The sequence below is a fragment of the Balaenoptera ricei genome, chromosome 13, assembly GCF_028023285.1.
Source record: "Balaenoptera ricei isolate mBalRic1 chromosome 13, mBalRic1.hap2, whole genome shotgun sequence".
Taxonomy (NCBI): domain Eukaryota; kingdom Metazoa; phylum Chordata; class Mammalia; order Artiodactyla; family Balaenopteridae; genus Balaenoptera; species Balaenoptera ricei.
Window position 1 is genome coordinate 49,697,695 of NC_082651.1, and position 60,948 is coordinate 49,758,642.

Consider the following 60,948-nt stretch of genomic DNA (forward strand, 5'->3'; position numbering starts at 1 on the left):
GATCTTTTCCATTGTTCTTGAAAGATAATATACAAATTTAGGTTGACAGTAATCTTCTTTTAGTACACTGGCTTCCGTGGTTGTTAGGTTTAATTGTTGTCCTGTTGAAAGTAATCTGTCTTTACTTTCTTTGGCTGCTTTTACATTTTTTCTCTTTGTTTATGGTATTCTGCATTTCTACTGGAATGTGCCTAAGTGTAAATTTCCTTTTATTTATCCTTATTGGGATTGTTGGGCTTTTTGAATCTGTGGTTTGTCATTTCTTGGAAATTCTCAGTCCTTATTCTTTCAATTATTGCTTTCACTCCTTCCTTCCTCTACTGTCTGCCTGGAACTCTGATTAGATAATTGTTATATTTCTTACAATATCTCCATGATTTATAACCACTCTTTTATGTTTCCATTTCTTTGGGCTACATTATGTAAAATTTTTCAGTTCTAAATTTCTTAATCCGTTCTCTAGCTGTGGTTATTCTGGTATTAAATCCATCCATTGTGTTTTTAATTTCAAATATTACATTTTAAAGTTCTAGTAGTTCTTTTGAGTCTTTTTCAAATCTGCTGGGTCATGTTTTATGTATATTTTCAATCCCTGCTCTTATTTCTTTAAATACATGTAAAATACTCATATTATAGGCTGTGCCTGGTAATTCCAATGGCTAATGCTTTGTAGTCCGATTCTGTTGTTTGTTGTTTCTGCTGGCCCTTGTTCGTGGTCTATTATTTCCCTTTGTATTTTGTGATTTTTGACCATAAGCTCATATTTCTTTAGAACTTATTGATGGGAATTCTTTAAGGCCTGTGTTGAAGATGGGTACCCCCAGAACAGATTTGTATTTGTTACTGCTAGGTGCCTTGTAACTACACATTGAGGTTTACTTTAAACTTAATTCTTGACTTGAGTTTTTTGGACTCCCAGGTATAGTGTGGATTTGGGCTGCAAGCCTGTGTGTTGGCTGTGTTACAAATCCTCAGGGAATTTTTTGTTTTTTCTCTCCCTCTATTTAGAGTCATCCTCAAGGCAGGCAATTTTCCTTGCAATTTTCTGGGGGTGGAGGAAATGCGGTAGATTTATATGTAGTTCATCCTTACACAAAAGGGGTAGTCTTTTGGGCACCCAGGTTTAAGAAGTGGTGGATGGGTCTATGCTTAGACTTCTAACTTTGTGCACACCTTAACCAATGCGTTCACTCATCTGGCAAAAGCCTTCAAGGCAAAAGACTCTCTCGGTTTTTGCTTATTTCCTGGGTTCCCACTTGCATTTCATTCTTGGCCTCTAAGTGTTTCTTACTTTGCTGCGAGCATAAAATGCATTTCAAGAGATTTAAAAAATACTTTGTTAACTCTTTTTAGTTGCTTTCAATGAGAGGATTATTCCAGATATCTAGTCCAGCATATTGCCAGAAATGGAAGTCCATCTGCCTCTGCCTGAGGGTTGAGAGTTGACCTCAAGTGTTCTTTCCTGGGTCCTCCTCTTTTCTTATTCTACATATTTAGATAATTTTATTCATTCCCGCTCTTTTGGTACTCCTTACCAATTAGTCCCTGAACTGTACCTCTGTATTAGTTTCCTATGGCTGCTGAAACAACTTTACCACAAATTTGGTGTAAATCAACACATTTATTTTCTTACAGTTCTGGAACCCAGAAGTCTGAAATAAGTTTCACTGGGATAAAATCAAGATGTCATCAGGGCTAATTTCCCCTGGAGGCTGTAGGGGAGAAGTCTTTCCTTGCTTCTTCCAGCTTCTGGGAGGCTTCCTGCATTCCTTGGATTATTACTCGTTCCTTGCACCCTCCAGCATCTTGCTTCCATCATACATCTCCCATTCCCTCTTCTGTAGTCAAATCTCCCTCTGCTTCCTTCATATAAGGACAATTGTGATTACATTTAGGGTCCACCTGGATACTCCAGGATAATCTCCCTATCTCAAGATTCCTAACTTAATCACATCTACAAAGTCACTTTTGCCATATAGGGTGACATTCACAGATTCCAGGAAGTAGAATCTAGATATCTTTGGGGACCATTATTCAGCCTACCACAACTTCTAATCCTGATCTCCAGACTCAAATTTTCAGTTTCCTTTTGAATATCTATTAGACATCTCCTAGGCACTTCAAACTCATTTTATCTAAAACTGAATTATATTCACCAGCTCAGCCAGTGACATCATCATCCTCCCAAGCATACAATTTCAAAGTCAGTATACACTGCTTCTTCTTCACTCTTTACATCCAGTTGGTCACTTAACTCCTGTCTAATCTACCTCTAAAAGGTCTCTCAAACCCAGTCCTTTTCTTTATCCCAAGTGCCACTACTTTTCAGACCTTGGTATTTACGGTAATTATGACCTAACTGAACTCCTTACTTCTGTTTTTCTCCCGCCTAAAATTACCCTGTTGCCTTGAGTTATTTTTCTAAAACTCAAATGACTATGTTGCTGTCCTATTAAAATCTCCTTAATGGTTCTACCTTTGCCTACTCATTAAAATCCAAATCATTCAAGGCCCGTTGCAATCTGGCCACAATGTGTGAGACCAGCCTCATTGTTGCCATGCCTTACCAAGTACCACTGTGTTCTAGCCACCCAAACTGTACCGTGTTTCCTGAACAAGCCATTCTGCTCCTGCCTCAGGGCCTTTATACATTCTGTTCCTTCTGTCTTGGGAAATTATTTCAATCTTAAATGGAACTGGAAAATCTCACACATGTGCCCTCAGGAAAATGAAACTTAAGGATTGAGAGACTGATTTCCGGTAAATGCCTGATTTACAGAAACCTGAAAGTTATCCCTCAACCAATGAACATCTGCCAAGAACCTGTTCCCATCCTCAAGCTAAAGAACTTGCTACTTGGACTTTAGCTAAACTCCTTGCTCTTTTGAATTCCTTGACCATAAATAGGGCCCTAAACCCTCAATAGACTCGCCTATAGCTTGCTACAGTTTGCATGTCCCAAATTTCAATTCCTCTACTATTCCCAAATAAACTCAATTTTTGGTGATTCAAGCTTGCCACATTTTACCTCTTTTATTTAGGTTGACAGCCTGGAAAATCTTTCCTTATCACCAACCTAAAAAAGTCTTTTCAATCCTTCAAGAACCAGCTGAATTCTTAATTTTTCTAAGTATTGCAGGAGTCTACCACAAAGTTAGGATTAAGGCTCTGTTAACGCATTAGATATTGATTCAATTATTTAACAATACTTATTGAGAGTCAAATATGTCAAGGACACTATGGAAAACAGTGGGTGTATAAAATGGTGAACAAGGTGTAAATAGATCTTTCCTTTACAGGGCTCATAGTCTACAGAGGGATATAGACCAGTAAACAGGCAGTTATGATATTATACAAGCCCTCTGGTAGCAAAAGCAAAAGATGATGTAGGAATAGACAGGAGGGGAAACAAGTCCAGATATGGAGGATCATCAAGAGATGACAACTAATCTGAAACTAAGTCATGGGTAAGAATTGATGAGGGAAAGGGGGATCAGACAGAGAAAGTGGTCCATGATGAAGATAGCATTCTATGGTCTGAATGCTTGCATCCCCCTCTTCCTCTAAATTCATGTGTTGAAATCTTAACCCCCAAAGGTGACAGTATTAGTTGGTGGGACTTTTGGAAGGTGATTAGGTCATGAGGGTTGAGACCTCATGAACAGGATTGGTGCTCTTATGAAAGAGACCCCATAGAGCTCCCTAGCCTCTTCTACCATGTGAGGATACAAGGAGAAGTCTGAGACCCTCACATAACCATGCTGGAACACTGACCTTGGACTTCCAACATCCAAAACTGTGAGCAATAAATTTCTGTTGTTTATAAGCCACCAGTCTGTGGGATTTTGTTATAGCAGCCTGCATGAAGTAAGACACAACATGTTTGAAAACCTAGACATAAAGAAAACATAATGTGCCCACAGAGCTGAAAAAGGGTCAGCAAGGATGGAACGTAGACAATGGGGTGGGGAATGTCAACAGATGAAGATGGTGTATGAGCAGGAGTCCAATCATACAGGGCCCTGAAGGCCATATTCAAAACTTGGGTCTTTTTTTAAAATATATAAAAATTTATTTATTTATTTAATTTTGGCTGCATTGGGTCTTCGTTGCTGCACACGGGCTTTCTCTAGTTGCGCTAAGCGGGGGCTACTCTTCATTGTGGTGCGCGGGCTTCTCACTGAGGTGGCTTCTCTTGTTGCAGAGCATGGGCTCTAGGTGTGCGAGCTTCAGCAGTTGTGGCGCGAGGGCTCAGTAGTTGTGGCTCACGGGCTGTAGAGTGCAGGCTCAGTAGTCGTGGCACACGGGCTTAGTTGCTCTGCAGCATGTGGGATCTTCCCGGACCAGGGCTCCGAACCCATGTCCCCTGCATTGGCAGGTGGATTCTTAACCACTGCACCACCAGGGAAGTCCAGAACTTGGGTCTTTATTCTAAGAGTAAAGGAGGGCCACTGAAGAGTTTTAAGCATGTGAGTGCCATAATCTAATGAATGTTTTAAAAGATTATTCTGGTTGCAGCAAGGGTAACATATGTAAATACGGCAAAAATATCAATTAGGAGGTTGCTGCAAAAAGTCAAGTGAGAGCTCACAAATAGCTAAGCTACAGCAGGGGCAGTGTGCGTAAGCACAGTCAGATGGATTTGGAAAATATACAGGACATTATGAAGAAGAGAGTCAAAGATGCTGCTCGGGTGACTGGTTTGAGCTGCTGAGAGAACGATGGAGCCAGTCCCTAAGAAAGGGAGACCGAAAGAGGGTCAGCCAACGGGGGGTGAGTTCAGTTTTAGAATGTTGTGGAGCAAGGCTTTTTGTGCCCTGCTTTCTACCCTATTGGCTCATCTCTGATTTCCATGCAGCTGTGGGGAACAAGTCCCTGTACTCTGAGTTTCCTACTTACGCTTTTCTGCCACACAGCTTTCTCCAGAGCTGGGGAAATTCATTCAACCTGGCAAAGATGCAGCCTGGAAATGCCTCAAGTTACCATTTCCTGGGGGCAGTCTCCATCTGATGGGTGCTGGGAGCTGATGGACAATGTCCCAGCCTCCCTCATTCGGAGAGAAAATTCTGAGTCTCATAGACAGTGATGGTCAGTCTATGGCCATAATGATTACAGCTCAGCAATGTATCCTTTATGGACTTTTCCTCCTTCTCTGTTTTACTATTCTTGCTCCCTCACTCTTGCTTCCTGGAATTGTCTTTCCAAATAAACTTCATGCATCTAAGCCCTTGTCCTAGGCTCTATTTGAGGGAGGGAGGTCCAAACTGAGATAAATTTCTGGAGGACTTCAAAGTGAAGACCCACTTTAGACCTTCAGAAGAAGAAATCTGGGGTAGAAGCATAAAGTTGTGCTTTCTTTCCAGTAGAGGCTGAAAACAAAGAAGTAGATTAAATCATCCAGTGAGAAGAGAAAGGAGCTTATGAGGGAAACCTGAGGGACAGTAACATTTTAGGCACTGGCAGAAGAAGAGACAGGAGACTGACAAAGAGATGACCAGAGAGGTAGGAAAAGAACCAAGAGAGTTAGCAGACATGGAAGCCCAGGGAAAAGGAAGCTTCAGGAAAGAGGGAGTGATTGGTAGTGTTAAATGCTATTGAGAAGTCAACAAAAGTATAGATAAGTAGCCATTAGATTTAGCAAATAGAGTTCATTTGTGACTTGGTGAGAAAACAACTCTAAAAGCATGATGAGGCTGAAGCTAGGAAACAAAGAATTGAGTGTTTTGGGGAGAAGTGAGAATATGAACAGAGTAAATACAGGAAACTCTTTTAGGAAGTTTGGTTTTAAGGGGAGGAGAAAGATGAGAAGATATCTGGTTGAATGAAGTAGGGGTGTGTGTGTGTGTGTTAAGATGGGAGAGACTTGGGTCTGTTCAGACTGTTTAGTTCATAAGAAGATTGGCACAGAAAAAACGTTGAAGGTAGGGGAGAGTGAGGAACAGTGAAGATAATGAGTTTCTAAAAAGAAAGAAAAGGATGAATTCCAGGTAGGTAGTTCAATTCAGTCTGAGGGAGGGACTTGTCTTCCACTGAAATAACAACCTGGTTCCCTGCCTGTTTCAAAGATGATACAGGTGGATAATTCCAAAACATGGCTGCATATTTCTTTTGCACTAAATTGTCTTTATCTGATAAATTTTAGTTGAATTTAACCATTGATAGTACTTGATAATAAATATATATGTCCATCAACTAGTTTACTTGATGTTACCATAATATTAAGATTGTAATCCCTCAGATGTTACATGGGTATTTGCTTGACAGTCAGTGAAAAATATGTGTTCCTCAAGTAACAGAGAAAAAGGGAAGCATCATTAAACTTTAGTCTAGTGATGTGGCATTATGTGACCTCATCTGCCTTTTTTAGGGGAAGTCAGCAAGTCACTTGCTGCTTTGTGGTCTGTTCCTCGTTTATAAACTGAGACTCATATAATTGGTATTTATGATTTGATTTATTCCTGGATATTGGTCACAAATTGAGTTTCCATAAGTTAAACATTTAATATCTGTGAAGATAGTGTTCCTGAAGACACATTTTATACTCTAAAATACCAAAATCGATCATGGAAAGACAAATACATGACTTTACAATGATTTTCTAAGTTTGTAAAGAAAAAGTCAAAGTTTTAGATGCTCTTAGAGAATTCTTTTTTATCACCTGGTTGAGTCTTCTTAAAAATGCCTGTCCAAAGAAGTTCTAACTAAAGAAATTTTATTTTTCTGATAAATCTCCCTGAAGCAAGAAAATGCTTCAGTGCTCTAAAGACCTTCAAACTGTGATGAAAATTAGGGCCATCTGTCTAAAAACTACCATTGCAGATTCAGTGCGTAGAAATTTCTTTGAATGTTAAAGTTTTCCTTACTACTGTGTTCTCTTCCTTTTCTCCTCCTCCTGCACCCCCTCATCCTCTTCCCATCTCCACGCCTGATTTCATCATCATTAAACACCCAGAGCACATAGTAGTAGCTGTTATCTTTAGCAGACTCTGTGGATAAATTATCTGATGCTATTCTACTGGTTCTTATGACTTCTTCCCTGAATAGTTAATGTTTTGCCAACTATCTTCTAAAAGTGATCCACCCAACTTTTGCTTGCAATAAAAACTTCTCCCTTTGATGTCTTGGGGTAGCTCTTTTTCGACATAAATGGACAACGCCTTTGCAAGAGCATTGTCTAATTCAGATGCTTATGGATTTGCTTCATGTACACCTGCATCCATCAAATCAAAAGTTGTTCTTTACTTCTGGCACCAATTCACATAAAAGCAGCTTCAGTTCTCCTGTCACTTATGATGACAGTCATAGGCAGTCGCATCGTGAGATTTGACCAATACTGGGAGAGTCATATTTACAATAATAAAGGTCATAACAGCAGGGGTCTAAAGTGAAGCAGTTGTGAGTCAGGAACCATCTGTACCCTTCTATCAGTGTTTATTGTGAGGATTAAGAGCATAAAGTGCTTCAAAAACTGCAAAACCTTATACAAGTGGGAGGAATTATTGTAATCCAAACCTGTATAATATATACAAAACCACACAAACCAAACAGCACTAATGCGTTGCTCATACAGGTCTGTGTAGCTAGAATTTGAAGCATTTCTTTTCCCTAAAAATCACAGGCTTCTTCTTGCTGAGTTTCAGAAGGATTTTGGTCACCGTAGAAAAGTAACAGCCAGTGAACAATCCACCCATGACTAGGAAAGGAGCCATTCTTTCTCCAGCCTCCTCCCTGGTCCCCTCCATCCCTGTGCATCACCCCTGGTCTTTCTCCCTGGCCTTGGGCAGGGCCCACTGTCTGCCACTCAGGAATGACATCTCTCACCTTGGAGTTTTCAGGCTTGAAAAATTCTTACGTAGATGAAAGCACAAAACACCACTGTACCATTCAGATCTGAAACAGTCTTCCACCTCAGTGACAGACTGCTAAATAAAAAAGTTTGCCCCTCCCCAAAGCTTTTAAAGGATCAGCGTTTCTTTTATTTAAGGACAAAAAGAAGAAAGAAAGACCCAACTAACTTGTTATAAACAAAGCAATTTGAAATTCTACTCACATTCTAGAAAAATGTCAGAAGATTGTTTTTCCATAGAACCCCCCATTAATGCCTCGTGTGACTTTCAGGAAGGCTTCAGGTAGTAGAATGCATGAGAAATTCACTCTGGCTTTTGCTGTCCCACATACTCCTGTAGTGCTGAAGTACCCTACTGGCTCTGAGAAACGAAGCCTCAAAGCAATTGCCCAGCCATTTCCCCCTTAAATTTCTAAAATTAACGAAACATGGAGGTGTTGGTTACATTCATATGTATTAATTCAATAATGTTGATTAAGTCCCAACCACACCCACACATGTTGTCCCTTTCTCTTAGCTGCCCACAACTTGCTTCTAGTGTTTCTTACATCCCTAGAACAACAGCTACAATAACAACCACAGGAATTTTCGCTAGAATAAACATGATCAATAGCCCTTGTAATTCTCCATGAAAGCTAAAAAAATGAAAAATAGAAAAGAGTTACATGAAATATGTTTCCCTTGAGTCTACCATGATTCATTTCCATGCTTACTTCCAATGTTAGTTACTTGAAAGATAGTTTATAGATCTTTTAAGTCTCCTTCAAAGATTAAGCTGGGAGAAATGGACCTTTGGACCTGACCTTGGTATGATGCTTCATAGTTTACAGAACACCTCTGTGTTCATGATTTCCTTTCATCTGCACAACAATGGTTGGGTAGGTATTACTGTAGATGGAGAAACTTAATCTCAGAGAATTCAACTGTTACAGCTAGGATGCTCAAAACCAGACCATCTGACACTCTCCACCGCCCCATGTTTCCTTAGATAGATGAATACAAAGATAACAAGACATAGGAAATGATAGTATGAGAAATCTTCAACTATAAAGAATACAGAAAAAGTTTTAAACTGAGAGGATCAGGAAAAAACACATTAAAAAGACAATCCTGATTTTTTTTTGTATACACACATGCAAACACACATATATCACTGTTTACAATTTTTTAAAATGATAATCTATTTTTCTTCTAACAAGCCTGGTGGTGTTAATAAATTGGAAAAATAAACAAAAACCATTTTAACTAACGTGTTTCTATTGATTTATTTGTGGTGGTAACACTGGGGCTGCTCGTAGGCTATCTTCTCTCACATAATAATTATTATTTACTGATGGCAAAGCTCTGTGGATGTGACTAAAGTGTCAGTGACATAAAGAAAAGCCTGTTTAAATGATCTGCAAAGCAGGGCCACAGCTGTAACTTTGCCCTGGCAGAGCCTGTCAAGTAAATAGCATGATCTTTTCAAACACAGCCATATTATTTTCTTCCCGGCATTTGTAATTTGTTAAAACTCTCAGTGTGCATGCCTTTCTTCCTATTAACAATGGCAAATGGCCAATCTCTGTATTTATCTCTTGCACACACATTATTTCTATGTATATTTGATCTGGTTTCTATATTTTAAGAAGTTATATATAGATATTGAAGAATGTACCTAGCTGCAAATTTTAAACAGCATTCTGTGACCGGTATGATATAACTTATAACTCCATGATATAACACTCAAAAATGCTGAATAAAACAATTTTGTTTTAGGTGCTATCAAAGTAGCCCAAGATCAATTGCTGGATCTACTTAGAAGAAAAAAAAACACAAAACACACAAAACACCATGACACTTCAAAACTGCTGATATTTGGTTTTGTAAGACATACTATATTTGATATTTATAGGCTTAGTCTTATTGCCAGAGCCCAAGAGCATCTGTCTGGGATCCCAGCCATTGTCTACCAACTTACTTGTACCTTGGTAGATATATGAATATCCAACAGCTTTCTAATTTAGAAATGATGGGTGGATTTTCAGCGACTTTGATTTTATTCATAACTTAAAGATTAGATACTAAAGCAGGAGCCACCTAACATCACTGCCAACAAAATTAATCTTTAATATAAATCCCTTAAGGCATGACTTTCCTCTCTGCACAATTATACAATCTCAGGATTTGATGAAATCTTGAAGGTTATGGAAGCCAACCACTCTTTGCAAACAATGTGGTACATTGATTCAGAGTTGAGGCTCTGGATACAAACTGCCTGGGCAGTTCATACTTACCTTCTATGTGATACCAGGCAGGGCTTTAGATTCTCTCTGCTTCTGTTGCATTTGTTAAATGGGAATACGATAGAACGTCCCTCACTGGGTTGCCATGATTAAATGAGATAGTGCATGGCTAGGCACATGCACACATTGGGTGCTCAAGAAATGTGAGCTTTTTCGTTCTTACAGCATTCCTGCCACATGGTCACTCAGCCTTTGGTTGAAAACCTCTAGTGACAAAGCACTTTTCACCTCCTAAGGCATCCTTCTAAGAATTTTGAATCACTAACTCTTAAAAGTTCTGCCAGAGCTTAAGTCTCTCTTCCTCTTGCCTCTTGATGATCCTGACTACACTTCCTTGGGCCTTACAGGAAAAAAAAAAAAATCACTGTTACACATAACAATTTTTTCTTTAAGTAGCTTAAAACAAGCTAATTTGGCTCTTTTTTTTTTTCCCTCCTGTGAGTCTTTTCCCCATGTAAAATATTTTCAAGTCTTTTCCTCATATGCCATGTTTTCAAAGTCCCCTCCTTGTCACCACTATGATTATTTCCCTACAAATCTGTTTTGGTTTATGTCCACACAGTAGTTTTAAAATGTGATACACACAGCTAATGAAATAGTCCAGGTGAGGACTAAGAAGTTAAAAGCATATGAAATTCTGATTCTGAATAATGACAATTTTGTTTCTCCTTTTCCAATCCTTACACCTTTTGTTTCTTTCTTTCTTCGTCTTCTTTTTTCTTTTTCTTGCCTGGTTTAGTTTAAATAAAATGTGGGGAGTGGAAGGGGCAGTAGTAGGTATCGCTGTCTCCTTGATTTTAAAAGGAAGCCTCACTATGTCAAGCAAATTTTGTCAGAACTTGTACTAAGGTTTTGGAAATTGAGGTGCGGTTAAAAGAAGCAAGGAGGTTTCTAAGTTTTAATAGAGGTTAATGCCTGTGATGTCTGTATCAGACAGTCTGAAAGAAAAACAAACTATTGAAGCTGTACTTTTTATACCTTGTTTTCTGTGAAAATTATTTGCCTTACCTTGAGAATGAGGAAGTGTTTTTGATTACACAGATTCCCCAACAACTGTTAAAATATTAGCCAAAAAAACAATCTCAACCACATTTAAATCAAACATACTCTGAAGTTTTGGCAGTGTTATAGGACTATAGCTTTCCTGATTCTGGACCTTAAGCTTTTACTAATGAAGTCCAAGATCCCAAGAGATTTTTGGCAGCCAAAGCACCCTGATGCTGGCAACCTCAAAGCGCCCCCAACCAGAGGTTATGTAATTGGTATTCTGAACCCAAGAGCTGGTCTTCACTCTATTCATATTAAATATTATATGATAGAAGGCATAGGTAAACAGTTATATAATATGAGGATCTCTTTCTGAGTAGGATATGAAAGGCAAGAACAATTAAAAACAATTAAACGGGAACTTCCCTGGTGGTGCAGTGGTTAAGAATCCACCTGCCAGTGCAGGGGATATGGGTTCAATCCCTGGCCAAGGAAGATCCCACATGTCGCAGAGCAACTAAGCCCATGTGCCACAACTACTGAAGCCCGCGCGCCCTAGAGCCCACGCACTGCAACTACTGAGCCCACGTGCCACAACTACTGAGCCCGCGTGTTGCAACTACTGAAGCCTATGCACCTCAAGCCCGTGCTCCAGAACAAGAGAAGCCCACGCACCGCAACGAAGAGTGGCCCCCACTCGCCTCAAGTAGAGAAAAGCCTGCACACAGCAACAAAGACTCAATGCAGCCAAAAATTAAAAAATTAAAAATTAAAAAAAAATTAAATGATTATAGATTTAACTTCTTAAAGGTGAAAATCTTTTTGTCAAAAAGTAAACTTCAATAAGCAAAAGAAAAATGACAAACTTGGAAGAAATATTTGCAATATGTATTTCAAGAAAGGATTAATGTGCATGATATATAAATGCCCTTAAGAAACATTAAGATATACACTCTAGTTAAAAAATGAAAAAAAAAAAAAAAATGAACGAAAGACGTGAACATAGATGCTCCAAAACAAGAAACGCAAATAGTCAACATATGCATGAAACAATGTTCAGCTTCACTAGTATTCAAAGAAAAGCACAATAAAGCAAGACTCTAATTTGTGCTTTAAAAATGGCAGGAATTTTGAAAATCATAATATTCAATGGTGAAGCAACAGAGAAATGAGCCAAGATTCTCATACATTGCTAGGAGTTTATCAGAAAGAAATAACTGTAACATTTTTCTAAAAATAATGCCATAGGAATATCATGGTAATCTTAAAGACAAAAAGGGGGCAACATACTCTAATTGTGTAAATAATAGTACAGTCATGCAATTGAGAAAATATTATTTAAGATTTGAAAACCATTTGATTTTGAAGCAAAAGAAAAAAGTTTAGAAAACAGTATTACAGCATTTTTTGAGAGGAGATTGATTAAATAAATTATGGTATATTAAAATAATATTGCAAAATAATATTTAATGATTTGGAAATGTTTATGATTTCAAAGTGTTAAAATGTTTAGAAAATCGTATTAAATTGTTATCTTAATTATATTTTTCACAAAAAAAAGACTGTAAAAAAAGAGAATAATTTTCTCAATATTTGGCAATTGACATATGTTATTATTTTATTTATTTATTTATTTTTTGGAGCAGAGAAAGGTTTATTGCAAGGCGATGCAAGGAGACGAGGTGGCTCATGCCCTAAAAAGCCTCAAGCTCCCAAGTATTATTTTTGAAATAAAAAAATTATAATATTATCTTTTTGGACTTAGCCATTGTTCCAGTTTGTAGGATCCTGCTAAACAATGTGTTTTTCCTCAGTAAATTTGATAAGCATGTCCTCAACAAAAGGGGTGATAAAAATGTTGGCTAGAACAAGGTCAAGGGAAGAACTTTATAGTAAAAACAAAAGCAAAAGCAAAAATAAAAACTAGATAAAAAAACAACCTCCCTCCAGACTGAAGCAATTTTTTAATTAGTGTCCTTTAGGTATGATCACTTAATAAGTTTCTAATTCACTGATTTACACTCAACATTTAGTGAAAATTTCTCAATCTTGTCTTAAGACATGGTATTACATATCTTAATGAAGTACTTTGCTGAAGCTCAGATACACATTCAGTCGCATTTCCCTAGTATATTAGTCTCTTGATTGCAATGAAGACAGACTCATTTAGGTCACCTTAAGAAATTAGGGTTTTTAAATGTAAAATGGATGGCTAGTGGGAAGCTGCTGCATAGCACAGGTAGATCAGCTCGATGAACGTAGAGGGGTGGGATAGGGAGCGTGAGAGGGAGGCTCAAGAGTGAGGGGATGTAGGGATATATGTGTACATATAGCTGATTCACTTTGTTGTACAGCAGAAACTAACACAACACAGTAAAGCAATTATACTCCAATAAAGGTGTAAAAAAAGTAAAAATAAAAAATGAGTAGTCCAAAAAAAAAAAAAGAAATAAACAAATTAGGGTTTTTGTAAGATTACACATCCAGTACCTAAAACTAAATAAATCCCAAGAATCAAGGCAGTTCTGGAGAAAATATGCTCTTTCTATTCTCTCTTTTATGACCTACATGGTGCCTCCCTCAAGTACTGGCTTCTGTTTCAAGATCTGATTTGCTCTTCTTTTGAAATTGACTAACAAGTTTCTTCTACATTGTCCCACTCCAAGTCATGGAGAGAGCTAATCTGATTAGCTACCACTGTGCAAAGAGTAGCCCAACTCTGCTTCCCCGAGCAGGAGACTATGGGTAAGTCATTTTCATCTAGAAGTTAAACACTGTTATGGTAGGCACTGTGACTGATGTGTCTGATACTACTAATTTGCTAATTCTGGCAAAGAAGAAAATGAGGTTAGAGTGACATGGTATGCTCATAATAAACATACTCTGTCTAATAATCACAAATTTTACTTTTATATATATTCATAGACCAAAGCATGGGGAGAAAAAAAAAAGATAGAGAAAATGGGAAGAAGCAATATTTGAATAAATAACACCCAATAATTTTCTAAAATTCCAAAATATATCAGCCACAAGAAGAGCTATAAACCTTGAGATATGAATTTTTAAAAATTAGAAATTCATATCTAAACACATCATAGTCAAACACTGAAAACCAAAGGCAAAGTAAAATCTTCAAAGTAGCCAGAGAAAAAGATACAATATCTACAAAAGAACAAGAATAAGACTAATGTTGCCTTATCATCAGAAATAATGGAAAAAGTGGCAATGGTATGTCTATGATCTTTAAAGATTCTGCCAACCTACAATTGTACACCCAGTGAAATATCCTTCAAAAATGAAAGCAAAATAAAGACATTCCAGACCAACAAAATCTGAAAGGATTTATTGCTAGAAAACTGATATTGAAAGAAAGAGGGAATATAATCCCAGAGAGAAGCATAGAAGTGCAAGAAGGAATAAAGAGCAATAGAGTAAAAGCCTGGGTAAATCTAAATGAATATTAACATAAAACAATAATAATAACATATTGTGGGGTTTCAACTGTATGTAGAATTAAAATATGTGACAACATTAAGGCAAAAGGCAGGATAGGGGCAAGTAGAGTGTTCTAAAGTCCTTACATTGTCTGGGAGGTGGTAAAGTATTCATTTGTGTTAGATTCAAGGCTGCATTTTTCTCTAGGGTAACCACAAAAGAAGTAATAAAGAATGCATACCTAACAAGCTAGTAGAGGGAGCTATAACATAATTTAAAATAAATCCAAAGAAAGCAAGAAAGGAGATAAAAGGGAACACAGAAAAAGTGAGAGAAATAGAAAATTATATGGTAAAGCAAAAGCATTTCTAGAGCTACAAAAGACATTTCATAATGATAAAAAGATCAACTCACAAGGAAGGCATAACAATTCTAAATTTCTAAGCTCCTAATAACGTAGTTTCAAAATATCATAAAGAATATTAACAGAACTAAAAGGAGAAATGGACAAATTCGCAATCAGAATGAATGTTTTTAACATACCTTCCTCAGTGACTGATAGAGCAAACAGACAAAAAAATCAAAATATAGAAGATTTAACTAACATTTAACAAACATGACCTGACTTACATAGAACACTTTCATTAGTCAGGGGTCTCTAGAGAAACAGAACTAATAGAAAGAAAGAAAGAAAGAAAGATAGATAGATAGATAGATAGATAGAGAGATGATAGATAGATAGATAGATAGATAGATAGATAGATAGATAGATAGATAGATAGATAGATAGAGTTTACCCTTGAACAATGCAGGCTTGAAGTTCATGGGTCCACTTACAAGTGGATTTTTTTCAGTAGTAAATATTACAGTGTCACACCATCCGTGGTTGGTTAAATCTGAGGATGCAGAATGAGGGATTCTGAGGAACTGCATACAAGAAAGGCGAACTGTAAGTTATATATGGATTTTTGACTTCGTGGGGAGCCGGTGCCCCTAACCCCTGTGTTGTTCAAGGGCCAACTTGTGTGCGTGTATATACACATATATGTATGTATGTTTGTATTTTTTTTAATAGGAATTGGCTCACTCAGAGTTATGGAGGTAGAGAAGTCCCACAGTCTGCTATCTGTAAGCTGCAGAATCAGGAAAGCCAGTGGTACAATTCAGTCTCAGCCTGAAGGCTTGAAAACCAGGAGCTCTGATGTCTGAGGACAAAAAGATGGATGTTCCAGCCCAAGAACAGAAAGAGTGAATTCACCCTTCCTTCCCCTTTTTGTTCCATTCAGGCCCCAGTGGATCGGTGAGGGGGATTTCTTCTCTCAGCCTACTGAATCAAATGCTAATCTCTTCCAGGAACACCTTCACAGACATACCTAGAATTAATGTGTTACCAGCTATCTGGGTATCACCTAAGTGATGTGCAGTCAGGCTGACACATAAACTAACCATCCAAACATTGCATCCAACAACTGAAGGAAACATTGTCTTGTCAAGTGTACCTAGACATTTACTAAAATTGACCATATGCTGGGCAATAAATCAAGTCTCAACAAATATTAAAGGATTAGAATAATACTAAATTCTTTGACTATGATGGAATAAAGCCAGAAATCAATTATAAAAAGATAACTAGAAGTTCCCTAGTGTTCGGAAATAAAAACAATATACTTCTAAATATCCAATGGGTCAAAGAAGAGATCTCAATGGAAATTAGAACATATTTTCAACAAAATGGTAAGAAAAATACTACATATCAAAATGTGTAGAGTTTAGTAAAAGCCAAACTTAAAGGAAATTTTATAACTTCTAGTGTACATATTAAAAATAAGAAAACCTGAAAACCAATGATCTACATATCTATCTAAAAAATCATATTCAAAGAAAGTGAAAGCCACAGAAAGTAGAAGGAAATGATAAAGATTAGAAAAGAAATTAAGAAACAGAAGACAAATATGGAGAAAACCAAATGCCAAATATTGGTTCTTTGAAAAGATTAAAACAATTGCAAACCCCTGTCAACACTGATCAAGAAAAAAACAAAGAAGGTACAAATAACCAATACCAAGAAGAAAAGGAGAGACATCAGTATAGATCCTGTCAGCATTAAGAATACACAGCTCACACCTGTCAGAATAGCTATTATCAAAAAGAGAAGAAATAACAGGTGTTGGTAAGGATGTGGAGAAAAGGGAACACTTGTGCACTGCTGGTGGGAATGTAAATTGGTGCAGCCACTATGGAAACCAGTGTGGAGGTTCCTCAAAATATTAAAAATAGAACTATCATCTGATCCAGCAATTCCACTTCTATGTATTTATCCAAGAAAATAAAAACACTAATTCAAAAAGATATATGCATCCCCATGTTTATTGCAGCATTATTTACAATAGCCAAGATGTGGAAACAACCTAAGTGTCCACTGATGGATGAATGAATAAGAAGATGTGATATATACACACAATGGAATATTACTCAGACATAAAAAAAGAATGAAATCTTGCCATTTGTGAAAACAGGGATGGACCTTGACAGCATTATGCTAAGTGAAATAAGTCAGACAGAAAAAGATAAATAAATATGACCTTATTTATATATGGAATTTAAGAAATCAAGCAAACATAAAAAACAAGCTTATGGATATAAAGAACAGATTGGTGGTTACCTGAGGCAAGGGGTGGGGGAAGGGTGAAAAGGGGGAAGGGAATCAAAAGGTACAAATTTTCAGTTATAAAATGAATGTCATGGGGATATAATGTACAGCATGGTGACTATAGTTAGTGATACTGTACTGGATTTTTGAAAGCTTCTAAAAGAGTAAATCTTAAAAGTTCTCATCACAAGAAAATAATTTTGTAACTATGTGTGGTGATGGATGTTAACTGGACTTATTGTGGCGATCATTTTGCAATATACGCCAATATTAAATATATGAAACTAATATAATGTTGCATGCCAATTACAACTCAATTTTTAAAAAGGATATAATAATAAGACGAAATTATAAACAACTGCATGCCAATGAAATGGACAGATTGCTAGAAATATACAACTTAATGGAGTGGACAAAAAGGAAATAGCAAATATAAGTAGTTCTATCTATTAAAAAATTAAATTCATGGTGGGAAAGGGATGGAGTGGGAATTAGGGGTTAGCAGATACAAACTATTATATTATAGAATGTATAAACAACAAGGACCTGCTGTATAGCACAGGGAATTATATTCAATATTCTATGATAAACCATAATGGAAAAGAATACAAAGAATGTATATATGTATATATGTGTATGTATATGTAGGTATATAGGTATATACATATATATACATATATATACATTCTTTGTATTCTTTTCCATTACATACACATATATGCATATATATAACTTAATCACTTTGCAGTACAGTAGAAATTAACACCTTGCAAATCAACTATATTTCCATTTAAATTTATTTATTTATTTTTTAATGTTTTAAATAAGATATTTATTTATTTGTTTTTATTTTTGGCTGTGTTGGGTCTTCGTTGCTGTGCATGGTCTTTCTCTGGTTGAGGCAAGCGGGGCTACTCTTCATTGTGGTACGCGGGCTTCTCATTGTCATGGCTTCTCTTGTTGCAGAGCACGGGCTCTAGAGCACAGGCTCAGTAGCTGTGGCACACGGGCTTAGTTGCTCCGTGGCACGTGGGATCTTCCCGGGCCAGGAATCGAACCCATGTCCCCTGCATTGGCAGGCAGATTCCTAACCACTGTGCCACCAGGGAAGCCCAAAAAATTTTTTTTAATTAAATTTATAATTTTAAACCTTCCCACAAAGAAAACTTTAGTCACAGATGGCTTCTTTGGTGAATTTTTCAAAACACAATAGGAAAAACATGAATCTTACACAAAATCTTCCAGAAAACAGAAAAAGAAGGAATATTTCCAACCATTGTATGAGGTCAGTATAACTGTAATACCAAAAGCTGCCAAGAACATCACAAGAAAGAAAAATTACAGGTTAATCTCTCTCAGGAACATAGATGTGAAAGTCCTAGATAAAATACTAGGAAGTAAGTCCAGGAGCACTCTTTGTAATAGCCCCAAACTGGGGGGAAAAAACCCAAAGTACATTACCATTTGGATGAATAAAATTCATGGTGTATTCAAACAGCAAAATATTACACAGCAATGAAAATGGACGATTTCCATTTACTTCTACACACAACAAGGTGGATGAATCTCACAAATGTGATGTTGAATGAAAGAAGTAAACACAAAAGGTACATAATATAGGACTTCATTTAAGTAAAAATAAAATCAGGCAAAATTAACTTACACATATAGAAATCAAGATAGCAGTGACTTGAGGAGGAGGAAGAGGAGGAGGATAATGACTGAAAGGGGACACGTGGGGGTGTTTCTGGGTGTTGGTAGCGTTCTATTTCCTGATCTGGTGCCGGTTACACAGATGGGTACGCTTTGCCAAAATTCATGGAGCTCTACACCTATGATTTGTATACTTTTTTGTACGCATGTTATACCTCAATTAAGAGAAAAGAATAAAACCACTGTAATTTACCTGGATTTATATCACTCTCACCAGTCTGTGTTGTTCAGAATCGATCATCCCACTCTCCTGTAAAAATTAGAACTCTATCTGACTTTGTAACTACTTCCTTGAGGACTCGCAATTCATTGGGTTATAAATATGAAATGGCTTTATTTTTCCAGTAATCTCCCCCACAAATTGTGCTCTGCCCCTGCCATTTTCTTGCTGGGTGTCAACTCTCTTCATCACACCTTGGCTCGATTCTATTTATCCACTTCTTCAGGTTATTAGGATCATCTCATTCTGGCAAGTAAGGTTCAATTCTGTTCATTTTCTACTAAGCTTCAAACTGAATTAAAACTATTTTTCCTCCCTTCCCTCCAGAGAAAGCCAGACAAGTCTGTTGCTAGTGGCTTGTAGTATGTGTGTGGGGGGGTGGTGGGAGCGGGGGGCAGAGAGGGTTGAGGGCAGGAGCGCTCTGTTCTGTATATCCTCCCATCTCCTTCTTTACAGTGCTTTGCTTCTAATGTCAGGGCAAGAGGAGAAATGAGGAAGTGGCTATCTTATGTGGCTCCCCAGTAGGAAGATGGTAATTCCCTCTCTTTCGGATGCTGCTGCTTCTCTAGTTAACCCTGTCAGATTTTCAATGCTCTCTAAACTGGAGAGAATCCAAGTTCTGGCTCCTTCATTGTTGAAGGTCCTTGGGGTGCCTCCCTGCTGCCCAATTCCTTGAGGCATATCTTGCATCTACTTGACCTCCTCCACAAGGGGTCCAGTGAGCAGCCTCTCTTGGAGGGGCAATGTGGGTGACTGTGGTGCCCCTTCCTTCATCTAGATCATCTCTCTACTGCCCCCTCTCCTTTTCCTAGAACATTGAGCACTCTGCCGGTCCAGGAGAGATCAGAGGTGAGACAATCACCAGTCTCCAACCTAGGAGAGGGGGAATGTTGGGCATCTCTAAACTTTATAAGCAATTCTCTTGAATGCTCTTCTCTAGACTTTGAGAGGAAGAAGTGCCTCCATCTCCTTTATTACAGTGAGAATGGGGTGAAGAGAGGGAATAGAGTAACCTTATGAATATTCTACTTAAGAAAAAGCTAACCTCCTCTCTACTCACCCTTTCCTTACACTTCAGGGAGTAGGGATGGGGTGGTGTGGGGGATGTTTGGTGTTTGGGCTGTTTCCCTGTATTGACATTTCTTGGCCTAACCATAGGTGGGCTGGCCTAACGACAGGTGGTCCCTGAACTTAGAATATGTGAGCTCATCTCCTTCTGTGCACAGCATTGGAACTTAGCCAGGGCCCAGGAAACATCCCTGTTGACATCCTATTACACTTGTCTCCAACCACCTGGAAGTTCTGTTAATCTTCACAGCATGTGTTGGAAGAAAAAAAAAAAAGAACAATTCTGTATTAACTAAAAATATAATAGGAAAAGGAATGGGATATAGGAGAAAATTGCAATGATTTTCTATTTTGCAAAGCAAATTTACCTTCAAGAAAATTTGGAGAGTTGTGTTATTTATCTATATAAATATAATAAATCATTTGAATTATTTGAACTCTTTTACCTATGTGTACACCCATCATTTTCATAATAAATTGTCCATTTATAAGATTTCTGCCCTTACAATTTTGATGTGACTGGGGATCATAATTGAACATGACTAAGCAACGTATAGTATGTTATTGAAGACAAAATACACTATTTGTTAAAAGCACAAAACCACAGTTTAAAACAAGCAAAAGAGGGGCTTCCATTGTGGTCCAGTGGTTAAGAATCCACCTGCCAATGCAGGGGACATGAGCTCGATCCCTGGTCTGGAAAGATCCCACATGCCATGGGGCACTAAGCCCACGCACCACGACTACTGAGCCTGTGCCCTAGAGCCCACGAGCCACAACTACTGAGCCTGAGCACCACAACTACTAAGCCCATGCTCTAGAGCCCACGAGCCACAACTACTGAGCCTGTGCACAACTACTGAAGCCCACGCGCTCTGGGGCCCGCGTGCTGCAACTACTGAAGTCCGCGTGCGTAGAGCCCATGTTCCACAACGAGAAGCCACCACAACGAGAAGCCACCGTAACGAGAAGCCCACGCACTGCAACGAAGAGTAGTCCCTGCTTGCCGCAACTAGAGAAAGCCCGTGCGCAGCAACGAAGACCCAGTGCAGCCAAAAATAAATAAATAAATAAAAATAAAACAAGCAAGAGGGGGTAAGATGTATCAATATTTAGTGGAGGGGAGAAACCAAGATGGCAGAGTAGAAGGACGTGCTCTCACTCCCTCTCGTGAGAACACCAGAATCACAACTAGCTGCTGGACAATCATCGACAGGAAGACACCGGAAATCACCAAAAAAGATACCCCACATCCAAAGACAAAGGAGAAGCCACAATGAGATGGTAGGAGGGGTGCAATCACAGTAAAATCAAATCCCATAACTGCTGGGTGGGTGACTCACAGACTGGAGAACACTTATACCACAAAAGTCCACCCACTGGAGTGAAGGTTCTGAGCCCCACGTCAGGTTTCCCAAACTGCGGGTCCGGCAATGGGTGGAGGAATTCCTAGAGAATCAGACGTTGAAGCCTAGTGGGATTTGATTGGAGGACTTCAACAGGACTGGGGGAAACAGAGACTCCACTCTTGGAGGGCACACACAAAGCAGTGTGTGCATCAGGACCCAGGGGAAGGAGCAGTGACCCCAGGGGAGACTGAACCAGACCTACCTGCTAGTGTTGGAGGGTCTCCTCCAGAGGCGGGGGGTGGCTGTGGCTCACCGTGGGGACAAGGACACTGGCAGCAGAAGTTCTGGGAAGTACTCCTTGCCTTGAGCCCTCCCAGAGTCTGTCATTAGCCCCACCAAAGAGCCCAGGTAGGCTCCAGTGGTGGGTTGTCTCAGGCCAAATAACCAACAGGGAAGGAACCCAGCCCCACCCATCAACAGTCAAGTGGATTAAAGTTTTACTGAGCTCTGCCCACCAGAGCAACAGTCAGATCTACCCACCACCAGTCCCTCCCATCAGGAAACTTACACAAGCCTCTTAGATAGCCTCATCCACCAGAGGGCAGACAGCAGAATCAAGAAGAACTACAATCCTGCAGCCTGTGGAACAAAAACCACATTCACAGAAAGATAGACAAGATGAAAAGGCAGAGGGCTATGTACCAGATGAAGGAACAAGATAAAACCCCAGAAAAACAACTAAATGAAGTGGAGATAGGCAACCTTCCAGAAAAAGAATTCAGAATAATGATAGTGAAGATGATCCAGGACCTCGGAAAAAGAATGGAGGCAAAGATCGAGAAGATGCAAGAAATGATTAACAACGACCTAGAAGAATTAAAGAACAAACAAACAGAGATGAACAATACAATAACTGAAATGAAAACTACACTAGAAGGAATCAATAGCAGAATAACTGAGGCAGAAGAACGGATAAGTGACCTGGAAGACAGAATGGTGGAATTCACTGCTGCGGAACAGGATAAAGAAAAAAGAATGAAAAGAAATGAAGACAGCCTAAGAGACCTCTGGGACAACATTAAACACAACAACATTCGCATTATAGGGGTCCCAGAAGGAGAAGAGAGAGAGAAAGGACCAGAGAAAATATTTGAAGAGATTATAGTCGAAAACTTCCCTAATGTGGGAAAGGAAATAGCCACCCAAGTCCAGGAAGCACAGAGAGTCCCATACAGGATAAACACAAGGAGAAACACGCTGAGACACATAGTAATCAAATTGGCAAAAATTAAAGACAAAGAAAAATTATTGAAAGCAGCAAGGGAAAAATGACAAATAACATACAAGGGAACTCCCATAAGGTTAACAGCTGATTTCTCAGCAGAAACTCTACAAGCCAGAAGGGAGTGGCATGACATATTTAAAGTGATGAAAGGGAAGAACCTACAACCAAGATTACTCTACCCGTCCAGGATCTCATTCAGATTTGACAGAGAAATCAAAAGCTTTACAGACAAGCAAAAGCTAAGAGAATTCAGCACCACCAAACCAGCTCTACAACAAATGCTAAAGGAACTTCTCTAAGTGGGAAACACAATAGAAGAAAAGGACCTACAAAAACAAACACAGAACAATTAAGAAAATGGTCATAGGAACATACATATCGATAATTACCTTAAATGTGAATGGATTCAATGCTCCAACCAAAAGACACAGGCTTGCTGAATGGATACAAAAACAAGACCCAAATATAGGCTGTCTACAAGAGACCCACTTCAGACCTAGGGACACATACAGACTGAAAGTGAGGGGATGGAAAAAGATATTCCATGCAAATGGAAATCAAAAGAAAACTGGAGTAGCAATACTCATATCTGATAAAATAGATCTAAAATAAAGAATGTTACAAGAGACAAGGAAGGACACTACATAATGATCAAGGGATCCATCCAAGAAGAAGATATAACAATTATAAATATATATGCACCCAACATAGGAGCACCTCAATACATAAGGCAACTGCTAACAGCTATAAAAGAGAAAATTGACAGTAACACAATAATACTGGGGGACTTTAACACCTCACTTACACCAATGGACAGATGATCCAAAATGAAAATAAATAAGGAAACAGAAGCTTTAAATGACACAATAGACCAGATAGATTTAATTGATATTTATAGGACATTCCATCCAAAAACAGCAGATTACACTTTCTTCTCAAGTGCGCATGGAACATTCTCCAGGATAGATCACATCTTGGGTCACAAATCAAGCCTCAGTAAATTTAAGAAAAGTGAAATAATATCAAGCATCTTTTCTGACCACAACGCTATGAGATTAGAAATAAAGTACAGGGAAAAAAACGTAAAAAACACAAACACATGGAGGCTAAACATTACGTTACTAAATAACCAAGATCACTGAAGAAATCAAAGAGGAAATCAAAAAATACCTACAGACAAATGACAATGAAAACACGACGATCCAAAACCTATGGGTTGCAGCAAAAGCAGTTCCAAGAGGGAAGTTTATAGCTATACAAGCCTACCTCAAGAAATAAGAAAAGTCTCAAATAAACAATCTAACCTTACACTTAAAGGGACTAGAGAAAGAAGAACAAACAAAACCCAAAGTCAGCAGAAGGAAAGAAATCATAAAGATCAGAGCAGAAATAAATGAAATAGAAACAAAGAAAACAATAGCAAAGATCAATAAAACTAAAAGCTGGTTCTTTGAGAAGATAAACAAAATTGATAAACCATTAGCCAGACTCATCAAGAAAAAGAGGGAGAGGACTCAAATCAATAAAATTAGAAATGAAAAAGGAGAAGCTACAACAGACACCACAGAAATACAAAGCATCCTAGGAGACTACTACAAGCAACTCTATGCCAACAAAATGGACAACCTGGAAGAAATGGACAAATTCTTAGAACGTTATAACCTTCCAAGACTGCACCAGGAAGAAATAGAAAATATGAACAGACCAATCACAAGTAATGAAATTGAAACTGTGATTAAAAATCTTCCAACAAACTAAAGTCCAGGACCAGATAGCTTCACAGGTGAATTCTATCAAACATTTAGAGAAGAGCTAACACCCATCCTTCTCAAACTCTTCCAAAAAATTGCAGAGGAAGGAACACTCCCAAACTCATTCTATGAGGCCACCATCACCCTGATACCAAAACCAGACAAAGATGTCACAAAGAAAGAAAACTACAGACCAATATCACTGATGAATATAGATGCAAAATCCTCAACAAAATACTAGCAAACAAAATCCAACAACACATTAAAAGGATCACATACCATGATCAAGTGGGATTTATCCCAGGGATGCAAGGATTCTTCAATATATGCAAATCAATCAATGTGATACACCATATTAACAAATTGAAGAAGAAAAACCATATGATCATCTCAATAGATGCAGAAAAAGCTTTTGACAAAATTCAACACCCATTTATGATAAAAACTCTCCAGAAAGTGGGCATAGAGGGAATCTACCTCAATATAATAAAGGCCATATACGACAAACCCACAACAAACATCATTCTCAATGGTGAAAAACTGAAATCATTTCCTCTAAGATCAGGAACAAGACAAGGATGTCCACTCTCACCACTACTATTCAACATAATTTTGGAAGTCCTAACCACGGCAATCAGAGAAGAAAAAGAAAGAAAAGGAATACAATTGGAAAAGAAGAAGTAAAACTGTCACTGTTTGCAGATGACATGATACTATACATAGAGAATCCTAAAAATGCCACCAGAAAACTACTAGAGCTAATCAATGAATTTGGTAAAGTTGCAGGATGCAGGATTAATGCACAGAAATCTCTTGCATTCCTTTACACTAATGATGAAAAATCTGAAAGAGAAATTAAGGAAACACTCCCATTTACCATTGCAACAAAAAGAATAAAATACCTAGGAATAAACCTACCTAGGGAGACAAAAGACCTGTATGCAGAAAACTATAAGAGACTGATGAAAGAAATTAAAGATGATACCAACAGATGAAGAGATATACCATGTTCTTAGGTTGAAAGAATCAATATTGTGAAAATGACTCTACTACCCAAAGCAATCTACAGATTCAATGCAATCCCTATCAAATTACCAATGGCATTTTTTATGGAACTAGAACAAAAAAATCTTAAAATTTGTATGGAGACACAAAAGACCCCGAATAGCCAAAGCAGTCTTGAGGGAAGAAAACGGAGCTGGAGGAATCAGACTCCCTGACTTCAGACTATACTACAAAGCTACAGTAATCAAGACAATATGGTACTGGCACAAAAACAGAAACATAGATCAATGGAACAAGATAGAAAGCCCAGAGATAAACCCACGCACCTATAGTCAACTAATCTATGACAAAGGAGGCAAGGATATACAATGGAGAAAAGACAGTCTCCTCAATAAGTGGTGCTGGGAAAACTGGACAGGTACATGTAAAAGAATGAAATTAGAACACACCCTAACACCATACACAAAAATAAACTCAAAATGGATTAAAGACCTAAATGTAAGACCAGGTAGTATAAAACTCTTAGAGGAAAACATAGGAAGAACACTCTTTGACATAAATCACAGCAAGATCTTTTTTGATCCACCTCCTAGAGTAATGGAAATAAAAACAAAAATAAACAAATGGGACCTAATGAAATTTAAAAGCTTTTGCACAGCAAAGGAAACCATAAACAAGATGAAAAGACAACCCTCAGAATGGGAGAAAATATTTGCAGAACAATCAATGGACAAAGGATTAATCTCCAAAATATATAAACAGCTCATGCAGCTCAATATCAAAGAAACAAACAACCCAATCCAAAAATGGGCAGAAGACCTAAATAGACATCTCTCCAAAGAAGACATACAGATGGCCAAGAAGCACATGAAAAGCTGCTCAACATCACTAATTATTAGAGAAATGCAAATCAAAACTACAATGAGGTATCATCTCTCACCAGTTAGAATGGGCTTCATCAGAAAATCTACAAACAAGAAATGCTGGAGAGGGTGTGGAGAAAAGGGAACCCTCTTGCACTGTTGGTGGGAATGTAAACTGATACAGCCACTATGGAGAACAGTATGGAGGTTCCTTAAAAAACTAAAAATAGAATTACCATATGATTCAGCAATCCCACTACTGGACATATACCCAGAGAAAACCGTAATTCAAAAAGACACATGCACCCCAATGTTCATTGCAGCACTATTTACAATAGCCAGGTCATGGAAGCAACCTAGATGCCCATCAACAGATGAATGGATAAAGAAGTTGTGGTACATATATACAATGGAATATTACTCAGCCATAAAAAAGAACAAAATTGAGTCATTTGTTGAGACGTGGATGGATCTAGAGACTGTCATACAGAGTGAAGTAAGTCAGAAAGAGGAAAACAAATATTCTATATTAACGCATGTATGTGGAACCTAGAAAAATGGTACAGATGAACCAGTTTGCAGGACAGAAGTTGAGACACAGATGGAGAGAACAAATGTATGGACACCAAGGGGGGAAAGCCATGGCGGGGTGGGGATGGTGGTGTGATGAATTGGGCGATTGGGATTGACATGTATACACTGATGTGTATAAAATTGATGACTAATAAGAACCTGCTGTATAAAAAAATAAATAAAATAAAATTCAAGAATTAACAAAAAAAAACTAATACTAAACTTTCTTTGGGTTATTTGTATGGAAATATGTTAATATAAATGTTTCAGACATTACATGAAATTCCTAAAAATCTTATATATTCTGGTATAATGTTATAAGTCATAATTGTAGTTATTACTTTAAAATGTATATCTCAGAAATAACTAAATTTCCTTGTCAATTGCATTATTATGAACTTTCATCAAATCTTTAACCGTGGTCATTTTTAAGTCTTTTGTCATTTACAGACAGTTCTGGGTGTACTCTGATGCTTTTGCAAAAATGTTCCTATAAAAGGGTTTCATCTTCAAGGAATTCATGGAAAAGGCTCTGACAAGTACAGGTTTCTGGTAACTGACTATACTGCTGAACTGAATGAATAAGCATTTTCAGAACTCTAATGGAAAACTGATGAATTCATAAAAGTGCTAACAAAAGATCAAGATGAAAAAAAATTAATTACATGGGACTGAGTGAACTGATGAGGATGATTATAATTTTTGTGACTTTCTGTTTGAATAAAAAAAATGTGATAGAAAAAGATTAACTTACTGGTGAGGTATTATTTATAAAAATAAGTAAAACAAATCAAGAAAATGATAGAGACTTCATCTGTTTTCTTTTCTAATATCTGTATGTTGGAGGAAGATGTAATGATATTCCTGGCACATCATTTTGCCCTCCAGAACCATCAAACATTGTAGATCTGATTAGGTAGAATTATTTAAATATGGTCGTGTATATTTACCTTTCTGGTCAATCACAATTTCTGGTTGTTGTTTTTTTTAATAAAGAGTTTTTGTTTTTGTTTTAAAAAAAAATATTTAGTGGAGGGGGAGAAATATTTTATTACAGTCACTAAAAGGTAAGGATTAATTTCCTTTTAGAAAGGGGGACATGATGCACATTTTACAGTGCAATATAAAAAGTATTATTAGCACAATAATACTATCACACTAAAAATGGAACTTATTACTTATTCAGTAAAATGGCCACTTGCTCCTAATCAGCAACATAATTCACTTGACAGATCTGAGGTTTCCTTAAAGGTTTTGCTTTACTGATCTTCCCTGGGTTTGTCATTCTCATTTCCCACATGGTTTGACGCATGGAGCAGCTGCTTGCTGTAGCATATGAAGAGTGTGGGTAATCTAACACAAAGAAATGTCACAGAACCAAAAAACTATAATATACACAGTATTTTTAAAGAGAAAGAACTTTCTAGTAAGAATGCTCAATGGGTATGTCTTTGAAGACAAAATATTAAAGTCAGCCTTAAAATATCACTTAATATAGTAAGAAAAATTCCTTTCATGAGGTTTGACTTTCTATGCAATTCATAGCCTGGTTTTTTCTTTTAAACCTTTGAAAAGTGTTGTGAATAGAATATATTATATTTGGGATTCCAAAAGCTTTTTTATTATTCATTAGCAATTTGAGGATTATAAGATTACACTTCAGGTAATTTAGAATAAGATTTTTTAAAACTGAAGTATAGTTGATTTACAATATTGTGTTAGTTTCAGGTATACAGCAAAGTGATTCAATTATTTTTTTTAGATTATTTTCCATTATAGGTTATTAGAAGATATTGAATATAGTTCCCTGCGTTATACAGTGAAGCTTTGTTGCTTACCTATTTTATGTATAATAGTCTGTATCTGTTAATCCCATACTCCCAATTTATCCCTCCCTCCCTTTCCTCTTTGGTAACCATAAATTTGTTTTCTGTGAGCCTGTTTCTGTTCTATATATAGATTCATTTGTATTATTTTTTAGATTCCATATATAAGTGATATCATATAATATTTGTCTGATTTACTTCACTTAGTATGATATTCTCTAGGTCCATTCATGTTGCTGCAAATGGCAGTATTTCATTCTTTTTTATGGCTGAGTGTATCCCACATCTTCTTTATCCATTCATCTGTTGATGGACACTTTGTTTCCATGTCTTTGCTATTATAAACAGTGCTGCTATGAACATTGGGGTGCATGTCTTTTTGAATTAGAGTTTTCATCTTTTCCAGATATATGTCCAGATGTGGGATTGCTGGATCATATGGCAAATCTATTTTTAGTTTTTTGGAGGAACCTCCATGCTGTTTTCCATAGTGGCTGCACCAATTTACATTCCCACCATCAGTGTAGGAGGGTTCCCTTTTCTCCACACTTTCTCCAGCATTTATTATTTATAGACTTTTTGATGATGGCCATTCTGACTGGGGTGAGGTGATACCTCATTGTAGTTTTGATTTGCATTTCTCTAATAATTAGCGATGTTGAGCACCTTTTCATATGCCTGTTAGCCATCTGTATGTCTTCTTTTGATAAATGTCTATTAAGGTCTTTTGCCCACTTTTTGATTGGATTATTTGGTTTTTTGATATTGAGTCATATAAGTTGTCTGTGTAGAATAAGATTTTTTAAATGTGGATGCTGATGTGGAATCATATGTAAGGATATTGTGCCCACATATAACTTACCTTTAAATTTATCTAAATTCTTATAAATATCTCACAGTTTTTGTTTGCTTGTTTGGCCATGTGGCACAGCTTGTGGGATCTTATTTCCCTGATCAGGAATTGAACCCAGGCCCTCCTCAGTAAGAGTGCAGAGTCCTAACCACCGGACCACCAGGGATTTCTCACAGTTCATTTTAAGGCAATAAATTGATTAACATGTTCACTTTAAAATATTGTTTCTAAACTCTTTATTAGTATCAAGTGGAAAGAATTTATACCTTTATTATAGTAAGAGGTAATTTTAAATTAAGTTATTTAATAACTCACCAAATCAGTTTCTTGTCACATAGGGTAACATGTTACTACCAAACAACTTTGCCTCTGGTCAAAGAGAAACAAATCATTGCACAAGGCTCAAAATTTTTGTGAAAATAAATATTTAGGAAAGTAAACCATAGATGTAATTAAATCCCAATGAAATACAATAAGCAATTATTGGAGAAGTAGCTATTACTCTGACCATCAAGTTTGGTATAAGAAGTAAACAGTTTAGCCCAAACTGCCCTCAGCCGGTGGGTCAGCCGGCTCTGTTATGGCGATCTGCAGCCCCAGCATCGTGATTAGCAATAACTAACCATCTTATGACCTAGATTTATTTTGTATACCTAATCATTATTCTGAGAATTTGGAAAAGGTGTTTAGTCCTCATGGACTAATTATGGACAGGACCGAACGTCTTGCTCAAGATGTGAAGAAGGAGATGGGAGGCCATCACACCGTGGCCCGCTGTGTGCTCAAGGGGGGCTACAAATTCTTTGCTGACCTGCTGGATTACATCAAAGTACTGAAGAGAAATAGTGATAGATCCATTCCTATGACTGTAGATTTTATCAGACTGAAGAGCTACTATAATGACCAGTCAACAGGCGACATAAAAGTAATTGGTGAAGATGATCTCTCAAATTTCACTGGAAAGAATGTGTTGATTGTGGAAGGTATAATTGACACTGGCAAAACAATGAAAACCTTGCTTTCCTTGGTCAAGCAGCATAATCCAAAGATGATTAAGGTTGCAAGCTTGCTGGTGAAAAGGACCCCTCGAAGTGTTGGATACAGACCAGACTTTGTTGGATTTGAAATTCTAGCCAAATTTGTTGTAGGATATGCCCTTGACTATAATGAATACTTCAGGGATTTGAATCACGTTTGTGTCATTAGTGAAGCTGGAAAAGCAAAATACAAAGCCTAAGATGAGAGTTCAAGTTGAGTTTGGAAACATCTGGAGTCCCACTGAAATCACCAGTAAAATTATCAAATGTTCTAGTTCTGTGGCCAGATGCTTAGTTGAGCTTACTGCATGTAACTTCTTAGAATTTTATCTGTTTTGTATTTTAGAAATGTCAGTTGCTGCATTCCCAAACTCTTTATTTGCACTATGAGCCTATAGACTATCATTTCCCTTTGGGTGGATTGTTGTTTGACTCGTGAATGAAAAACCTCTTAAACCACACCACTATTGAACGAAAATATTGAAATTGTATATGTAAAAAACATTTAAAGAGAAGAATATATTAGTTTTTTAACTGGGAAAGAACAGAAGTGATTGAATATTGTTAATTATACCACTGTGTGTTCAGAAAAGTAAGAAGCAGTCAGTTTCATATCAGTCACAGCACTTAGAAGTATCGTTATGTTGGATAAACCATATGTCCTGGAATTATTTTAGTAGGTGTCAGTAGTATTAACTGTAATTTCCCACTCGTTCAAATTATTTTTGGTGAATCTTTGTCAACAGATTGATCTGTATCTTTTAAATACAGATCAATAGGTTCCAAAAACCTACCAGTTTTTGAATTCCTCAACATAAAAATCCTTAAAATAAAGGCTGTCTCTTTAAAAGAGAAAAAAAAAGAAGTAAACAGTTTAACTTTATAGGGTTATTTATTAATTTTTTTTACATCTTTATTGGAGTATAATTGCCTTACAATGGTGTTAGTTTCTGCTTTATAACAAAGTGAATCAGCTATACATATACATATATCCCCATACCTCCTCCCTCTGTGTCTCCCTCCCACCCTCCCTATCCCATCCCTCTAGGTGGTCACAAAGCACTGAGTTGATCTCCCTGTGCTATGTGGCTGCTTCTACAGGGTTATTTATTAATCTTGCTGGAAATGATTCCCATGATTTTGAGAATGGAGACTCCATACTTCTCTTTAGATCCTTAGTAATAGGTTTAGAATATGGGAAACCCAAATTATACTAATCTCTTTATTCCACAAAAGTAGATTCCCTTCTTTGTTCTGCAGTATTTCACCAATGTGATTGTTTTTTATAAATATTGTGAGAATAAACTAACAAAGTAATATTTGGAAAGTTTTTCGAGCCCTTCGGACCACTTGTGACATCAATAATGGCAGGATTCTTTCCAAACCACAAGTGTTTCCTCTCAAAACTCTTCTCTATTTTTGTACCATCATTGCCTCTTCCTCTCTATTTTTAATAAGATTTATTTCAAACTATGAAATGCATGGTTATTGTAGGAAATTTGAATAATAAATAAAAGTAAAAATACCCATAATTCGATCAATTTTTCCTCTAGAATTTTGATGAAATAATTGCAGTCTGAACAAGATACGTTACTTTTTTTTTCAATGCTAGGAAAAAATCTTTAAAAGAATTCACGCATGCAAAAAAAAAAAAAAAGAATTCACGCAGGCTTTTGACAAATTTGGTTAACACTCATGGACCATTTTATGGTTAATTGCATCCACTGGGAAAGCAATAGAGGTATTATTGCCTCACAGATACAGTTGAATTCAGAAAATTAAATGCTAGCATGATTTCACTCCATTGTAGGTATTTCTTCTTCACAAATATCATTTTAATAGATGTGTCAATGATAGCTATCACTTATAGAAAGCCTTACTTAATGATATAATCTTTACATCAACCATAACAGTAAATTAGCACTAGCCTCACTTTACAAAACAAAGGTTTGAAAGCAACCTCATAGCTCTTAGGTGGTGAAGTGAGAATTTGAGGGGATTTGAACACTGCTCTCTCTGCTTCCAAAGGCATCCTTTCCACTACAGTCCAACACCTCACCATGAATATCATAATCTGCTTAACTAGGTCCTGTGGTTGGGCATTTCAAATGCTCCCCCCACCTTTTTTCTTTTTTTTTTAACTAAAATCAATAATGTTAGAAGTAATATCTTGGAGTATGAAACTTTGTTTTTATGATTATTTCCCCAAAATAGAACTTAAAATCTGGATTAGTGTGTTAAAGGCAGGAATATTTTTAAGGCAATTTGTACACGTTGTTAATTGCTTTCCTCAGTGAGACTGTTCAAATTATAATCCAGTCAGCAGAGCATGAGGCTTCCTGCTCCACTGTGCTCTTTATAAAAATCTTGGTTAATTTAATAGATCAAAATTGACTCTTTGTTGCTAAGTTTAAAATTGTTTTGGTTGCTATAATTAACTGTGTTTTAATACATCAATTCTCCATTCTACAGAGTGAAGGCTGGCTAAGTCTTTGAACTAGAAATGGGAAGATAGGGGAATGGTCTTTAGACTTTTTATTCCCTTTATTCATTCAATGGTTATCTAGTTCCTATTCTAGGTCAGGCATTGTGCTAGTGTTCAGGATATAAAGATGAAAGCCCATCCCTGACCTCAAAGAGCTTGTGAACTAGCAAGAGAAACAGACATAAATAGACTGTAGTACAGCGTGACTGGCACTGTGACCAAAGTAACACAGAAGAATATGCTTTGAGAAACACAGAGGAGGGCACTTAAACCAGCTTCAGGGAGGTCCTAGAAGCCATTTTGGAGGTGCTGAGGGCTGAGCTCCACCTTGAAGAGAAGCAGAAGTTAGCCAGCTTTTTCCTGACATCCCCAACCAGAATTAATTGTTTCCTCATCTATGTTCCTTTACTAAAATATAGTGTACTTATTTGTTTCCATGTCTCTCGCTTGGCTGATCTTCTTGGTGGGGAGGGACTATATCCCTCATTAGCTCAAGACAATGCCCCAAAATGAGTAGGAATGCAATTAACATTTGTTGAATTATTTTGAAATTCTACCCATATAGCAATTTCCTCCCATACCTTCCTCTTGACATTTATATAAATATGTGTGGTTTTTCTTTATATTGTAAAAATAATACTGTTCATCACATACCCATCAGAATGGCTAAAAGGAAAGCATGGAAAATGACAAGTGCTGGTGATGGATTTGGAGCAACAGAAATGCTCATACATCACTGGAGGCAGTAGAAATTGGTACAGCCACTTTGGAAAAGTGGCAGTATCTATTAAAGCTGGGTTGTACCTCATAAGCCAACAATTTCATTCCTAGAAACAAGTTCAACACAAATGCATGCATATGTTCACCACAAAGCATATTTTCACCAAAAGCAGCACTACTGACAGTAGCTCCAAACTAGAAAATACACAGAGGCTCATCAGCAGTAGAATGGATAAACTTATTGTGGTATGGCCACACCGCAAGGAAAAGGAATCTACACTTAACAATATGAAGGAATTTCATAAGAATAATTTTGAGGGCAAAGAGCTAGTGTTTTTTTTTTTTAAGCACTTATTGGATGATTACTTTTATATAAAGAATAAAAATAGGCAAAACTATTCTATGCTATAGAAGTCAGGAAAGGTCGGTTAGAAGTGGAGGGTTAGTCACTGTAAGGGAATAGGCATGGAGAGCTTCTGGGGGTGCTGGTAAGGTTCTGTTTCTTGATCTGGGTTTTGGTTACACCTGTATATTCGGTTTGTGCCCTTTTCTGTATATGTATTATACCTAAATAGTTTTTTTAAAAAATATGTCTTACTGGAGAGAAAGCTAGAAAATACATAATGTTTTAAAATTTTTAAAACATCCATAATCTACTACCTAGAAATTACTATTAACATTTTGGATTATTTCCTTCTAGTCTTTTTTTGAAGCCACAGTGCTTGTGCCATCTCCTCCCCCTCTCTGCTTCCCACATATCTACACACACATTTTACTAAATTAGGTTCATTCCTATTTAGTTTTACTTCTGTTTTTTTATTTTTACTTAAAGTTAATCCATATTATCAAATATTCGGGGCTTCCCTGGTGGCACAGTGGTTAAGAATTTGCCTGCCAGTGCAGGAGACATGGGTTCTATCCCTGGTCCGGGAAGATCCCACATGCCTCGGAGCAACTAAGCCTGTGTGCCACAACTACTGAGCCTGTGCTCTAAAGCCCGCGAGCCACAACTACTGAAGCCCTTATGTCTAGAGCCCGTGCTCTGCAACAAGAGAAGCCACCGCAATGAGAAGCCCATGTGCAGCAACGAAGACCCAACACAGCCAAAAATAAATAAATTAAAAAATAAAATAAAATTCGTTGCAAGCATGTTTTTAAACTGCTGCAATGTATTCCATCAAATATATATATGTAATATATGGTGTGTATATATAAAATATAATATCATAAATTCCTGGAAGAGAGTTGTGTGTGTGTGGCATGTATATATATGAAATATTCCTAGTATATAATAACATATATTCCTAGAAGAGAGTATGTGTGTGTATACACACACACACACACACACACACACACACAAACACGTATAAGCTACTGGGTCATGAACGTTCTATAAGCTCTGCCTTCATTCTGCATTTCCTTCCAGAAAGGTTGCATCCCACTGGCAAGGTTGTTAGAGCTCCTTGTATCACAGTCCAACCCCAGGTCATTTATTATTTTTTTTATTCGTTGTTAAAATGGTGGAGCTTAAAACAGAACTAAGGAATCCGTGGTTTTGCACCTGGCTAGGCGCTCCGCAGGAACGGACTCTCCCGCACTCCTCTCCCTTCCAGGGAGCCCCACGCCTCGGCCGTGCAGCGCGGCCGCGCGTGCGCCCGGGCCTCCAGCGCCCTCGATGCCCGGTTGCCGTGGGAACCTCAGAGCACCACAGCACCCGAAGACGCAGCAGTGAGCGGTACCAAGGCCAGAGCATGGAGCTGCCAGATCCGGTCCGCCAGAGGCTGGGAAACTTCAGCCGGACCGTGTTCAGCGACTCCAGCCGGACCGGGCCGGAGTATAACGAGGGTCCGGGTGAGTGGCGGAGTTCCCAGCGCAGGGCTTGTGGCCCTCGGAAGACCTGGCGCGAGTTTTGGAGCGGCCGGATTTTGCCCAGACCTAAGATGGCGGTTTCGCCTTCAGCTGGTTCTCCGCAGTGCGGGAAGCTCCTTGGAGGAGGGGCCAGGCCGAGGGATGGGGCTGAGATGGGGACCAGATACTCCGGCCCAGTAACCCAGCCGGTTCCGGGTTGATAGTGCTGCGGCCTGGCCGGCTAATTGCAAGAGGGGCGGCTGAGATGGCGCCGGCCTTCCTCAAAAAAGAATACAAAAGCCGCCTTCGCAGCCCGCGTCCGGTCCCTTGCCCTCCGAGAAGGCTGAGAAGGCCGACTTTGCTTTTCCTCTACGGCATTCGCCCTGGCTTTTCTGGCCAGGGTGGAGTGGAAACAGCCCAGGCAATCTCCTCTTTCCACTTACTATCCCCTACCCCAGTAAAATATCTTTTCCTTTTCTCCTTTCCTAGCAGAACAAGTACTTTCCACCACAAGTCCATTTTCTGGCAGAAGACATGGAAAGAAGTTTTATTTTAAACGCTATCCAATCCAGAGTGGCACCTGCCACTCTAGCAACGCCTTCAACAAAACTCGCACTCTCCCTGCCTTCTCCTTCCCATTCCCTATTTATACCTCTTGCCCTAAATCAAGTAACAAAATACCACGATGCTACATTCAACATGACAAGTGACAACGCAGTTTTCTGCAAAACAGTTTCCCTCTCTTAAATCATGATAGACAACATACTGTCAACCAAACCCACGCAGCTTTTATCACTGAACTGTGCTGGGAAATAGAAATCTTTTCCTCTTGCTTGGTTTAGGGATTTTTTAAAGGGGGCAAAGAAAAGTCATTTCCCATCGTTTCAAATTTTCACCCTGATTACTTGCCTGTCCTCTCAATTTAGGCCTGGTCTTGATTTAGGATGTACAGAGAAAAACATAATGTGAAAAATTAGGTTATTACGTTTTTGATTCTAAAGCCAAGGCACTAAAATCTGATGATGTAAAGTATCAGGGGTTTTCTGTAAAGGGTCAGATAGTAAATATTATAGAACTTGCAGGCCGTAGGTCTCTGTGGCAGTCATAGGTAATGGTAATTGAATAGACATGGCAGTGTTCCAATAAAGCTTTATTTATGGACACTAAAGTTTGAATTTCATGATTTTCAGTGTCACAAAATATTATTATTCTTTGATATTTTTTCCTCAACCATTTAAAAATGTGAAAAAACATATTTAGCTCACTTGCTATACAAAAACAGGCAGCTGGCTGGTAGTTTGCCCACCCCTGATTTATATTACATAATGTTTTAATTTAAATTCCGTTTACAGAAGTCAACTTGTACTTTTGCAGAATTTAGTAAATTCATGTCTTGTGCTTTCAAGGTTAATTTACATATTAACTTGATTTTCAACTGCATGATGGTAAGTTTGATCTGCTGAAATATAGACATAGCATAACTCTTAAGATGCTCACGTACAAAATTCTTAACATAAAAACTTCTTTGCAAAATTTGACGACAGTGTTTGCTCTAAAGGTATTAGAATTTTCAGCTTAACTAATTTACCACTATTTTTCCACATTTTCTTCCTTGTGGATCTGAATTAGGTTTGATTATTTGCACTGTAATTGCAAGCGTGTATTATGACCGCAGCTGACCAAGAGTTGTACTATTGTTATGAGAAAATCCTAGGCAAGTGAGTTACCTTCAGATTTAACAGAGTGTAAGAATGCATTCCTTTATCAGTGGTAATTTAATAAATGGGTGCAAGCAAAAGTAGACATAATAATCAGGGATATTCTTGGAGCTAAAGGAAAAACCTTGCTGTGAGAGACCATGATTATCTTATATTTTAAAACTGTTAAACGATAGATATAAAATACTCAGATGCGGAGAAAAAGACATAAAAATCTGTTTTTAAGAAATTTATTTTAGGGGCTTCCCTGGTGGCGCAGTGATTAAGACTCTGCCTGCCAATGCAGGGGACACAGGTTCGAACCCTGGTCCGGGAAGATCCCATATGCCACGGAGCAGCTAAGCCCATGTGCCGCAACTACTGAGCCTGCGCTCTAGACCCCGCAAGCCACAACTACTGAGCCTGTGTGCCACAGCTACTGAAGCCCACGCGCCTAGAGCGAGAGCTCTGCAACAAGAGAAGCCACCGCAATCAGAAGCCTGCACACCGCAACCAAGAGTAGCCCCCGCTAGCCACAACTAGAGAAAGCCCACGTACAGCAACGAAGACCCAACACAGCCAAAAATACATAAATAAATAAATAAATTTTAAAAATATATTTATTTTAGAGCCTTTGTAAATTCTTTCATTTAGAGCAGTGGATTTCAAAATATATATCTGCTCTTAAATTGTTGGAATTTAGTCAAATTTAGGATGCATTTGTAGGGCCCAATTTTAAAAATCAAATTCTTAATTTAGGACCCTTCTCCCTTATATGAAAGCAAAAGGTACTATGTAATCAGCCTTAGATAAATGAAACTCATGTATCACGAATGGCTACACTGGTAATGCCCTTATAATAGTATGTTTTCATTCATTCATTAATGAATTTATTCTTTCTGCTTATGCATATTTGGTATTTTCCATGTGTAAAGCAAGATGCTAGGTTCTGTGAGGGCCTCAAATTTGGGTAGAATGTGGTCTGTGCTTACAATGAGCCTGTGTATAAGTAAAAGAGAAGGAAAAAGGACTCATTTATTGAGTGCCTGCTAAGTGCCAGGCATAGTGCTAGGGTGAAGTAATTTATATTATCTTTAATCCTCACAAGCAACCTGTGAGGTAATTTTAATGTTACTGTTTTACAGGTGAATAAATTAAGGCTCAAAGAGGTTAAATAATTTATTCCAAGTCTGGCATCTAGAGTTCTGAGGGAGTTTGGGGAACTCCGGGTTTACTTGGACTCCAGAGCTCATTGTCTCTTCAGTAACCAGATTGTGTCTCAAGTGAGGGGAGTGTGGCTCTTTGCTAACACTTCTTACACACAGGTTAGAGTGATAAGTACCTAGAGGGAAAAGAGATTTCTGCTGTAGTGGGGGAATGGGCTCGAGAAAGGATTTATGGAAAAAGTGGCATTGAATTGGATATGAATGAACAGGTAGGATTAGGATGTGCTGAAAAGGGGTGTCTGTTTAATTATAATTTGGGGAGATTAGATTTTGCATGAGATTAGTTTATATGTGAGAGATTAGTTGTTATGTATTTTATGTGTTCATTTCATAGGCTCTTTACACAGAACTCTACAGAGGAGGTAATGATGATTGTTATCTGCTCAATAGGATTCATATTGATATTCCACATTTAATTTATACCAGTAGTATGCAAAAAAGTCAGCAGACTGTAATGGGAAAATGATACAGTAATTGAAAAATATGAAACATACCCCCAAGTAGCCAACATAGGAACTAAATAGTATTATGATGACTATTTCCTTTCACTGTCAATGATTATAAATAGGCTTAAAATTTGGAGTTTCGTTAAGCTGACGCTATGGTTATTAATTCTAAGGAACTAAAGGACGTATAGGGCAGAGACCAGGGTTAAGAGTTTGTTCCTTTTCTCTCTCTTTCTTCCGTAGATAATGAAATGGTTTCCAGTTTGGCATTGCAGATGTCACTTTATTTTAACACTTATTTTTTCCCACTTTGGTGGGTGAGCAGCATTATGATGCTTCAGATGAAGGTAAATCTACACTTTACTACTTCTGCTGAGGTCTCTTGTGCCATCCCTGGCATTGTTACATTGTCAATAAAGTTAAAGTTCTTCATATTTTTTTAAAATCTCAGGTCAGTCTTACTATATGTGAAATTTTATGAACATGTTTATTTTTGTTTTTTTAGTATTCAATCTTGCCTGATTACTACAGATTCATTGTGGTCACCGTTATCATCCTAATAACCTTAATTGAAGCTATCAGGTTGTATCTGGGCTACATGGGGAACCTGCAGGAGAAGGTAGGCTCTTTTTTCCTTTCTCTCAGTGCTACACATAAATGCAGTAAGATTTTCCTAACAAGGAAAAGGCAGTGAGATGTGGTGGAAGGAGCAAAGGCCTGTAGTTAAGGCCTAGCTCCAACTTCACCACATCTGTCACTGTGGTCTGTTTGCTTAATCTCTTGAGCCTTGGTTTCTTCACATATAAAATTGGGGAAATATTTACTTCACAGGTTTGTTAGGATTAAGTAATTTATGTAAAGTACCTGAACATAGTAAACACTTAAGAAGTGATAGTTTTCCCTCTTCTCACCAGTCTTGGAAAATACTTGGTCAATTAAACATGATTATTTAGATCCTGCATAAGAGAATGGGGGAAAATGATAAACTCATTTCCTCTGCAAGGCTCATGTTTTCTGAATCATCATGCTGCCTAAGCATTTACAGTTACCAGAATTTAGGGATAATCCCTAAAGATTTCTGTGTTCTTTCAGGCCCTTCATAAGGGCCTGTCCCAGCCTGTCCCACTGTATTTCTTGCTTTTTCCTAATCCAAGCATCCATTCCAAGCGATGTGTTGTTTCCCAGTCATACTCATTCCACGTCTTTGCTTACTTAAGTTCTTGCCTCTTCCTCCTTCTACCCAACTTTAAAAGCCTACCTCCTTGAATTCTGTCTTTTACCTACCCTACTTACCCTCTTGTCTTATTTCTTGTAGCATTTAGTCTATAATGCTAAGTGGTGCATTTCATTATTCACTATAGTATTCTAGGACTGTCACATAAGTAAGTTTTCTCTTCCGGTCTAGACTGTAAGTTTTCTGAGGACAAGGACCATGTTGTACTCCTTTTGATTTACAGAGCTCAAAATGTATGTTCACAGTAGTGCCATCAAGTAGTATCACTTGCTTATGGATACAAACAGAAGACTGTACTTCACTGATCTGATACTCATCACGTGTGTCATTGCAGGTTCCTGAGTTGGCTGGCTTTTGGCTTTTGAGCCTTCTACTGCAGTTGCCTTTAATTCTGTTCTTGCTCTTCAATGAAGGCCTAACGAATCTGCCCTTGGAAAAAGCAGTACATATCATCTTCACTATATTCCTTACTTTCCAAGTTGTTTCAGCATTTCTTACCCTAAGGAAAATGGTAAATCAGTTGGCAACTCGTTTCCACCTCCAAGACTTTGACCGGCTCTCTGTGAGCAGAGGAGACATGAGAAGAGTGAGATCCTGTATAGAAGAGATTTGACCCAGTGCTGTTGAGTGAAAAATCTGAAAGATCATTCTAGAAAACTGCAGGAATTAGGAAAACACCAGAGGGCTAGCACGAGAAAAAGGATAAAGCAAGTGTTCTGAACTGTATGCTCTCTGGCTCTGAAATTCCAAGGTTGGGGGCAATGATAAGACTATTTGTACATCACATGAAAGCAGTAAATCAACCCTAAAGCCTACGTGTTGTCTACCTGATGTCAAATATCTGAATTTTTTGTTGTTGTCGACTTTTTCAGGTGTGTAAAAACCTGTATTGGTGGCATTACATCTTTATTGTAATATTTCTAGTTAGTACCTATAACTAGAAATGTGTATATTTCTTTTAATCTTGTTGGCTATCTATGTGTTGGCAGTATGTCTGAAGCACATGGAAATGCTTGTCAGTATTCTGATGTATTAGACTACATCTGTAAACTAAGACACCAGATTTTCATGTCTGCTAGGGTCTTAGCTGTTATACTGAGGTTAAGAAGAAACCAGGTGGATTATCATGCTATTTAAGAAATGTTTTTATTCTAAAATTGTTACTTTCATAAAACCGCATTCAGGGACTTCCCTGGCAGTTTGGTGGTTAAGACTTCGCCTTCCAGTGCAGGGGATGCAGGTTTGATCCCTGGTCGGGGAGCTAACATCCCCCATGCCTCACGGCCAAAAAACCAAAACATGAAACAGAAGCAATATTGTAACAAATTCAATAAAGACTTTAAAAGTGGTCCACATCAAAAAAATCTTTCAAAACAATAAATAAGTAAATAAAACTGTGTTTGGCACCAAGGGGGGAAAACTGCAGTGGGGTGGGGATGGTGGTGTGCTGAATTGGGCGATTGGGATTGACATGTATACACTGATGTGTATAAAACTGATGCCTAATAAGAACCTGCAGTATAAAAAAACAAACAAAACAACTAATACTAAACTTTCATTGGGTTATTTGTATGGAAACATGTTAATATAAATGTTTCAGACATTACATGAAATTTCTAAAAATCTTATATTTGTATTTGTATGGAAATATGTATGGAAATATGTTAATATAAATGTTTCAGACATTACATGAAAAAAAAAAAAAAAAAAAAAAAAAACAAAACTGTGTTTGGTATTTATGGCGGTGGTGTGTAAAATGTCTTTACAATAAGGTATAAAATATTTATGTTAAAGTATCTGTAGGAATCATTCCTGTCTTGTACAGTTCTTTTGGGCTGTGGGTTTGTTATTTTTATTACAGAGTTTGCTTGGGTGTATCTGAACATTATTTTTAAGTGACTATTGGATTGTCTTAAGGGATATAATATTTTCTTTCCTATAGGGAAATGTGCCTTTATAAGTAATGTATTTTACTGAGAGATAGTTGTAGCTACCTTAAAAATCATTCTTTCTAATCTTCCTGTTCTGTAATTCATGCTTATTTTAGGATTTCCGTGCTGTGCCTTATACATTCTTACATTGCTTAATTTTTGAAAATGTTTTTATTTCCCACTCTTAATCACACCTGACCAGTCTATTTATGCTCTTTCTATTATTATGTATAAAGTTCAGTCAAATTTTTCTACCCCCATGCACTGGCTGATTAGCCTTTCCCCTATACCAAAGCTGTCACTAGGTATATTCCAATAATTTGAAATTCAAAATAGAATTCTGTTTGGATAGTTTACTAAAACATATTTGTTGCGTTTGTTTCTAGATAGGAATAGATAGGTGAGTTTATAAGAAAATATAAAATAAGAACACTAAATCTACATAGCAGATAAATTAAGGGGATGATAAGAAAGACTTTTCTATTTAACAATTGTTTCCAGAGTTTTATTTTAAATATCAGAGCCTCTGAAACATTTAAACTTTAATTTAGGGTTAAAAGAGTAATCACTAAAATGTTAAGAGTGATAATCAAAAATTTTAACAACTATAAAAATTGGGGGAAAATGTATTCAATTTATTAAAATTAAAAAAAATTTGCTCTAATAACCATATTGCTTAAAATACAGATATAATAAGGATGGGAAAAAAGAAACTAAGAAAATCCATTGAGAACATAACCAAGTTATTTGTTTTTTGTCTAAACAATAAAACCATGATTTTGTGTTAGTCTGAACCAATATTTTCTTTTGGAGTATAGCTGGTTCCCTATGTAAGCATACGAAAATCGAGATAGATATTTCCGTGTCGGCACATTTGGAGTTTAGGCCGTCCTTATTTTTATTTTATTTGAATAAGTTTGCCCATCCTTAATTCCAGTTACATCTTCCTCTTCAGGGTTCACAGCACTGTTCTGAAGTTTTCTAGTTAGGACGTTGAGCTTCACAAACACTTCACAAACACTTTGTCTTTCACATATTTTTTTTTTCCAGGGTTTTTTCCTAATTATAGACAAGGTGGATGTGAATTTCTGTAAATCAGAATGATTTTTAAAAATTGGGTTTTAATCAACATATGTTTGAATGCCTAGTATGTACAAGGAAGAGTGGAGAGTTCATAGACAAATAAATGTGCTCCCTGTTCTCAGGGGTACAACGTTGGAAGTAAAGTCTAACTTCATCAGGGAGGTGCATTGCATGAGTTTCTACCTAATAAGTACCTGACAGCTGACAGTCCTTGGCTTCCGGTGCATCTCCTCTCTTTTTTCCTTCGCTTGGTGTCCAGGATTAGCGCACTGGCCCTTCATCAACACCATTTAGCAATCACTATTCCTCTCATTGTCAGAGCACAGGGAGGGGACATGGGGCGGGAGGGGCAGGGAGTGCTGTTAAACACACTCGCTCATACACACTCACTTGCGCTTGCCCGTGCACACAATAACAAGACGTTTACTGTCTGGTGGAAAAAGCAGATGGGCAAATCAGGGATAGCACTGTAGGATTACAGAGAATACATAAAAGATGAGGAATCTGGGAAGGCTTCCCAAAGAAAGTAACACTTTGGGATTTCAAGACTGAGCTGGTATTAAGTGTTAGTTTCAGTATTAAGAGACAGAAGCGGGCTTCACTGGTGGCGCAGTGGTTGAGAGTCTGCCTGCCAATGCAGGGGACACGGGTTCGAGCCCTGGTCTGGGAAGATCCCACATGCCGCGGAGCAACTGGGTCCGTGAGCCACAATTACTGAGCCTGCGCGTCTGGAGCCTGTGCTCCGCAACAAGAGAGGCCGCGACGGTGAGAGGCTCGCTCACCGCGATGAAGAGTGGCCCCTGCTCGCCGCAGCTAGAGAAAGCCCTCGCACAGAAACGAAGACCCAACACAGCCAAAAATAAATAAATAAATAAAATAAAATAAAATAAAATAAAAAAAAGAGACAGAAGCAATAGTGACTCTGAGTACTGTTTCAGGTATTACATGTCGTTTGATAAAACTGGTGGGAAAGGTGCATGAGAAGAAAGGACACCGAATAAGATAGAGAAGCTTGGGAGGAGCTAGTAAGCTAAAGACGCTAATATTCTGAATCCCTGAATAGTTTAAACAGTGAAATATCACATACATTTAAGTTTCAGAAAGATTTCTCTGAAAACAATGTGGGAAATATACTATAAGGGTTGGGCTAGAGGTAGAACTTGATGAAGCAACTTTGGAGAGAACAAACTGGCCTGGATAAAGTCAGTGGCAGTAAAATAAACTTGAGTAGAACCTATTAAGATTTTTTAAAAATTATTTTATATTTTAAAATAGGTATTAAAATTTTTTTTCTAATGTATCTTTTTGGGGATTACACACAATGGTAAACAAAATGACGTACTCACTATCTTATCCACCCCCATCCCCTGGCCATTGTTAGATTATTATTAGACTTAAATAGAGCTCTATCTGAAATAGCCTTTTATAAATTTTGACATGACATATCTGAATAGTTCTTAATTTGCATCTGTGAAGACTATAGTTTTCAAAAACTTAAATTTTAAAAGAAATTGAATCTAGATTTTGAGAGTAAAGGAAAGAAAAATCATCTATAATTCCATACCCTAAAATAACAAGTATTAGCAAATGTCCTCTTTCCTTGCAGTTTTCCCGTTGCAAATGCTTTTTAAAACATAGCTGTGACCACCAGCACTTACGACTTTGCACCCTGCTTTTCTGAAAACATTATAAATTTTTACCTATCTTTCTACATAGTCAACATAACCATTATCTTAAATGATTGTACAATATTCTATCAAGTAGATAGACAGTAATTTATTAAACTTCTCTCCTATTGTTGCATATTTGGGTTGTTTTCTTCTTTTGCATGTATACTGTTGGGCCTCAGAGCAGGCTGCCCCAAGATATGCTACAATGACATATTGATTAGTTTGAATTTAAGCCAGTGGAGAAAAAATGATATAGAAAAACACTGTAACCCCCTCTTTCCCCATGAAAGCAGGAAATAATCTCCCATGTGAAAGTATCCTCCTTATACCAGGACGATAGAAAGCATCCTTATCACCAGAGTTAGGAAATTCAAGAGTAAGAAAACTCTGTAGACAAACTTTGTTACCTCTTCATTAGTCTGCTACCCCAAGCACAAACCCCTTTAAATCTTCACAAATAATTGTTTCTTTGTCTAAAAATAATATATAGCCTGCTTTGTTCACCTTGAGGATTCCATTTTTATGAGACCTCCGTGCATATGAATTAAATTGGTTTTTTTCTTCCTATTAATCTGTTTGCATCAATTTAATTATTAGACCAAGCAAAAGAACTCCCCAATAATACATAACATTGTAATGAACATCTCATGTATACAGCTTTTTTCCATATCTTAGATGATTCTTTTTAATTAGTAAGCTAGAGTCTCAGAAGTGAAACTGCTGGATCATAGGGTATGAACATTTTTGAGGACTCTTGATGCATATTGCCAAATTATAATATCCACTTTCTGTAATTCTGAAGATATTGCAATGAAAATTTTGACAAGGACAGACTTAGAGACCTTAGTCACCCACTCATCTTTGTGTTTCTGAGTAGCTACCACAGGAACAGAGTCTCCTAAGGAGGAAAAAAACTAAAAGCTGTGAAAGGAGAAGTGCAAAGAATTTTTAAAAAAAATTTTTTTTTTTTGAATTAAGGGAAAACTGATAAGGGACAGGAAAAGGCTTAGGCAAGCTGGTCACAGTCAGCAACAGACAGATGTGACACAATAAAAACTGGGTCATTGAGTTGGGACAGCCCTAGGACATAAAAAGACTGAAATGAAGTAAAGCTCTGGATTACTTTGTTCTTGAATATTGAATTTTTTCAGAAGCATGGAGCATGAAATATTACAGTGATAAGCCAAGATTGGAAACATAGCCAAGAAAAAGAGGTCTTTAAGGGATTGTTTAAAATGTTCTGAAGGAATAATTTGGTTTGGTCTTAAACGGCTCAAAAAGTAAATTGACATAAAGCTTTTGCATAGCAAAATAGGCATGGAGGCAGAAAACAATGAGGCAAGTGGAATGGTTTATCCTGTAAATTCGTTACAATGTAAAACGTTAGATTTTTGCTCCTACAAAAGGTTTGTCAGCAAACTTTAATGCTGTATTTTTTAAGTGCAATTAACACTAATTTGTTATGGGTATACATCTTATTCTAGTTTTAAAAGACTGTTAATTTGAGGGTTTTCAGTCAACAAAAAAACAAAACTAAACAGCTAATCATTCTAAAAATCATTCTAAGAATCATCCTAAAAACCTCCTGTCCACTGCATACCCCACTCCCGCCACAGTGTTTAAGCCTTAAGCATTTAAAAACATTCAGGCCCTAGAAAAATGTGTTTAAAATCAGGTTTAACCACGACGTTTAAATTTATCCTGGTACTTACATAGATGTACATCTTTCTGAAAATGAGGCTAAGCATCGGTGCGTAATCATTTCAACCAAACTCAAGAAAGAATAAAACTCTTAAAAAGGCACAGACCAGAAGATAAATAAAACATATATTCTATGAAAAATTAAGACACTTGGACACTTAGCTTATCAACATGCTCAATCTAAATAAGTTCCACAGCCACACCCTTAACTGGAAAGGGCTTTCTAAGCCAGTGAGGTCTGTACAATCACAGTGTATATATCACAGCTACTTATTCGTCCTTCATTGTTCCACAAGCCTAAGTGTTTAGCACTTGGCTACGTTAAAAATGTAGACTTTTAAAAACAATAATCAACCAAGAATGGCCTTCTCTTTCAATTTTTCAGAACTCTAATAGCACTATATTTGGCTGATAGGAAAGTGGTATTATCGATTCATCTCTAAAGGGTTTTAGTTCCTGATCTTGAGTTATTTATATTCTAATCGAAAACACATTGGAGACACTGCTCAATATTATAGCTCAAAAGAGAAAAATGTTTGATATTCAAATTCAAATTCAAAATGCAAATTCAAAAAATGTTTGATATGTTTAATAATTATTTTATAAATGCTTGATTCATTAGTACCTAGAAGAACTAAAATCATCACTAAAGAGAGTGGAAGTTTAGGACTTTGCTTCAATAGCTTTCCTAAAAAGAATAAAAGCTGCTAAGAGTTAAATTTTTTGCTATCCTAAAAACTAGAGCTCCTGATGCCCAATAAGCCCTTGCTAAGGAAGGCAGGAGAGCAGTTCACTGTTGATTATTTGGTAATTTACAAAGCAGAGCAGCAAAGGATATATTCATGCTTTTTATTTTTAGTATGCTATAATTTTGTTCTGCAAAGTAAACTTAATTTACTTAGCTCCAACGGTATGCCATCCACTATGCTTTGGTACTCCAGGACAAAAAGATAAATAGGATTGAGTCCCTGCCCTTCCAGCCAAGGGCTCGCAGAGGAGACAAATTTAAGGTGATCATCATGGCTTATGAAAATATTGTAATAGAGCTATGTAAAATATGAAGAAAAGTGAGGAATCCTGACTAGGAGGCAAGATAGTCTTTCAGACAGATGGAACAGCATAGACAAAGGCACAGACATCTGAAAATATAAGGCCTGAACAGAAGCAAAAGTAGTTTGATATGATTAAAATATAAGGTATGTTGAGAAGGGCCTGAGATGAGCTGGAAAGACTGGCATCAGGATGTTATCAGTGTTTCATATAATAAAGAGTTTGAACTTTATACTGTAGGCAATGAATGGTGTATCTATATTGAAACAGAAGACAATGCTGCCATATTTGAAAATGATACAAAGCTGAGAGGGAGAGCTAATTTGATAGATAATGATCACATTTCAAAAGAATCTCATAAGAGGCTGAAATGCTGGCACAAATACATTTTACACACACATACACACACACATCTTCCAACCCACACCTCTCAAAAAATCAGTTCACTAATAATTAAGGAGCTCATTATGTGCTATTTTTCAAGGGAAAATATCTGGGTGGTCTTACGTGAGGACAAGCATATCTTAATAGAAGTATAATGACCAGATCATGGAAAGGAACAATCTCACTGTTCTCTTCCATGTTGCACTAGTAAATGTCTCATCTTTATTGTACCTTCCCTACAGTTATTGAGAAATCTAAAAATAAATCTAATCATGCCACTACTCTCCTTAAAATTCCACCAGACTCTCCACTTCCTGCAGCAGAACACCCACAGTCCTTTGCGTGGCGCACCAGGCCTCTTCCCGCCTGTCTGGCTCGTCTTGCCACCCCTCCAATCCTACGCGTGCAGCTCCTCCAGTGCACCATTCTGGATTTTGCCTCCGGACCTTTTCCCTCCATTCAGCTCTCAGCCTGAAGTAACTTTATCCACGTGGTGAAGTTCTGCTTGTCTTATAATGCTTGGCTCAACTGTCATGTCCTCCATGGAAATGTTCCATTGTCTCCTACCTACTTCCAGGTAACACTTGCACACTTTTCTTTGTATCTCTGCTGCTCATCTTTTATGACTGCATCGAAAATGATTAGTTATATGTATTTGTATATATGAGGTTCCTACTACTTAATTGTAAGGTCTTCATGGTAAATGTCTTATTCATCCTTGTATTTCCAGTGCTTACCACATTGTAAGTGTTCAATAAATATTTGGTGATGTTGGGGAGCAAAATTTGCCGCCCCAAAGTGTCTCTGGCATGTAGATGATTTCAAGCTGAAAACAAACAAGGCCCAAAAGCCTCAGGAAGAAACTCTGACCTTCCGCCAACTGCCTAAAAAGAATTTAGATGAAGGGCCTGTTTCCAGAACGGAGCTATCGCCAGAGATACCTGCAGCGGATACGGGCCAGGTGCGGTGAGGGAAACTCTTAGAGATAGAGTCCACTCTGTGTCCCCTTGTCTCTGCACGGCCCAGCAAACATTCATTTAACAAACATTTGCCTTCCATCTTCATGTTAATTGCCTTCCTCCCCTATGATGTCCCAGACCCTTAACCCCCAACATCCCCTTTTTTTCTTTAACTGAAAATGGTATTTAAGGTGAAGGTTTCAGCCATTTTGATGATTACTCAGTTTTCCTGGGTCTCTCCCATGTACACGTTATTAAACTTTTGTTTGGATTTCTCCTGTTAATCTGTCTCATGTCAATTTAATTCTTAGACCAGCCAGAAAGAAAATTTCCTCCTCCATGACAGTGAACAAATGAATGAACGGACTTAGTTAAGGGGAATCAGTGTTGCACGGTGGTTAAAACCACGGGTTTTGGAAGCAGACTTATGCTCAAATCCTTGCTCCATTTATCAGTTTGGTCGAGTTATTTAACTTAACCTAATCCTTAGTTTATTCATCTTTAAAATGAGTGCTTATAGGACTTTTGCAAGAATTAAATGAGATAAACATAGTAGAATAAGCATTCATATATGGAAAATATTCTTATAATTTTATATTCTGAATTTCCTGGGCACTTTAATTCCTTCTAGGTCTTTAAACTCACTTTATTTCTTTATGGGCCCAGCAACTTGACCCTCAGGCTTGATCAGGCAGGGGTTTTGATTACCTCAATCTAAACTGATAAGACACTTACTGATAATGTATAATAGGAGCTATATCGGCTCTGTGTTCCCTGCACACTGAACGCAGGCATAAGGCTTGCCCTCCCTGGGGGTCCAGGTCCATTTGGGGGATCAAGTTATAACTGCAGAGACTCCTTGGAAAGCAAAGCTTTAAAAGAAGGAAATCAGATATTATTACAAGGATGTTTTTAACAAGCTAATGTATATCCATTGGGGACATTTCCACTACAATAAGGCACATCTAAGTTTTTTTTTGTTACACCTTTCTCTTGAGGCAGTATGATCTTAGAGTTGTAAAGGTCTTTAGAAGTCATTGCTGATGTAGGGAGGTGATATAGATACATTGTCTCAGGTGGCCAGCTAATTACTTTGGTGTTGTCCATGTGGGCTTAGAAGTTTGATCCTTGGCTTTCCCAACCAGAAACTCGATTTTGTTAGTATATCCCAAATTAAGCAGACTCAAAAGGAGTGACCACAGTAACTAAACTTATAAAAGATTAATGTACAAACCAGGGTACGAATTTATTCATTTATAATGCAAAATACAACTGCCAGTATATTTTTTTCCCATAGGAAATCTATTTAAAAAGCCAAATTATAATCATTAAAGTTGCTTGGTAATCATGAGATCAAAGAAATTGATGTTTGTGTCACCTAGCTATGATGACTTGAGGCACTCATCTCTGCTCTACAGATATGTCTGCCAAGACTACTTGAATCGAGGCTGATCAGGGTTCCCTCTCCCCAGGCCTGGGGGATGCCATGAGCAAAGTCAGGGAAGGCAAAAATTTCATTTCATGTTGTGTGTAGGGAATCCCATTCAGTGTATGTAATGTTCAAGCGTGAGCTGAGAGGAAGAAAGCAGAAAGATGAGGCTGAAGAGACCAGATCATTGGATGTAGAAAATGGTAGAAGGATTGACCAGGGCAGGGCAAAGAATTATTAAGTGGTATTGAGAGCTCACCTGGGGGTGGAAACGATGGATGTGTGCAGCTATTCCAACCTATGCAATTGGGTCATTTTCTAGAACTTTCTGGGTACTCTTGGGCAGAAGGTAGATGGTTAAGTTGATCCAGAGTTAGGAGTATATGGAGCAAATGCAGTGGAAAAACAACAGTAAGAAGATTTTCAAGTATTGTTTGTAGTGGCAAGAGGAATGAGCCCTGAGATTTCTACTAAGTGAAACCATGAAGGATAATCAGCAGAAAAGGATGGGGCAGAGGTCCTGATGAGGTAGAAAGCAAGTTTGAATATCTGTCTCCACTACAGTTAATGAGCATCTTGAGGACAGGGACTACTTCTTATTCATTGTATCCCCAGTACCTAAGACCATGCTCGGCACATCATAGGCATTTAAGAACGTTAGCTGAATGTACAAATGAATAAACAAACAAGCCATGTTAGAACTCAGCTCCTGCCTCCTATTCTTTTATTTTTTTTTATTTTTTTTTATTTTTAAATATTTATTTATTTATTTATTTATTTATTTATTTATTTTTGGCTCTGTTGGGTCTTCATTGCTGCACTTGGGCTTTCTCTAGTTGAGGTGAGCGGGGGCTACTCTTCGTTGTGGTGCTCGGGCTTCTCATTGCAGTGGATTCTCTTGTTGTGGAGCACGGGCTCTAGGCATACGGGCTTCAGTAGTTGTGGCATGCAGCCTCAGTAGTTGTGGCTCGTGGGCTCTAGAGCGCAGGCTCAGTAGTTGTGGCACATGGGCTTAGTTGTTCCACGGCATGTGGGATCTTCCCGGACGAGGGCTCGAACCCATGTCCCCTGCATTGGCAGGCGGATTCTTAACCACTGCACCACCAGGGAAGTCCCTGCCTCCTATTCTTAATATACAGTAATTTCTCTAATAGGTAATAGATAATAGATAATTTCTACCCTAGAGGGTAGAAATGCCACATTTACTCATACCTAAATCTTTTTGGCATAAAAAAAAATCTTAATTTTAAAACCGGTAACCACTCTTAACTAAATGTAAGCTTTCAAATTTTGACGAGACTCCCAAAACTAATACAAGTAATAGCTACCACCATTTAATTGAAGGTCTGCCATGTACCAGAGGCTGTGCTAGGACTTTATCTCATTTGATTTGCATGACAACTCTGTAAGGCAGGAATTATTCCCATTTTACAGAAGCTAAAATTGGGACTCAGGAGAGGTTAAAGAACTTATTCAGAGTCACACAAGTAAACAGAAGACAAGATTTAAACCTAAGCCTGGGACTTCCCTGGTGGTGCAGTGGTTAAGAATCTGCCTGCCAGCTCTATTTACAATAGCCAGGACATGGAAGCAACCTAAGTGTCTATCGACAGATGAATGGGTAAAGAAGATGTGGCACATATATACAAAGGAATATTACTCAGCCATAAAAAAGAAAAGAAACTGAGTTATTTGTAGTGAGGTGGATGGACCTAGAGACTGTCATACAGAGTGAAGTAAGTCAGAAAAAGAAAAATAAATACCGTATGCTAACACATATATATGGAATCTAAAAAAAAATGGTTCTGAAGAATCTAGAACAGGACAGGAATAAAGACGCAGACGTAGAGAATGGACTTGAGGACAAAGGGACGGGGAAGGGTAAGCTGGGACGAAGTGAGAGAGTGGCATGGACATATATACACTACCAAATGTAAAATAGATAGCTCGTAGGAAGCAGCCTCATAGCACAGGGAGATCAGCTTCGTGCTTTGTGACCACCTAGAGGGGTGGGATAGGGAGGGTGGGAGGGAGACGCAAGAGGGAGGAGATATGGGGATACATGTATATGTATAGCTGATTCACTTTGTTATAAAGCAGAAACTAACACACCATTGCAAAGCAATTATACTTCAATAAAGATGTTAAAATAAAAAAAAAAAAAAGAATCCGCCTGCCAATGCAGGGGACACAGGTTTGAGCCCTGGTCCGGGAAGATCCCACATGCCATGGAGCAACAAAGCCCGTGTGCCACAACTACTGAGCCTGCACTCTAGAACCTGTGAGCCACAACTACTGAGCCCACGTGCCACAACTACTGAAGCCCACGCGCCTAGAGCTTGTGCTCTGCAACAAGAGAAGCTATCACAACAAGAAGCCCACGCACCGCAACAAAGAGTAGCCCCTGCTCACCACAACTAGAGAAAGCCTGTGCACAGCAACGAAGACCCAATGCAGTCCAAAATTAATTAATTAATTAATTAATTAAAAAATAAATAAATAAACCTAAGCCTGTTGGGCTCTAAAGACCATGCATTTTCACTAAGCAGTGTTACTTGTCCCCAGACATATGCTCCAAAAATTTTTTGGGGGGGTTGATTTAGACCTGTCCAATCTGGAAGCCAAAGCAGGAAAAATGAAGCTATTTCTCCTCTTTGGACCCCAGATCTTCAGGGGTCAAGACAAATAGTAAAAAAGGGGTACACAAGCTATTATCATTTTTTTAAATAGAATAGTATGTTTACCTATGGAAAGGCTGAGCAATTTTTAGCAAACTAGAAATCTGGGGGGTTTTGCTTTTGGTTGGAATTGTACTAACTCAGAGCATTGGCCTTGGTCATTTCAGGTTCATCCAAGCTGGCTGGCAGTTAAAGAGATATATATTTGATTAATTTTTTAAATGGGAACGCTTTTGATAAACTAATTAAAAGGACTGCTATTTTCTGATGTAGTTCCTTGTGAAAAGCTAAATGTTTTTCCTGTATTATTTACTCCTCCAAGGAATTCTAATAATTGTATTACTTTACATTAGTATAATACAGATCTTCCTCTACTGACAATGGGGTTATGTCCCGATAAACCCATGATAACTTGAAAGTATCATAAATTGAGTATGCATTTAATGCACCTAACCTACTGAACATCATAGCTCAGCCTAGCCTATGTTAAACGTGCTCAGAAGACTTCTATTAGCCTGCAGTTGGGCAAAATCATCTAACACAAAGCCTCTTTAAAATAAAGTGTTGACTATCTCATGTAATTTATTGGATACTATACTGAAAGGGAAAAGCAGGGTGGTTGTAAGTGTATTCGTTGTTTTCCCTTGTGATCACGTGGCTGACTGAGTCACGGCTGCCCGTGCCCAGCATCACAAGAGAGCATAAAGCAGCATATTGTTGGCCCAGGAAAAGGTCCAAATTCAAAACCTGAAGTATGGTGTCTACTGAATGCGTATGACTTTTGCACCATCATAAAGTCCGAAAGTTGTAAGTAAAACCATCATAAGCCAGGGACATCTGTAATCATTATAATAATACCATTTTCCATTTTGCCAGTGAGAAAAACCGAGCAACAGAGAGCTCTAGTAAGTTTATCGAGATCACAGAGCGTGTAGCTGGCAGAACTGGGATTCAAATTGAGGTCCATCCAAAGCTTTACCACACAGTTCAGTTCTACAGATTAATGCAAGTCCTATGGTTTGGGGGGCATGTGGGATTCTAGGATGAGTTAAGATACTGTTCAAGAGACTTATAGTCTAGTAGCACCTTTCCAAACTTGGGGTGTCAGAGAGAGTAATAAAGGGGTGCTTGTGGGGGGACTCTGGGCCCCACTGCATGGGGTTCTGTCCCATTTCAAATAGCCAAGGCATACAGAGCACGAACCCACTGTTGGAGGTAGGAAGCAGCAGTGCTTTTAGAGCAGTTTGGCACGTAGAGCTGATTCACTTTGTGATACAGCAGAAACAAACATACCACTGTAAAGCAAGTACACTCCCATAAAGATGTTAAAGATAAAATAAAATATATTTATTAGGACAGGAACATCCACTAGTTACCAATTAAAAGAATCAGGGCAGAAAGGGTGACTGAATGGGAAATTCAGGGTGTTTACCAAAGCTAAATAGCATTTTCGGGGATAATATTTTGCATCTGCATGGGAATATATTATTTTCAAAATATTTTGTAAATGCTAACTCAAGTAATTTCTAACATTCAATTTTATAGATAATTAGAGAATATTTAATAATAAAAATAATAAAACAAGAAAATAAATAAATAAAGCAGTTTGGCATGCACACTCACTTCCTTCTCTTCTTGAAAGAAAACCCAAAGCCACATTTTATTAAGCAAAATTCCTGCAAATGCAAATTAATGAAGTACAAACTGAGAGCTCACACAGAAGCTGACAAAGGAGAAAAACGAACAGTCATATGGGGTGGTCAGAAAAGGATTCTGAGAGGCAATTTAAATCATGGGGGCTTCTGTGCCAGTTAAGATACCATGCTTTTCTGTTTCTTTTAGTAAAGGGCCTGGTATTAAAATTTAAAAATAAGAAAACCTTTCCACAAATGCATAACTTCTTGAGTCCTATGAATCTATAACTGAGATGTTTCTAAACTGTATTCTTTAAAATATGAGTTGCCAGATCTTTCTCAATATTTATACCTCAGCGTTTATAGTAAGTTTTTTTTTTTTTAAATATCGAGTTAAATATTTTCTGAAATCCATTTTTGGTCTTACAGAAACAAAAAGGAACTGATTCTGGATTTCGTAGATGTAAGACCGTGGAGCTTAAATGTCCAAACTTACCTAATAACATTTTAATGGAAGGTTTTTATCTTGTTTTGCTTTGCTTTTTAAACTTTAAAAAAAAAAATAGAGTTAAGGCTGATGCCCATGTGCACTAGGGGTGTTATTGTGCGGCTCCCTATCACACAAAATCTTAATAACACACCTATGGCTTGCCAAATTTCTTTTGAAAACTTCAGTCTTCTAGGTTATAAAAACAGCCCCCAGTAAGCTGCTGCCTTTACTGTGTGAAATGGAATGAGCCAAACACTTCTTCCCTTTGCAAACAAGCCCGATCAGCACATGGACTGAAGAGTGAAAAAGACACAACGAAAATACAAGAATAACCAAGCCCCCCAGAAAAATCGATGCCCACGCCGATCGATCACAGGACAATCACAAGGCAACATGATCCTCACCAAAGACAAAAGCAATTTGCTTGTAGCAAACACAGCTGCAGTTAATAGCATGAGTGACATCAAGAGCAGATAGGAGTGCACACATGCCAGATTTTCATGATTTCAGTAGAGAAAACTCCACCTTCTACTTCATTCAGGGCCAAGAGTAAAGACAGGCAAATGGAAAATATGCTGGAAACTGTTGGGACTCTCCAATGAAAACATTCCTTCCCTTTTCATTTTAACTATTTGAGACAGCCAAGCTCCGGAGCTAGAAGAAGAAGAATCAGTCACCACTTACCCCTGGGGTAAACCCACCCTAGGAGTGTTTTACCATAATTGTTTTCTGAGATGCTGGGCCACTCCAGAATATGGTTACCCTTTCCAAAGCCTCGGGGTGTCCATGTTGTGTATGCTGCCAACCTCGAGTTACCTGGTAAAGGTGTCCATTTGTAGAAGGCATGCTGTTTTCAAGTTTAATTCCTGGCTTAACAGTATAAGCCCCTGTATTATTGACAAAAACATAGCCAAATACCCACACACAATAGTGTGTGTTTGTGTGGTTTTGTTGTTTTTAAATCTGGCCCCTGAGCAGAGAAATTGTGCTAAGGATGGGGAAGTCTTTAATTCCACCCAAAAAAGAACAGAACAAAACAGAGGAGTGTCAGCAAGCAGGAGCTCAGTATAAGCCTTTTAAATCCAGCCTCTTAGTAGGTTAGGGACTGTTTCTTTCTTCATTGATTTCCCTAGATTCTGGATTCAATTCCTGACCTTCCCAGTTGAACTACAAAGGAAATTTAGCTTTTAGGAGAACTGCATAAATGGGTCCTATGTGTTTGAATGGCAATCTTGGAATGGCAGTCAGAGTTGCCCCTTGCTAGTTGCTTTTAGGATTGCCCTAAATATCACAGGTTTTCTAATTCTTTTTCAAAAAGCTCATTCGTTATTTTAAAAAAAAAAGTTTGTCCATATCTTGATTGCTTGATAAAAATAGTCTATTCCTCCTTCATGTAAAATTCAGCAAGGTCAGTACCAAGGCCGTGGCTTTTATTGTCCACGTGGCATCTTTCTATGGCATTCACCTTAATAAATACAAATAGCTTTGCATTTGGGTCATACCTTTCCACAGTAAGTATCTGTGTTTAAACTATCATCTTTTTTTAAAAAAATATTTATTTATTTACTTACCTATTTGACCGCACTGGGTCTTAGTTGCGGCACGCGGGATCTTTGTTGCCACTTGCCGGATCTTTAGTTGCGGCATGCAGGATCTTTTAGTTGCAGCATGCGGGCTCTTAGTTGTGGCATGCGGGCTCTAGTTCCCTGAATAGGGATCGAACCCGGACCCCCTACACTGGGAGTGTGGAGTCTTAACCATTGGACCACTAGGGAAGTCCCTAAGCTATCATTTTGGTTACTTTCAAAGCCAATTGGGAAGGCAAAAACAGGGAATCACAGACTGTGGAAGAGGAAATGACATACTCAGATCAAGTTCATGTGAGCACACAACTTGGATCCAGGTCTGACCACTGGTCCTGAGGCAGGAGATAGATGGGCCCCAGGCTGAGCAGCTGGAGTTCATCCCCTGTGGACAGATACTCCAAAATAGCAGGAGGGAGGAGAAGCTGAGCCCTGCCCAGATAAGAGATAGAGACCATGTATTCCTCATTCTCAAAGTCAAGGAGACCTTCCCAGCTACACACGCACAGAAAGGTTCCTTGAAGGTCAAAAAGGGAGGGAGCGTCACCTCATAGTAAGTGATGTCAACCTACCCCTAGGCCTCTTCCCTAGAATCCATCTTAGCTGAGAGATCCACGCACACACATGGGAGGACACTGACATAAACCAAATACAGGCTCAGAACCAGGTAAAGCAAGATGATTGGCCAAAGGAAACCCGGAAGAAATGTCCTATTAAAGTGATTCAAACTACCATGAGGGCGTGACTCTCTCTCTGAGCCCTCCCGTGTTTCTATCCACATGTACCCTTTTCCTCCTAATAAACACTTTATTTGTTTCACTACTTTCCATCTCTCTGTGGAAATTCATTTCTACACAGCTGACGGGCCAGGGCCTTGTCACTGGCCCCTGGTGGTCTAGTGGGTAGGATTCAGCGCTCTCACTGTCACAGCCTGACTTCAGTCTCTGGCCGGGGAACCGAAATCCTGCTTCAAGCTGCTGCAGGCCAAGGCCAACGGAGATCAGTCTTACAAGGTCATACTTTCCCTACACTCCTTCTCTTTTATATGCGTTGTTACCTAGAGTTATAGCCTGGACATGAACTGAATACCATGACCTCTATCTTAACTATTCTCTATTTCAAAGTAAACTCAGGGTGAGATCTATGCAAGTTTTGTTTGCTTACTTTTTTTTTTTTTAACTTCAGTTTTCTTATTATTAAGAAACACTAATCCCACCCACTCACCTATCTCAGAGGCATTTTAGAGTCAAATGAGGTCTATAAAGAGAAAGGAGAAAGGTAAGGGTTTATGATTAAGGTGAGCAGAACAACAGTCCCCCAAAGATGTCCACATCCTAATCTCTAGAACCTGTGAACATGTTAGGTTACATGGCAAAAGGGAATTAAGTTCGCAGATGGAATTTGGGTTGCTAGGCAACTGGCTTTGAAGGAGGGAAATGATCCTGGTTTATTCAGGTGGGTCCAATGTGATCACAAGGGTTCTTAAATGTGGAAGAGGAAAGCAGAAGAGTGAGTGTCAAAGGGATGGGATGTGTGAAAGACTCTCCTGGCCATTGCTGACTTTGAAGATGGAAGGAGTCATACATAAGCCAAGGAATGCGGGCAGCCTCTAGAAGATGCAAAAGGTAAGAAAATGGATTCTCTCCTAGCACCTCCAGAAGGGAACACAGCCCTGCTCACACCTTGGTGTCAGCCCAGTGAGATCCATTTGTGTTGTTTTCAGGCACTAAATTTGTGGTAATTTGTTATGTAGTCATAGGAAACTAATGCAATTATTAAAATGTTTGAACTTCCAAGGACTGAAATAAATTCTCAATGGATTATAAGAGCTGAGTGAAATACAATGAGTTGTTCCCCAGTGTCTGCCTGGTAGGTCACCCAAACACTAGTAAGATCTCAGGGCTGGCAGGAGCACACAGCCAACCAGGAGTGGTAAAGCCCTGACTGGGGCTGTCCCCAGGATACCCTGAGTAGGGGCATGTGCTAAAAATGACAAGAGTTTGATATCCTTCCCCACTGTTAGGTGGAAACACCCTTTCCCATCTGCACCCCCCCACCAACCCTGCTGTCACCAAGGTGTGGGCAGGTGACCCTCCTCTTGCTGTTGTCCCTCCACTGGAGCTGCATCCACTTTGTCTCTCTCTTTCGGTTCCGCCACTATGCTTTTCAATCCCTTCCAGACTGCTCTCAGCTCATTCCCCAGGCAGCAGGAGTCGGAGCTCTGTGATCCTCCCTGGGGCCTAATCCCCAGGGACACCTCTGCCATCAGGTTCCAGATTCAGGAATGGGGCAGAGTAACTGAGCAACTTCATCCTTACTCTATTCTTTTTTTTTTCTTACATCTTTATTGGAGTATAATTGCTTTACGATGTTATGTTAGTTTCTGCTGTATAACAAAGTGAATCAGCCATACGTATACATATATCTCCATATCTCCTCCCTCTTGCATCTCCCTCCCACCCTCCCTATCCCACCCCTCTAGGTGGTCACAAAGCACCGAGCTGATCTTCCTCTGCTATGCGGCTGCTTCCCACTAGCTATCTATTTTACGTTTGGTAGTGTATATATGTCAACGCTGCTCTCTCACGTCATCCCAGCTTCCCCGTCCCCCCCCTCCACCGTGTCCTCAAGTCCATTCTCTACGTCTGCATCTTTATTCCTGGCCTGCCCCAGGTTCATCAGAACCATTTTTTTTTTTTAGATTCCATACATACGTGTTAGCATACAGTATTTGTTTTTCTCTTTCTGACTTACTTCACTCTGTATGACAGACTCTAGGTCCATCCACCTCTACCTCAAGAAACAAGAAAAATCTCAAATAACCTAACCTTACATCTAAAGCAATCAGAGAAAGAAGAACAAAAAAACCCCCTAAGTTAGCAGAAGGAAAGAAATCATAAAGATCAGAGCAGAAATAAATGAATAAGAAATGAAGGAAACAATAGCAAAGATCAATAAAACTAAAAGCTGGTTCTTTGAGAAGATTAACAAAATTGATAAACCATTAGCCAGACTCATCAAGAAAAAAAGGGAGAAGACTCAAATCAGCAGAATTAGAAATGAAAAAGGAGAAGTAACAACTGACACTGCAGAAATACAAAGGATCATGAGAGACTACTACAAGCAACTATATGCCAATAAAATGGACAACCTGGAAGAAATGGACAAATTCTTAGAAAAGTACAACCTTCCAAGACTGAACTAGGAAGAAATAGAAAATATGAACAGACCAATCTCAAGCACTGAAATTTAAACTGTGATTAAAAATCTTGCAACAAACAAAAGCCCAGGACCAGATGGCTTCACAGGAGAATTCTACCATTCAGAGAAGAGCTAACACCTATCCTTCTCAAACTCTTCCAAAATATAGCAGAGGGAGGAATACGCTCAAACTCATTCTGCGAGGCCACCATCACCCTGATACCAAAACCAGACAAAGATGTCATAAAAAAAGAAAACTACAGGCCAATATCGCTGATGAACACAGATGCAAAAATCCTCAACAAAATACTAGCTTACTCTATTCTTGTTGGAAGATCACACCTGTTTCACATACATCTCATCAGAGGGCCTCCAGGGACAGAGGCAGAGCAAATGCCAGATTTGAAAATTATTTTCCTCCAGCTTTGCATTAATATTTTATTCCAATCTTGCCCCAAAGTCTGCTCAAGATGAAAAGCTTGAGGGGGTTCCAAAGGCAGATCAGAGCCGAACTGATTTCTGTCCATGTCTCCAGCCGCACCCCACCCCACCACCAGCAGCCTTATCATTAAAATGACAATCCTGCCCCGAAGAGTCCTCTATTCCTGCAGATTTACACACACCCAGCACCCCAGCCAGGCTTCTGAGGCTCTTTCCTGGTCAGTTCAGCTTCCACAGGAGCGTCCACTCTGACCCACATTCCTGGAACCGTTTCTTTTGCAAATCAGCAGGTTTTAAGCAAACAAGGGCACA

The 60,948-nt window shown here is 38.2% G+C and overlaps 1 protein-coding gene and 1 pseudogene across 1 annotated transcript; both read left to right on the forward strand.

The window, feature by feature from the left end:
- Nucleotides 1–30,289: 30,289 nt before the first annotated feature.
- LOC132376812 (hypoxanthine-guanine phosphoribosyltransferase-like) lies at nt 30,290–30,946 on the forward strand (annotated as a pseudogene).
- A 4,702-nt stretch (nt 30,947–35,648) lies between these two features.
- On the forward strand, nt 35,649–41,957 carry TMEM17 (transmembrane protein 17). Its single transcript, XM_059942671.1, has 4 exons — nt 35,649–35,802; nt 39,412–39,515; nt 39,674–39,787; nt 40,737–41,957. Exons 1-4 carry the CDS (start codon nt 35,703–35,705, stop codon nt 41,013–41,015), a joined length of 597 nt encoding a protein of 198 aa, XP_059798654.1. The 5' UTR covers nt 35,649–35,702; the 3' UTR covers nt 41,016–41,957.
- The last annotated feature ends 18,991 nt before the right edge of the window (nt 41,958–60,948 follow it).

Excerpts from the sequence above, each read along its gene's own strand:
- TMEM17 (XM_059942671.1), top strand. The coding sequence starts at position 35,703 with ATGGAGCTGCCAGATCCGGTCCGCCAGAGGCTGGGAAACTTCAGCCGG. Across the intron at positions 39,516-39,673 it reads TTATGATGCTTCAGATGAAG|TATTCAATCTTGCCTGATTA; the intron begins GTAAATCTACAC and ends TTGTTTTTTTAG. Across the intron at positions 39,788-40,736 it reads TGGGGAACCTGCAGGAGAAG|GTTCCTGAGTTGGCTGGCTT; the intron begins GTAGGCTCTTTT and ends GTGTCATTGCAG.